Source organism: Desmodus rotundus, chromosome 13 (assembly GCF_022682495.2).
Source record: "Desmodus rotundus isolate HL8 chromosome 13, HLdesRot8A.1, whole genome shotgun sequence".
Classification (NCBI taxonomy): domain Eukaryota; kingdom Metazoa; phylum Chordata; class Mammalia; order Chiroptera; family Phyllostomidae; genus Desmodus; species Desmodus rotundus.
In genome coordinates this window covers 12,599,078-12,671,166 of record NC_071399.1, presented here as the reverse complement: position 1 = coordinate 12,671,166, position 72,089 = coordinate 12,599,078, and the positions used below count along the sequence as shown (strand labels likewise).

The window sequence follows — 72,089 nt, the reverse complement described above, 5'->3', positions numbered from 1 at the left end:
TGAGCACTAAAACCAGCCCACGGTGGTAAAACACCGATGAAGCAGCAGTGTCCTTGAAACTGGTGAATTCCCAAAGTGAAAGGAACCCCACTTTGTCCTCATCAAGGTCCTTCGTACATTTTGATGACTACCTTCCCTAAATACCCAGAATAATGACGGAAGTGAAGCCATCTATGAAGTTTGTTTAAATGCTAGTAGATAAGAAACTTCAATTAATTATTTTTTTAGCTTACCAGTCTACCATTTCCAGACTCAAAGCCAGCAGAAATGATTGAAATGATCTGCTATATCCAGCTCAAATATCTCAAAAGCTTTAGGGTCTTGTAGGGATATGGCTAAGATGATGCTAACTAATCTAAGGGTGGATTCTGTGAACATAAAGCCAGGGAGCTAACTGATCAGGGAATGAGAGCTTAGCCAGAGGTTAAAATGCGCATACCAAATATCTACCAATCTAAGTAGATATCAAGCAGAAGGGTCTTAACAACTGGCATTTTCAGAACCTTAGAGAGGTGGGTTATTAGCAACAGAAATTGGAGGTATCGGCATGGGGAACTAGGTGACCAGTGTGGAGATCAGGAACCAAGAGAATAAAGCACCACAACTTGACCTCCAGAGAGCAGCTATCTGGGTTCAGAATTGTTCCAGACTGACAGATCGGCCTATATTTGCAGGTAGAGGCTAATTTGGCATTTAAAGAATTAGGGATGTCAGTAGCCAGAAAGTCAATAAGAACGCTCACCTTTCAACTTATAACCACCTTTACTGAGTGAGTACATAATGCATTTTCAGATCTTCAGATTCAAGTACTGCCTTTCTAACACATATCCCTGTGGATAAGAGGGAGCATTGTACTGCTGTTCCTATGGCTCTGCAAAGCTGATGCCAAGCCTTGAATTTGGCTGGGCTATGATCTGTCAGGGAAAGGATGCTGCTTTATTCACTCTTCTCCAGCAACTGCAGACCCCGCCACACAAAGCTGCACTGCCAGCCTCAAAGCCTGCATGATAACTGCCCTTGTACAGGCACCCCTCCATCACCTTTCGCTGAGACCACCTTGCCAGTGAGACATGCATGTCCGCCATTTCACTCTCAATTTTGTGTGAGGGCATCCTCACTCTTTGTTCATACCACTTCCACCCCCTGCCCTGTTAGCACTAGCTTCTCTCTTCTTCCCTTGAATGAGCTTCTGTCTGCTAGAAATTGGTGGGGATGTGTCTTCTAAAGGGTTAGAAACATATATTTGGACCTCGTAATGAGAAAATTTATTCAATGCCTCTGTTGTTTAGGGTTCTTCACAAACCAATTCCAGCTAGCTCAATGATTTCTTAAAGGAAATGTATATTTTTAAAGATTTTATTTATTTATTTTTAGAGAGAGGGAAAGGGAGGGAGAAAGAGAGGGAGAGAAACATCAGTGTGTGGTTGCTTCTCACATGCCCCCTACTGGGGACCTGGCCAGCAACGCAGGCATGTGCCCTGACTGGGAATCAAACCGGAGACCTTTTGGTTCACAGGCCAGCGCTCAATCCACTGAGCCACACCAGCCAGGGCCAAAAATGTATTTTAAAAGATACTCAGAAGCTTACAATAGCAAAAGAAACACTAATAAAGCAACTAGGCCTTAGGAGAAAAACTGAAATTCATGAGTTCTACAGTTAACTAGTTGTCAAAATGGCTTAACACTAACAGATTGATCTTCTTTTATTGTCTGTTTATCATGCATATTCCTAGGAGGACGTCTGGTGGGTCCAGAAGAGACCATATTCTCACCTATGGCTTAGACTGGGAGGTGGGACTCCTGGGAGGCAATTCCAGGAACACGCTCGCTGTGTCTCCATTGCCTGGCTCATTAGCTGACATAGCTAGTGTTCAGAAATCATTGTTTAATTTAAATACTCTAGAGTATTTAAATACTCTAAATACTAATTTAAATACAGTTTGTTTTGATGAAGATTTGCATTGGTAAACAATTTTTAAGATTCTGTATTTCTGTTCTTTCTGTTTATGTAACTCATTTCAAATTCTTCTGTTTCTGCTTGTATTTGAACAGTTATTATCTCTAAGGCTCTAAGATATTGAGGAATTCCTGTTTTACCAGAAACAGTACCTGAATAAAATTGCCTCTGAGCTTGACCACATATCAATTCTTCTCATCCTCTTCTTTCTAACGTAGATATTGATTGGTGTCACAATATTATCTGAGCATGTTCATTAATATTTAATTATTTTACATGATTTCAAGCATTGAGGCTGCTTTATGGTTTACTAATTCATTCGTTAGTCTTGTGGCCAAGTGTTCAATAACCAGTCTCAGAAGGGACAAAAGGAACGAGGAAAAAGGAAAATAAGTAAGGAAAGAACACAGAAGTTAGGAGGAGCATGAAAAATATTACTTTTTCACTGATAAAACCAGGTTGTAGAATAGAGCGTGACCTGTGGTCAGAATCAAGCTTCTGGCCCTGGCTGATATAGCTCAGTGGATTGAGCGCTGGCCTGCGAACCAAAGAGTCGCTAGTTCAATTCCCAGTCAGGGCACATGCCTGGGTTGTGGGCCAGGTCCCCAGTGGGGAGCGTGTGAGAGGCAACCACACACTGATGCTTCTCTCCCTCTCTTTCTCCTTCCCTTCCCCTCTATCTAAAAATAAATAAATAAATAAAATCTTTAAAAAATAATAAAAAGCTTCCAAATCACTCATCCCCACAATGATATTTACTCTGGGTTCACCAACAGAGTACCTGGACAACAGTGTGTTATCTCCTGGAGGAGAAAGAGCTGCCACCTCAGCAAGCTTACAGCAGGAAGTAGTGGAGAATATTGGATACTGTGGATAAGCTGTCCCACAATGGAAAAAAAAAGCACCCCTATATTCATTGCAGCATTTTTTACAATTGCCAAGATTTGGAAACAGCCCGAGTACCCATCAGTAGATGAGTGGGTAAAAAAAGCTGTGGTATATTTACACAATGGAATATTACTCAGCCTTAAAAAAGAAGGAAATCTTACCCTTTGCAACAGTATGGATGGACCTGGAGAGTATTATGCTAAGCGAAATAAGCCAGTCAGAGGAAGACAAGTACCATGTGATTTTACTTATATGCAGAAACTAATGAACACGATAAACTAACAGACAAAAGAGAAACAGACTCACAGACATAGAGAGCAGTCTGACATCTGTCAGAGGGGGGTGCAGTTGGGGGCTGGGTGAAAAAGGTGAAAGGACTAAGGAAAAAAAAAACCAACCTCACAGATACAGATAACAGTATGGTGATTACCGGAGGGAAAGGGGGTGGGAAGAGGTAAAAGAGGGTAAAGGGGGATAAATGGTGATGGAAGCAGACTTGACCTGGCATGGTGAACAGACAATACAATACACAGATGATGTATTCTTGTACACCTGAAACCTACGTAATTTTATTAATCATTGCCACCCCAATTTTTTAAAAAGTCTGTGTCATGTATGTGGACACCAAACCCTTTCCTTCATTTTAAGTTGTCAGGTGAAGTGTAGAACCTACTTTCCAAAGCCTACAAATAGTGGAAATTCCTATTTTAGGGTCACAGGTAGAAACTCATGTAAAACAAAAAGATTTTTACTACTAACCACAAGGAAGAGTCTTGACGACGGTACCTCATTCCAAGCATTAAAGTTTTTTGGCTTCTCCACAGATTCAAAGAAGAAATCATTAGAGCCCAGAGAGATTCCACTAAAGCCTTACAATGCTATAGTGTGTTGGATTAAGAAGCACAAACACCCGAACTCCCTTCGGTCATCAATCTATAAAAGGATTCAGCTAACTCAGGAGCAGAGCGAACAGGTCAAGGGTGACCCACAAATCTTCTGATGATATCTCAACAAAAAACTTTGGGCCTGATGAAAATCTTTTTCCTTTCAAAGAGAAGTGAGTATTTCTATAAAAAACAAGCCATGACAAGGAGTCAGAGTAAAGAGCAGATTTATGAAAATGTTTTCACATAAAATACGAAGAAACTGAAAGAAATGTCAGCTTGCTCTCCTTCAGTAAGATGCAAAAGACATGCTGTCTTTGAGACAGGAAGAGAAAAGCATGTATAGGAATAAAACATTTATTTAAAAGAGTGCAAATAGTAAAGTTACTTTTATGGTGATTTATAAACTCAATTCTCTTGGCAGCTGTATGAAAATAAACACTGCTTCTCTCCCAGACTCACAGATGTAGAAACTGAGGAACAGGCTTGGGGAACTGGTCCCAGATTGTACAAAGTGAGCTGGCAGAACTGGGACTGGGACCCCGAGACTGGGGCTCTAGAGGTCACACACTTAACACCAGGGCATTTTTTCCATCAGGGAATGCAAATGCAGACTGAGTCCATTGCAGAGCTGAGGCTCACGAAAGAGGATTTCCAAAGAAGCTAACACGTCCAAAAGAAAATTAAAACCCTCATTAGACTTACATTAGAACTGAAACTCCAGAAAATTAAGGACGTAATAATACTGTCTCACTTTTGCTCAGTGTTTTTAAATGCCAAACATTGTCCTATATGCTTTTATTAATTAATTTGTGAAATCCTCACAACAGCATGACAAGATCAATATTACTATTATCCTCATTTTACAGTTGAGGAATCAAAGCAACATAGAGAATAAGTAAATTGCCAAAGATCACAAAGGTAGTAAATGGTAAAATTTGAAGCAAAGCAGGCTTTATTTATTTCAGTATGTTACATAAGTTAACTGGAATGTAAACATTACTGAATTTCTGGAATTTGGCATGCAAGAATTCCTTATTTTTTGATTAATTGTGAATTGGGTTTACTTAACTTTCTCAAAGTATTTTGTATTTCAATTATATTCTTATTTTTTTAGTTTATTTTTATGTCATTTTGACTTATTATAAATCATACTCTCAAGGAAAACACATTTATAGAAGAATACATTTACAAATTGAATATTCTTTAAAGTCAAACTATTCAGAACCATTTATTGTCTTGTGACTTCTGTCAGAATTTTACCTGCTTTTTAGCATAATAATAAATGAAAAATTGGTGGCCAAACTTTCTGTGGTTTTGGATCCATTTAGCAACATACCAAAGTTTCAGTAAGCACACTGCTACAATTATTTTCCATCCAGGCTTCCAAGTCTGTTAGGTCCACAAGGATTTGCTCAGCTCTTTGGGGGTAGGGGGGGGGGGGAGACATTTTATTTATTTTCTTTCTTATTTAGAGACTGCGATTATTGGAAAATACCAAAAAATATACAATTTGTAGAAAAGTAGATAACTTTAAATGGAGATTCCCTCAGATATTCTTCACATGTGAAAAACCACCAACATTCATCTGCCTTGGACAGACAGATCCACCACATTCTAGAGTTTTCTAGGTAAGACCATTTTTGAAAACAAGAAGCCCAATCATTCTTATTCAAAGTTACTTCCCTAAAGAATTTGTGTTCAATCTTACATTGTTTATAGTTTCAGAAAATCATTTACATTTTTATTGAAGTGTTGTTTTTTTTCTTTTTTTTCCATGATACTTTTTTTTTATTTTTATTGTTATTCAATTACAGTTGTATGCTTTTTCTCCCCATTGAAGTGTTGTTAAAAATTAACATTTGTCGCATGTCTGCTTGTGATAAAAAGTATCTATTTCAAAACAAAACAAAACTTTGTAGGAAGTAGAACTAAATGAAAACAACGGGAAAGTTTTTATGCCTCAGGCATTTATCTAAAAGACTTTCCTAAGGTTTATCTCTTTTATTTAGCAAAACCTTCCTAAAAATTTAGAAGTATATCTAGTCTTCCAGATGACACAGAATTATTTTGCTTAAAATTAATTTGCTTAAATTAATTTGCCTAAAAATAATTATTTGCCTAAAATTAGTAGAGATAGATGACAAAACACAATTGTTCTTTTTACCTATTCAGGAATCAAGCACATATTTCCTGCCTCACTCAGAATGTCCAGATTGGTTCTTGTTTACCTCCATATTGCTGGCATATGGAATATTAGAATGAATCTCAAATATCGTATTTATCTCTGGGAAACCAAAGGACAGAATTGATCATAGAAATCATATGTAGTTTTGTCCTTAACTAATGTAATCTTTTGTTAAGTATTCAATTCCCCTTTTCAGGAGGGGGACATTTTACTTACAACTAAATGTTATAATGTTCTGAAGTAATCCTACACATCTCTCTGAATAATTAATTATTCACCCGAGGAATTTCTTCCACCCCACATACCGTTGTTTGCCACTTGAAGAGTATTGTGGTCACACGTAACACGGAATTCTTCCTCTATAGTCACAGGAATAACAGCACAACCCACAACGGAGAGGAGGATTTTATCCTCCCTCAAACCTCACGTCAATTGTCAATTATTAATACATGTTCTATATACATGCTTCACATTCCTTTCAATATTTAATTTACACTTTAGCCCCTTCAAATCCTTGAATAAAAATTGTGTTGCTGTTTTGCCTTCTGCGCTGGGTTTGATCTCCACTAAAGCTCCATTAGCAGGAGGCAAGCCTCGGGATGGCTTTGTAAGTAGCTTTGTGAAAGCGAACTTTTCAACAGAGAGAATCTCCCCGGGGATATCACTGAGACACAGAAACTTTAATAGCATTTTGTTTTCCTCAGCACATCTCCAGATTTTAACGTGCCTGAACTTAATGCACTAGAAACAAGCATATGTTGTCTTAGCTAAAATCCCTCCTTGTGTCTAAAAAATCTACCACAAAAATACGAGTTCCTTGGTATATTTATATACAAAGAGGAAAACTAAAAATAATGAACAAAGAACACAATCACAGCATAATCTACAAAAGTAGAAAGCTATTGCTCCTTTATGGTAAATAATATTTCATGGATATTTGTGAACATTTATTATTTTCCCCTTAGTTTGCCTCTGCACATCCAATTTTATCATCATACATGGTATGTCAAAATGAAATATATTACTACTGAGTTTATAATAATCATAATCCATTTACAAACATATATCACTCAGGGAAAAAGTTAATTTAAATATCTCATAACCTAAAATTTCAGTAACAATAACCATGAATGGTTAGTAATAACAACTCTTATTGCAAAAAGTGTTAGACTTTTTTCTTTACCAAATCTATTCACTGCATCAGTGCTTATGTGAAATAAACATTCTCTGAAAGTCTTCATAATACAGGTTGAAAAAAAAGCTAAATTTCTTCCTTTTCTTTTCAGTACAGCTAGACTTTAAGTGAATTCTCAAACTGAAGTGTTATCGGGCATAAATATAAATGAACACAAATAAATAACATTTTAACCTGCTATGTCATGTGGTATTAGAAAAATTTTATTTAGCCTTTGCAGAAAATAACTTGCTTTATTTTTAATTTCATTTATTATTTGCAGCAGAAATTTACTTAAAGTCTCTGCGTTGGCTCAGTCTGCTTTTGAATTCCAACAATATAGTACGCACTCTGTCAGGTACTTTTGAAGGACAGAGAACACAATAGGACATAATCCTCTCCCCAGGTAACTCACAATCTTTTGAGGGTGGCAATAAAACCTCACACAACAGAAGACAGATTTGATGCACTGTATTTTGAGAACCATATAATCTTTTCATGTAAGATAGCAGACTGAGCAAATACGAGCTCCTGCTCTCCTCCATTTTCAGTTAAAATAAAAATAGTGGCATAGCAGAATAGTATACAGTAGAATACTACACAACAGTAAAAAAGAAAAACAGCAAGCCTGAGACTTACAGGCATTATGTTGAGTAAAAGAAGCCAATTACAAAATTTTATGTAACCTGTGATTTCATTTATACAAAAGGAGGCAAAACTAGTCTATAGGGATAGAAGTGAAAAATAGGGTACCTCTGGAGGGGAGGAAGGCAATAGTTGGGAAGTAGCGTGAGAAAACGTGTTAGGGTAGTAGAGTTCTACGGGTAGAGGCATATGTAAAAATTCACTGAAGTGTAAATGTATGATCAGTGCACAAGGTCTGTCCAGAAGGAATCCAGCCATGTAATATGAAAAATAGAGACATTTATTGAAGAAGATACAAGAGATAAGAAACATCATACATGGGACAATGACACCTCAGTCCCCTTCAAAGTAGGCACCTTGGGACCTCACACAGTTCTCCCAATTGCCATCAGCTGCCCCGTCGTATTTTCCTAAATCTCACTGACAGTCTGAAATCTTTTCCCTTTCAAAGGTGATTTTAGTTTTGGGAAAAGCCAGAAGTCTCAGGGCACCAAATGTGGGCCTTAGGAGGAACAGAATCACCAGGGTAATTGGATGTTTCACCAAAAACTCTGCATAAGATGTAATGCATGAATGGGCTTGTTGTCTTGATGAAACTGTCAATCACCAGTTGCCCATAGCTGGGCACCCCTGAATCATCTGGATAGTTTCTGTGAAGGAATGTTCAAGCTTAACCCAAAATTTGATGCAGATTTGTTGTTCTGCTTGCTCAGTCATTTTGAATGTGGCGGCCACACAGTACACATGCTCACTCAATGGAGACTACCACCCCCACTGACTAGTACAGTGAAGTCCTCATTGTTCACACATACACATTCCAGTCCACTCTCCTTGGCTGCCAAGTAACATCAATGTCATGCAGACCGTTCTCGTTATATTAACAGTGGCTGGACTTTTTCTGAACAGACCTCAGTATTTGTACCTAGTATACTTTATGCCCTTTCCTATACATGTGTTATGCCTCAATAAAGGGTAAAGAGTAAAATGTTGTACAATAGAATTCTAGTTTAATTTTATTATGATGTAAGAATATACTTTGTATGAGCAGACCTCGTTTTCTTGCACTTTGCTTTATAGTGCTGCACAGATGCTGTGTTATTTAGCCAATTAAAGGCAATACCCTCCACCAGCCAAAAGACTGACTTGCTTTACTGTGATGCTCACTTTTTCAAGGGGTTCGGAAGCTGAACCCACAGTATCTTTGAGTTATGCCTCTACATTCTTAAATTTGTAGAGGCTTGATTTATGGCCAAGACTTTAGTGAAGCAACTGCCAACAAAAGCATTAGATTCCTTCTGAACTTCCCCCCTTAGTACTCTTCTAATATCCCATTTCCAGTTTGTTTGCTGTGCTATATTCTTCCTAGTTGAATGTTTTTTTAATATCACTCAAGGCATTATCTGTATATTCGTTCTCAGAATTTTTTGATGCCCTTCAGAATTAGGAGTGGTTTTAGCCAGTACTTAGTAGCAATTTTGCTTTTCTCTCTTAAGTGGTCTCTAACAAACAACTCAGGCACTTTTGAGTCAAGCTGCAGAAGAACTTCCTGGAATAGTCCTATTCAATTTCTGAAAATTCCTGCAATCTACAAATGTACTGGTTACAGACACTTCAAATATCTGAGCAAAGGGATCACAAATATCTAGTGAAAATAATTGTTCTACCACCCTTAACTAGATATATTTCTGCTAAAGCCCCCTCAAATTCAGATTTGTCCCTGGTGTCTTTGTGGATTAGGCCAGTAGGATTAATGAATAAATATAATTCCACCAAACCCAAGTAGCCTTGCTAGTGTCTCAGCTTCTTGCCTATCATCCGTGTATTGCAGGGCTATCAATTTGTTTCTCCCAGTAGGACTTCCTCTGGTTGTTCCAGTTCATGGAATTCTTAGGAATTTCACAGGTTGGGCTGGACCTTAAATTTTAGCTGAACTTATCAGCCAGCCTCCATTTTTCATCTGGGTGACTCTGGATCCTTAATTCATCCTGATCGTCTTTCTCTAAGGAAGAGATTATCATAATATCATCACTGTGGGACACTCACTGTCAGTGATTTTTAGTTTCAGTATCTCGTGACCCTTAGAAGACCACTTCAATAGGCCACTTCCTCCAAACAGTTGCAAAACATCAAAGACCCTTTCCTTCGACACTGCATTGGATATTTCAGTTTTAAGGACTTTTTTTTCTCTCAATTCTTAGAAATTTACCTTGACTATTTTTCCTTTCTCTCTCAAAAACTGCTATCTGGATGTTTGTCCCTTTTCTATTCTCCACGTGGATCATCTGTTCTATCACATTGGCTTCCTTCTAGAAAATTATCTCAGTATGATTGGTGAACTCACTCTTCAGCTATATCTATTCCTTTAGTCAACCCATCTATTATTTTTTTAATTCAAATAACTTTTTCACAACTAATATTTCCACTGGATTATTTTTTATCACATCTTGTTCCATATTGGTAATATCTTCCCTTGTCCCTGTCTACCTATTTACTAAGTTTATTTCAAATTCTGACCGCTAGTATATTGACCAACTTGTAGTTTTCAATTTGAAGAAAGTATATCTTATTGTTTTAGCTGTTAGTATTATTATCAGTACTATTTTGGCTTCTCCCTAAAGGGACAGGTTACCTTTACTATGAGTGGGGGAGGTGCAGGAGAAAGAGCTGTGATTGGTACTCTGAGGTCAAGTGTGGATGAGAGGATGGGCATTCAGGTGAAGAGTTCACCTGAATGAATCCCTGCCATTGGGCTTCACTACATCAGGTAGCTTTCCAGACCCATGATCTACGTTCAAACACCAAGGAAAAGGCATCTCTCTAGATTGTCTCCCATCACGACTCCTGGGAAGTCTGGAGGGGAATGACTTAAAGAGAGAAAGCCAGGGCTGGTCAGAGCTCACAGTTCGATTTCCACGATTCTACATCCTATCAAGGTATTTCCTTACCTTGATTTTATCCCGAGGAAATGTCCATTGGAGGTTCTGGTCTTCAGACGTTTGGATGACCATTGCCAGTTTCTGCACCAAGAGAGAAGACAAGGGTGAAGCAAAGATGCTGTTTAAACTGCTCTTTTCTGATTTTTGCTGCAACGGCTGAGCCCAAAGCCCTTTGCTTCCATCTGCATTCACCTACCTGCCGAGCCACACGCCTCTTCAAAGTAACCTTCTTTTTTCCTAGGAATCCCGCACATTTTTATGAGGCCATATTGTGTTTTCCTCAATGGTTTCCCTAGGGTTGACTTGCTGGAGGGAGGCAACAGCTAATTTGCAGTCTTGGCATAAATTCAGAAACTCCTCCAGGCAGGTTTACGAACAGAAAACAAAGGACAACATTGATGCAGTAGGACCAAAGTAGACTATAGAACATCTTTGGAGATGCATGCGGTCAGAACTCTGGAATGAATCTCAAACATCTAATCCTCCATTTAACTGACCTGCTGGAACACATTGCGGCTGTTAATTCATTTAACAACATGCTCTCAAGTGAATGGTCCAACTAGTTTAAAGTGTAGAAAAAATGGAAGGAGAGTTGTGTAGTTTAATTTAAATTTTTAATTAAAACTTGTTTGAAAATTATAAATTATATCAAATGCTAACATAAAGCAAACTGACTTAATTCCAAGTGAACTTGAAACTGGAGCTATATTGTAAAGTTCTAGCAAAGGCACCTAAGTGCTACTTTGAGCTGTGACAAGCACTTGAAGAAAACTGTCTCTAGCTCTTCAAGTATTTGTATTGTCGTCACTTGAGTCCACAGTTCTGAAAAACCATAATGTATGTGACAAGAAAAAATGCTGAGATGTTCCAAATTAAATTACAGCAGCCAGAGGGTGAGAAAAAGAGACACAACAGTTCACTCATTCATGGCTGTGGACCAGCTCTGACAAAAGACTGCTTGCCTTCCTGTACATCCAGGTGTCTATTCCTGCAATTATCCGGAAGAGAGAACAGCAGGTGCCATAGAAGCCCAGGAGCCTCCACTTCTTACACCTTAACTTTCCAATCTGCTGCCCACAGCTAATCCACAGGGGCAGACGCTTCTTCCTTGTGGACTGGTGTGCCTGTCCCAGAGCTGGCCCTGCTTCACCTTCTCCCGTTGCTTTGTCTATAGCTAATGTATATCCTTTCAGAAGGGCGTACATCATTCTATCTGATGTACAAAAATGTACACAAAACTCTGAGATAGTTGGCACATTTGTCCTTTCCTACCTAGCCTTGCGGCTGGTTTAGACTCCATACCCTATGACCAGACTTTATTTTTTTTATGTTTTGACAAAACATGCATAATAAAAAGAAAATTTTTAAAATATCAGCATTATTTTATGGGATAAGTTATTAGAAATTAATATATTGTACATTCAGATTTACCATATTCATTCTACTTGATCCTCAAATCCTATTATTGTGCTCTTTGCAGAGAATATGTGAATGTTTGAAGTGAATGTACCTGTAAAGAAATCCCCTAAAGGCCTGTCCGGTTTTGGAGATCCATTATCAAAAAGGGACATCTCTGCTGCTCCTGGCCCTGAACAGCAATCACAATAGAGCCACTCAAACACCACTGGATACGCCATTAAGTCGCGAACCACTACAACTTCACCATAGCTGGACCATACACTGGGTTGCCCCTTCGGTTACATGGGTTTCACTTGACCTGAGTCACTTCTAGGCAGAAGGCAGAAGAGTCTACTCAACGTTTCCTCTCCCTCGCTTGCCCCTCTGCCCCAAGGGCAGCACCAACCCATATGGAGCTGTTTATCAGCCTGAATTCTGGACTCAAGACACTGCCGGTCTCAGTGCCAAGTGATCTCTCATAGGCACGTGATGTACCAGCAACAATGTGTTGACCTATTTTCAGGTTTCTGTTACTGCAACATAATTAAGCCTTAGTTGCATAATCAAATGTGTACTTAAAAGGCTGAGGGGGAACAAAAGACTGGAAAAAAATCAAAATGTTGGCAATAACTGGGTCTGATATGTCACAAGGTGGCAGATGGGGAATCGTTTCACTTTTGTTTTTCTACACTTAAGCCCCCCCAAATCTATTTAAATACTGGAATCAAATCAATACTTTAGAAATACTATGAAATCAAATATCTTTAATATATTTATACCTTGATGTTCTAATTCTAGCCCATTACAGACAACCAGAAATCTGCTTTGAGAAATAATGCATCTTAACCCTTCTATATAGACAGATTGAATTGCTTTAACCCTAGAACTGGAAGTATAGACCTGTCTGTGGGCAATAGAGCAGACAAAAAAGAAGTGTGCCACAACCTGAAGCCCCGGTGCCCAGTTTTGGGGCCACAGGAATTCTCACAGCCGGAATCAAGATGGCTGGTGTCTAGTCATGGGTATTATGCTAGCAATTCCTTCTGTGACATAATTTTTTTACTGGAACTTAAACATCCCTAACTTATTTTCAAGGGGGAATCTTACTTCAAAGTACCACGTGAACCAACAGAATATGCCCCACAGCAGTTTCAGCCAGAAACCGAGCTCATGAGTCTGCCTACTCCCCTAGGCCACTGCACTCTCATTCCTTAATGGCTTCTGCGTTAGCCCCTAGCCGTGGGAGGCTGCTCCTCACCGATCAGTTCTTTCAAGATCAGCCTCTCTCCTAACTGGCTTTGGTTCTTTTACTCTAAGTTTTATATATTTTTATATTGACTTACTTTGTCTTCACTAGTAAAAGTTAGAAATGCAAAAACACAAAGACAAATAGCAAATTATAAATTTTATAAGGATTCATAAATGCCATGTCTCAAAGGAGTAATATACATGTAAATATTTTAAATTTTTAAATTCTAATTTTTCTCATTATTAGAATGAGGTAATCGAGAACCAAGATGGCGGAGTAGGTGGACGCACTGCACCTCCTCGCACAACCAGAACTGACGGAGAATCGAACGGCAAGGGGGTCCGACACCAAGGAAATAAAAAATAAACATTCATCCAGACCGGTAGGAAGGGCAGAGACGGGCACCAGGGTGGAGAGGACTCGTGTTGCCGTGGCGGGACCGAGACTGGCGGAGTGTGGAACAAACGGCGAAGGCAGTCTGGCCACTAGCAGATCCTGCGGCCCTACATTCGCACACAGATAAACAGAGAGGGCCGGACTCAGAGGGGCAGGCAGAGCAGTGGGTAGCACCTGGCGGCCCCTCATTCGCACACGGATAAACCGGACAAATGGCGAGGAGCGGAGCAGACCATGCAACCCAGGGCTCCAGCTCAGGGAAATAAAGCCTCAAACCTCTGATTGAAAACGCCTGTGGGGGTTGGGGCAGCAGCAGGAGAGACTCCCAGCCTCACGGGAGAGGTCGCTGGAGAGACCCACAGGGGCCTAGAGCGTGCACAAGCCCACCCACTCGGGAACCAGCACCGGGGGTGGGGGGGCCCAGTTTGATTGTGACTATCGGAGTGAAAGATTGAAATCTGGAGAAGAGTGAAGCCGGTGCCATTGCTCCCTCTCAGCCCCTCCCCCACGTACAGCATCACAGCACAGCGACCAGCGTTACCCCGCCCAGGTGAACACCTAAGGCTCCGCCCCTTAAAGTAACAGACGCGCCAAGACAAAAAAAAAAAAAAATGGCCCAAATGACAGAACACTTCAAAGCTCCAGAAAAAATACAACTAAGCGAGGAAGAGATAGCCAACCTATTGGATGCACAGTTCAAAACACTGGTAATTAGGACGCTCACAGAATTGGTTGAATTTGGTCGAAAACTAGATGAAAAAATGAAGGCTATGCTAAGAGAAACAAAGGAAAATGTACAGGGAACCAATAGTGATGGGAAGGAAACTGGGACTCAAATCAACAGTGTGGACCAGAAGGAAGAAAGAAACATCCAACCAGAAAAAAATGAAGAAACAAGAATTCAAAAAAATGAGGAGAGGCTTAGGAACCTCCAGGACATCTTGAAACGTTCCAACATCTGAATTATAGGGGTGCCAGAAGGAGAAGAGGAAGAACAAAAAATTGATAACTTATTTGAACAAATAATGAAGGAGAACTTCCCTCATCTGGCAAAGGAAATAGACTTCCAGGAAGTCCAGGAAGCTCAGAGAGTCCCAAAGAAGCTGGACCCAAGGAGGAACACACCAAGGCACATCATAATTACATTACCCAAGATTAAATGCAAGGACCTACATCCAAGATTACTGTATCCAGCAAAGCTATCATTTAGAATGGAAGGGAAGATAAAGTGCTTCTCAGATAAGGTCAAGTTAAAGAAGTTCATCATCACCAAGCCCTTATTATATGAAATGTTAAAGGGAGTTACCTAAGAAAAAGAAAATCAAAAATAGGAACAGTAAAAATGACAGCAAACTCACAGTTATTAACGGCCACACCTAAAACAAAAACAAGAGCAAACTAGGCAAACAACTAGAACAGGAACAGAACCACAGAGATGGAGATCACATGGAGGGGTGTCAATAGGGGAGTGGGAGGGGGAGAGGGGGGAAAGGTACAGAGAATAAGTAGCATAGATGATAGGTGGAAAATAGACAGGGGGAGGGTAAAAATAGTGTAGGAAATGTAGAAGCCAAAGAACTTATAAGGATGACCCATGGACATGAACTATGGGGGGGGAATGTGGGAGGGAGGGGGGTGGGCAGGATGGAGTGGAGTGGGGGGAAATGGGACAACTGTAATAGCATAATCAATAAATATATTTAAAAAAAGGATGAGGTAATCAATTATAACACAATTTCTTAATAAATTTGTCAATACCCAGAAATTTATCCCAAGAAAAGTTGATTTAAGCAAACATTTTAACGTATTTACTAAAATACTATTTGTAAAAGTTAATAATTAAAAGCAAAATGATCAAACACTAAATTGTTATTTCCAAAGAGGTAAACATGTTTCAATAATTAAAAAGTATGTTCTTCAAAGAAGTTTTAAGACAATAATAAACACTCATGATATAATGTTAAATGGAAAATAAGAAATTCAAAACTATAGATACATATAAATATAGATATAACTTTCAAATTTAATTATTTTAATAACAAAACAGTATAGAAACTAACCCAAAACCTAGGAGTTAGGAATTACATTTCACTTTTTTTATAGTATACTTAATGTTTATTTGCATTTTTATTTTTATTTTTTTAATTATTTGATTGTCATTCAAGTACAGTTGTCTTCATTTTCTCCCCACCACTGCCCCCACATTTGCATTTTATAAGAAAATACATCTTTGGCTGGGTTCTCAGTGGGTTGAAGCATCATCCTATATACTAAAATGTTGCGGGGTCCCAGTCAGGGCACATACGTAAATTGTGGTTTCTTTTTTTTTAAATTTGTTCATCTGTCATTTATTTTTTTTTATTCAGTTACAATTGTCTGCATTTTCTCCCCATCCCTCCACCCCACCCCAGCCAGTCTCACCTCCCTCTCCCACCTCTAACCTCCCCCTTGATTTTGTCCTTGTGTCCTTTATAGTAGCTCCTATAGACCCCTCTCCCCACTATCCCCTCCCCACTCCCCTCTGGCTATTGTTACATTGTTCTTAATTTCAATGTCTCTGGTTATATTTTGTTTGCTTTTTTCTTTTGTTGATTATGTAAATTGTGGTTTCAGTCCCCAGTTGGGGCGTGTACAGGAGGCAACTGATTGATGTTTCTCTCTCACATCAATGTTTGTCTCCCTCTCTCTTTTTTTAATTGTTGTTCAAGTAGAGTTGTCTCCATTCCCCCCCATTACTCCCCACAACCCTGCCTTTTTGCCTTAGTTCTACATTTTTTTACATTTTCAAAAATTTTAACGAAGTAACACATCACTTTCATAATTGAAGAAAAACAAATACTGTAAAAGGAATCTCTACAATATACACAAAATTCATTTTTTATAAGGCAAACACAATTCAGCTGATTTTAATTATTCTCAGAAATAAATTTGACCGATCTTCAGTGTTGTGTAGTTGGGATAAAACCCCTAAAGCTCTTTCCTGGCAACATTGCAAAATCCCAGCATTAAAATGAGCAAAAAAAGTGTGTTTTCATTCATAGTGTTAGATTGTGTATCATAGAGATTACATCACTTGATCATAGGAAAACTGGAAGTTACTTATGAGTAGGAAAACAGCTCTGGCCTCCTGGTTTCTAATTTAGGCTCTTTCCTTGTTAAAGAAATCACATGTTAAATGTGCATATCATTGTACTTCGTGCCCAACATTTAGCTATAAGAAATGGTTAAAATTGAAACTAGATCTTACTTTCAAATCTCGCTTACTTTACTATGAGGCAATTTAAAATTTTCCTTGACCTTATAATTAAACTTAATGGCCAGACACGTGTATTAATGTAAGAGACAAAGAAATTAAAATATATTTATTAGGCTCTTAAGTGACCTTTTTTACTAGTACTATGCCAAGTTTTATAGAACACCATATGATCTTACATGAAGCCCTTGGGATTTCAGCATTTTTACCTAAGATAGGTTTAAAATTTAATATTTGATGACTAAAAAGTATATTTGCAGTACCATCAAGTAATGATAATGTCCTTTGATATAACTGTTTCTTCTTGAAAGACTCTTGAATTGCTATATAATTTGTGTTTTTAATGTTAATATATTTAATGATTTTATTTTCCTATTTTATTTTTATTTTGTTGCTTTCAATTTGTATGTCTTCAGATTTTCTATTTATGCAAAGCAAAGGTTGTCAACCTCAGCTGCAGACTTAGGGAATTTTCTCTAAGCTTATTAATGTGGTAAATTGCATTGAGAGATTTTCCTAATGCTCAACAATTCTTGCATTCCTGGGACAACTCTTAACTGACCAGTAATATACTCTGAATACCCAGTAACATTAGTAAATATCTTATTTACGGATTTTTCATTTAATTTATAAGTGACATAGGAAAAACTTTTATTCATTTATTTTTATTGTCCAGTTTTGCACATCAAAAGTATATAGTTCATAAAGTAATCTGGGTGGAGTTCTCTCTTTTGCGCTTTAATGGAATAACTTTTTAATATAGGAAATATATTTTACTGTGGACTAATTACCACCTGACCACCCCGATGCATATGTTAAAGCCGAAGCCCTACTGTGCCGGACTATATTAGAAGATGGGATCTTCAAAGAGGTGATTAAGATCGAATGAGGCTCTAGGGCTGGGGTGGTACTCCAATAGGGCTGCCGTCCGTATAAGAGAAAGAAAGGAGAAAAGAGGAGGAAGACACACAGAGGTGTGTGGGGGTGTGCAGGAGCAAAGGCCGTGTGACCACGCAAAGAGAGAAGACTGATAGTTTGCAAGCCAGTGAGAGAGGGCTGAGAAAAACCAAACTTCTCAAGACCTTGATCTTAACTCCAGCCTCTAGAATCATGACAAATAAATTTCTGTTCTTAAGTCGCCTAGTCTTAAACTTTTGTTATGGCAGCCATAGCAATCTAATACAGATATTCCTTGAACATTTGGTAGCAATTACCTGTAATACCATTTTGGCTTCTGCATTTCTGGAGGAAGGTCTTGTAGTTATTTTAACATACTGGTGTGTTCAAGGTTTTTATTCTTGCATATTTGGGACATGTTATATTTTTTCTAGAAATCCATCTATTTCAACTCGTTTCAAAAATTTCTAGAAATATATTGAGTCACTGGAACTTCACTGGTATATATTTGTATACAATATGATTTTATTATTTTTATCTATAATTCTCTGGTAATTTCCCCTAATTCAATCTGTGTTACATGGCCCTCTTCCTAAAACACTCACCCCTCAGGTGTCTACGTGACTCCCTTCCTCACTTCATTCACCTGTTTACTCAAACTCTCTCAGAGTGCCCTTTAGAATCGTCGTATGTAAAATTACATCTGTTAGCTAGCACTCCCTCCCGCTCGCTGCTTTGCATTCATCATCCTCTAATATACTGCATAGTTTTTTAAGTTTACTTTGAACTTTATTTGGTTTTGCTTACTCTAATTAAAGTTCCCAGAGGCCATGGAGTTTGGTAAGTTATTTTTTCCCTCATGCTACACACTCAACAGACAGAAGAGTGTCTGGCACAGTGTATGTGCTCAGTAAATAATTGTCTGAATAAACAAATGAGTGAGCGTCGGGACCTCCATTTGTCTGTTTGCATCTTCTCTCTTCTTTTCCTCAACTCGTCCATCTGTGAGTGTGTCCACTGTATGAATCTTTCAAGGAACCAGCAATTAGGACTTTTTAATTCACTTTTTTTTATTGCTCTTACTTAATAGTTAATTTCTTACCTTCATCACTGCCTGTTTGGTAGGAGGAAGGTCCTGTTCCACCCTCCTTGCACAAAAATCAAAGTTGAATATAGATTTACTATTCCCAGCCCTTTTGTTTTCATTAACACTATTGCAGGGGTGGGGTGGGGTGGATCTTTTTCCTCCACTCATGAGAAGGAAAACACCTACTCATCATAGGCTTTCATGCTGGGGTCCTGTAAAGTATAATGACAAAAGACGAGTAAGAGAAAGACAAACAGAAGTCTGTTAACGCATGCATGCATACGCATGGGAATAGTCAGTGATGAGTAACTTAAATGGGAGGTTAGCACTTGGGCTTATATAAGCATCTTAACGAAAGAACAATAAATCTTTAGAGAAGTAACAAGACAAAAAAGGGAGGTTGATCTAGGCCAGCAAATTGTGAGAAGGCAAAAATACAGGGAAACCAATTGTAGATAAGGACAAGTTATAACAAGGTTGGTTTACAGATTCTCCTGGTGCTGTGTCTCTGGGCTAATAAGGGTCTGTGGCTGTCTCTGGAAAACATGAAAGGGGGAACAGCTTTCCAAATTTATAACCTGCTTATAAGCAAGCAGAGAGAGGCAGAGAGCTTCTCTTCTGTTTATTCTCCATTGCCCTGTGCTCCAAATAACCCTCATAGCAAAGGAGCATGTGTGGGGGTGGCACATTCTGCTCTCTCACTGTGGTAAGCACCACCTCTTAACAACCCAAGTTACTAAATGCTCTTTGCATCGTCCTGAACTCCATTTTAGCTGTCAATCTATTACAAAAGAAGGGTAAACTAGGCAGTAAAGTTTAAAATAATGTCTTAAAAAACTGTTCTTCTGTGTTCTGATTCATAGTTTTCATTGTTGCTTTTCTTTCTTTGGTGAATACTGTTCAGAGAGCGGCACCCAGTGAGTTCACAGCTCTAATCGGCACTTAAGCCTTTCAAATCGATAATGAGGTCGAACTCATCTTACTACATTTAATTACTTAGCTGTAGGTTTTCACCTTATAGTTATAAAAAGTCATGCCCTGGCTGGTGTGGCTCAGTGGATTGAGCACCAGCCTGCAAACCAAAGGGTCACCAGTTTGATTCCCAGTCAGGGCACATGCCTGGGTTGCAGGCCAGGTCCCCAGTAGGGGGCATGCAAGAGGCAACCACACATTGACGGTTCTCTCCATTTCTCCCTCCCTTCCCCTCTGTCTAAAAATAAATAAATAAATAATCTTTAAAAAAAAAAGTCAAATGTTAAATTTGAGTACTTAGAGGAATAATTGAAGTTATTATACCAAGAAAGAATGTAATGTTTGTTGATGACATAGTATTTACATGGTTAATATTGACTTCTTACTTCAAGATCTATTCACTTACACACTGCTGTATTGCTATAAAAGAGCTCTAGAGCCGAATGGTATACGGATGGAGTGAAACTTTGAATTCTGATCAATTTTAAACTCTTCATTTGAATATCTTTTATAAATCACGTATATTTGCTGCCATAGCAGTAATTAACTAAGCTTTATGCTGAGTTCTCATCTTTTTTCTTTAATCAAAACATACTCGTTTTATGGTTGTATGATGCAGAATATAAACTATGTCTATTGACAGCTAATTTCACCAGTAGACTGTTATTTTAAAACTTTGTAGTATAGAGTAAAGCAAAATATGTCTTGCAGAAGAGCAGCCAATAAAGCTGCCTTAAGCATAAACATGAAGAAAAAGCCTTATGCACTATTTATTTTAAGCATATTAGCTGTTGGATGCTGGTAAAAATCTATAGAGTTTATTTTCTTCATGTGACAGGTTACATTAACTGAACTTTCTCTAGGGAAGGTAGGATATGAGCAAGGTATAGAAAGATGATTTTAGGTTTAAATAAGACCTCTTTGGATCACGATTAGAGCATTAAACTACCTATGTTTCCTCTGATTTTGAGCCACAGAAAATGATTTACCTTATATAAGCATATGGTTAAGCACACAAAGTATAAAAGTAAATTACCATAGAAAATTAAATCTGAGCCCATACATTTGTAAATTCATCTTGTATGTAGGTCACATGATTTTCTTGCTAGAAATGAATGTAGAATATAATTAACTAATTCCTTAATTCCTTAATTTTAAAGATATGGAAAATGATGAAAAAGTGACCAAAGCAAAATGACATCAAGAAGAATCCATCTTCTGGAGATTAAGAGAATGGAATTTTCAGTGCAGGTTCCACCATTTAGTGTTGGGTTCCCCCGGAGAAGCCACTCCTCGAAGTTTCTACATTAGTTTGAAAACACATAGGTGTGGGTCAGTGACTATGAAGAGAAAACGAGTGGCAGACACTCTTTTTAAATGTATTTACGTATCGTGTGGGTGAACTCATTAATTTTTATAACAACCTTGTGAATAGTATTAATAGTATTAATAGTAATAGTATTAACTTCCCCTCTGTTAAGAGGAGGGACTGATGCATAGTGAAGAACTTTCCCAAGATAGCACGGCTGGTAGGATTCAAACCAGGCTGTCTGAATTTGAACACTGACTCTTAGCCACTGTCTAGAATAGTAATACAGCCTGTAGGTTAGTGAGGTGTCTTATTAAAGAAAAACCAATATACCAAGTACATGTATTTTAGCTATGACCTCTGTTCTGACCTTTACACTGTAGCCATTCCATCTCTAGGACTGTGATATTCTCCCTGCATCCTGGCCTTCATTAATTTCATTTTCCGAGCAGTGATCTCTCACAGCTCATCAACCAAAATTAAGTGATCATCCTTTGCCATCTTAGCATTTTCCACCACCACCATGACCTTCTCCCCTTGTAAAACTACCTTCCTTTCTGCTGGGAGGACTGCAAAATTATAATTTTGAACACATCAGGGACCTCAGGTCACAGGGTAATCAAGGAACCTGAATTCTAAAGAATGAACAGGAGTGCACGTATCTGTGCAAATAAATGTTTCCGAATTTTTCAGATAAATACACAGAAGAGAGATTGTTGAGGCATATTGTAACTCTTAATTTTTTGAAGAACCATCATGTGATTTCCCACAGTGGCTGTGCCAGTTTATATTCGCACCAGCAGTGAATGAGGGTTCCTTTTTCTCCACAACCTGTCCAACACTTGTTACCTGACTTGTGGGTGACAGCCATTCTAACAGGGGTGATACAGTATCTCACTGTAGTTTTGGTTTGCATCCCCCTAATAGCTAGTGAAGTTAAACATCTTTTCATAGATCTGTTGGCCATTTGTATGTCTTCTTGTGAAAGGTGTCTGTTCAGGTCCTCTGCCCATTTTTTATTTGAGTCTTTTGTTTGTTTGGTATTGACTTGAATGAGTTCTTTATATATTTTGGATATTAACCCCTTACTGAAGTTGTTTGCAAATACCATCTCCCTCCACTCAGGGAAAAAGTGTCTCCGTAGTCCCAGTTTTCAGGGATGCAGAAAATGCACTCTGCAACCCGACAGGAAGGGTGAGGGGAGCGGAGCTCTGTGAGGTTCCAGGAAGGTGGCCAGGCCCCGTGGCTTTGTTTCTCTGTCTGGAACACCGGTTGCCAATGACTGGTGCCTTACCAGTCATTGTGTCCCTCTGTATTGTGTCCCTACCCAGGTCACTGGGCCCAGTGCTGCTCATTCACCCACTCCTGCAGGAATGCTCACCAAACCTCTTTGCTCCTTCTATCCTGACGGGTATGCCTGACCCCTGCAGCAAGCTCCAGGCTGCAGGGCTGCATCTGTGCCTGGTCTCAGCTCTTCTCCCTTCCTGCCTCCCCGGTTCGCTCCCACCTGCCCACCTGCCCACCTTTAAATGTTTCAATACACAGATCACTTAGATGTACATGTGTGTATAGAGCAGAGAAATTTTTGTTGAATTTTAACTGTTCAAATTGTTGAAACGTCAAAGGGAGAGGCCAAGGGATCTCTCACACCGCCACTCCTCTGATGTTACTCACAGAGAGGTTTTTCTTGATTTACTAAGATCCGTGATAATGTGTTGGTTTAAAACCTGTTTTTCATTGTCATGAAAATTTTTTTTTTGATCTGGCTTATTAACTTTGGCCTGTAATCCTGGTGGCATTCCACTTTTTGTGCGGTGTTCTTTTTATCATGTTAAGTTAGCTTTGTCATTTTCTTTAGTTATTAGGAAAGTAATGCATCTCTTTTACATTTGAAAAAACAAAGAATTTGCTTAAGTCGATATATTAATTATCTTGAAGCCCAAAGGAAAGAAGATAGATACATTAAATTAAAACTCTACTGCCTAAGCAATGAAACTCAGAAAGTCATCTAGCTGGCACCTATGAACCCCAGACTGGATACTGTTTTTTGCCTTCAATTAATGAAGTGATGGATGGTTGCATTTCACAGGCAATAACGAGCAACTTATGAAGTCTAGATATCTGCAACTAATCTCTATCTACAAATAACCATCCAAACCTTATTGCAAAGATAAAAATCTGACAACTGAATTTTTTTCAATGTAGATCACAATTTATATTCTTTTTTCTCCATTCAAAGACTTTAAGAACAGTTTCATCCTCTAGTTATATCATAAAAGTTCTCAAATTACTATATGACTTAGAATCCTCCTTTTCAAATACATGATCAACCAAATCTTTTCTCAGAAGCCGTTCTTGCTGACCCAGGTCTATTTTCACAGCTAAGACTTGCCTTTTTCTGACAAAGGTCACACACTCTGGGTCCTGGGCATCTACACTTATCTTTCTTTGGTCACGTGGAACCCAGCTGGTATTGAGCTTCAGCATACAATTTACTGCTCTGCGTGTTTCATTCACTTTAGTACACTTAGATGTTTATCATGGTGTTTCTCTTTAAAACTGTTTTCTTTATCGGTCCCTTCTACATGGAAGGAGGGAGCACAGTGAATCCAGGTAGACATTCAGAGCTTCTAGACCATGTACCACAGGGTATTTTTGTAGCCTCAGGGGGGGGAATGAAGTAAAATTTTAACTCCCAAGCACGTACTGAAGTTACTCCATATGAATGGAGCCTGTGTCCACAATCTAGTGGTAAAGGAAATATTACAGGCAGGAAACCAAGCATCGAGAGCTAGAATGCTTCTCAGTACTGCAATGCACACTCGGTGTCTCCTGTAGGACTTCAGAAAAGAAAGATAAACATTTTGGTTTGCCTCATTATATTACTAAATCTTTAAATTCGTTGGTCTGCATCTTGCTGCTTGGTTCATTACAAAAGGGAAAAAATGGCCTCTTTAAAGCTCATGTGTTAAAACAAAGCTCATTCATCCAGAAGTAGTGATGTAATGAGTGCCATGGGACTAGCTCTCAGGAAATGCAAAGATATTACACTTATTCCTTTTTAAAGATAATTCACATCTACTTGATATAATTAGGAGAGAAATGAAAGTATGAAGAGGCTTCGGAATTCTATCAGTAAGATAAATGGTTTAAGCAAAGATCAATTAAGAGCCATCAAAGTACTTAGTGTTCTGAACAAGTGTCTGAGAATAGGCTAGTACAGAGAATAAAGCTATGAAATCCGCCAGGAACAATACAATAGGTTGGCAAAGACAAGCAAGCCAACACTGAGAAAAGCTGAATAGTTTTGCTAGTGACAGAATGTCTAATTGAACTATACAATTCTTTTTTCTTTGAATACTTTTTCTCACTACCTTTTTCTATTAAAATGGGCTCAAGAGGAGGTAGACATCAACCTAGGGAAAGGATGAGAATATCTTCAAGCGGGTGATGTGAGGGGGAACCATATATGTGTAGCTTGAAAAAAGTTTGAACTACTATTTTAGAAATATAAAATAAAAATCAAAGTTCTACAGAACATTTCAGACAGTTGAGAATATATGAAATATATGATTATAAAAATTATTGCCAATCAGTGAGATGCCACTACACAACTATTTGACTGTCTAAGATCTAACACACTAAGAACACCAAATGCTGATGAGGACATGGAGCAACAGGAACTCTCATTCACTGCTGGTGGCAAAACAAAATGAGACTCACTTTAGAAGACAGTTTGGCAGATTCTTACAAAATTAAACATACTCTAACCATAAAATCCAGCAATTGTGTTTCTTTGTAGTTACCCAAAAGAGTTGAAAAATTATGTTCACACAAAAACTTGCACATGGATGTTTATAGCAGCTTTACTTATAATCGTCCAAACTTAGAAGCAACCAAGATACCTTTTTCAGTAGGTGAGTAGAAAACTGTGGTATGTCCAAGCAATGGAATATTATTCAGCACTGAAAAGAGATGAAAAGACATAGAGGGAACTGAAATTCAGAATACTAAATGAAAGAAGCCCATCTGAAAAGGCTACATACTGTATGGTTCTATATACATTATGGAAAAGGCAAAACTGTGAAGGCAGTACAAAGATCAGAGTTTAGTGGAAGGGGCAGAGATGAATACAAGGAGCACAGAGAATTTTTAGAGCTGTGAAATACTCTATATGATGTTATAATGGGTGCGTCTCATTGTATGGTTGTTCAAACCCAGAGAATGTGCAATACCAAGAATAAACCCTACTATAAACTATGGGCTCTGGGTAATAATTCTGTGTCAATGTAGGTTCATCAGTTGTAACATATATGTACTCTGGTGGGGGATCTTGATAATGGGGAGGCTATGAATATGTAGGCACAGAGAGTATATGGGAAATCGCCATACTTTCCTCTTAATTTTGCTCTGAACCTAAAACTGCTCTGAAATCTTGATTTAAAAGTTATTTTTACAATTTTTAAAACACTAAAATGATAATTCATGACATAAAATGAAATGGTGCATTAAATAAGCATGCGCCAATACAAAGGAAGAAACCTAGTGTGTTTGCGTGTGTGCAAGTATGCTTGTGCGCAAAGCACATTGGTGAGTGTCCTGCCTGCCTGACTGTGCATCTGCCACTCTGTTCAGATATCTGATCAGCTGGTAGCAATTTACACAACAAAGTTCACTGGAGAAATTATGATGCCCTCTAACTCCAAGCTAGTTGTTCTTCTCTCTATTGAGTTATGTGAAGAGTTAAGTTGCTCATGCCCATCATTTCAGGTCATATTCTGATTCCTGAGTGAGTCCATTGTCTTACTTTACATTATTATGTATTACCTTTTATTCCCACACTCCAATACTATTCCCATATAACATCTATTGTAAATTGTTCAATAAATGTATTTTTTGGATATGTTCTTCCAAATGTATATGACTGTTTTGTGGACATGTAATCCACAGCCCTACCAAAATATAAAACATTTCTATCACACCGTAATGTTAAACCATGCTTTCTGTCAGTCAGTATAATGTCTGTGCCGTTCATCTGTATTGTAAGTATTACCCGTAGTTCCTGCTCTTTAAATTTTGTTGTGGTGAGAACACTAACATGAGATCTAACCCTCCACCAAACTTTAAGTGTAAAATACGTTATAGTAGGCTGTAGGTAGTGTTGCTTCTATCTACCTAAAGCTAAGTCATCTTTCTTAACTAAACCCATATGTTCACTGATTAGTAACCCCCATTTCTCCCACCTCCCAGCTGCCAGTAACCACCATTTAATTCTTTGATTCTACTTGACATTTTTAGATACCTCATTTAAGTGGAGTCATTCAGAATGTGTCTTTCTATGCTACCTTATTTTTCACTAAGCACAATGTCCTCAAGTTTCCAGTTTCATCCATGGTGTCACATATCCCAGAATATCCTTCTATTTTAAGGCTGAATAGTGTGTGTATGTCACATTTTCTTCATCCAGTCACCCATCAATAGACGTTTAGGCTGTTTCCACATCTTGCCTGTCATCAATAATGGTGCAACGAACAGAAGGGTGCCAGCACCTCTTTGAGATCCCAATTTAAATTGGGAGGAGGGGTTTGGAGCATGCTGGATAATATTTTTACACTATTTTTTAATTTTTTGAGGCCTCTTCCATTCTGCTCTCGGTAGCATCTGCACCATTTTGCATCCCCACTAACAATTTCTCCGCAACGTCTCCAACACTTCAGTCTTTGGTTTTGTTGATAATGTCCATCTTGGTAGCTGCGGGGTGATGTCTAATTGTTGCTTTGATTTGTATTTTCCTGGTGATAACGACTGAGCACGTTTCCATATACGTGGCAGCTATACTGTGTACTCTTTGGATGATTGTCTATTCAGGTCTTTTGACTCCTTTGAACTGGATTATTAGTTGTTTCTATTCAATAAAAGGAGTTCCTTATACATTTTGAAGATTAACCCCTTGTCAGATATAACTTTTGCAAATATTTTCTCCCATTCCATAGGTTGCTTTTCATTCTGCTGATGATTTTCTTTGCTGTACAGAAGCTTTATAGTTCGATGTTGTCCCGCGTGTTTATTTTTTGTTTTGGTTACCTGTGCTTTCGGTGTCCTATCCGTGAAATGACTGCCAAGACCAATGGCATGAATCTTTTCCCCTGTGTTTTCTTCTAGAGTTTTACATTTGGGGATTTTTTAAATGTTTAATTCATTTTGAGTTGATCGTTGTGTATCATTTAAGATAAGGTCCAATTCCATTTTTCAAATGCTATGCTCCACTATAAGGTCACATTCTATTGTATCATCTTCTTTTACTGATTCCAGTCAGTATATTCATTTTCTTGCTGATACCTGGGCTCTTTCCATATGAGTAAATCATCTATGTAAATTTTTGTATAAAATTTCTGTGACAATGTTATTTAATATCCCTAGGATAAGTACTTAGAAGAGGAACTGCTGGGTAGTATGCTTGTGTATGTTTAATATTATTTAAACATCACCAAAGAAATTTAAGTTTTCTGATATTTTATACTCCCAGTAGGAAAGAATGAGAATGCCTCTACTTCTGATTAATGATGACATTTGGCATTATCAGTCTTTTCTGATTGGTGTGCATTGACATACAATATCCTATTAGTTTCAGGTGTGTGCATGCCATAGTGATTCAATATTTATATGCATTAGAAAATTATCCCCATGATAAGTCTAGATACCTTCTTCCTAAGTATCATTTTCTTATTTTGAGGTCACCCCTTAACTGTAGAATTATTTCAAATTTGAGTATATCATTAGTGGTGGAAAACACTCTTAAAATAAGGTATCTTAAGATATTCCTCCAAAGACCTTCAAATTCCTGTGAAATGCCATTTTTATATATCTCCCCAAGTAAATTTATTCCATTTTTTCTGAGACAAATATTGTACCTTTCCATGTTTTTACAACCACTCAGATTTATTTTGTGTCTTTTCTCTAAAGAATTCATGTCATTACTCTTGCAGATTTAACTAAAAATAAGACCCACTAATAATTGGATGCAATAAGATATAGTCTATTTTATTTTTCTTTTTATATACTAGTTAGAGTTTCGAATTTTTCATCCAGCAAAATTCTGCCTGGCTGCCTGTTTGGTTATAAATCAGATCCTTTCAGATCCAGCATTGCTCTGATGAGGCCTTGAGAGTACTCACAGTTATATTACTTACAGAATTGCACTCCAGTGTAATGTCAGAACGAGACACTGCGAAGTGCGCCATAATTTACCATAAAGAAATAACTCCAGCAATAAACCGTATTTAGTGTTAGGAAGGAGGAGAATAACAGGACAAACTAAATAAACATCATCACAACACAGCACATTAGATGACATTTTTACAGCAATGTATAAAAATGACTTTGCAGAGTCCTGATGGGGACTTGCAGCCAAAGTTTCTTCTATGAGCATAAAATCATCTTGCTGTCATAAAAATCTGTTGCAGGTCTCAGGAAAGTTGCTTTTTGAGAAATAATATAGAGACGCTCTCAACTTATGATGGGGTTACATCCCAATAAGCCCATTGTGAGTTGAAAAGATCATCTTAAAAATGCATTTAATGCACCTAACCTACTGAACATCTGGCTTAACTTACCCTCCTTTAAGGAGGCTCAGAACACTTACCTCACCTCGCTGAGCAAAATCTTCTTGCTGTCGCTGCTAGGCATCATGTGACACTAATATCACGTACTGCTAGCCCGGGTAGCTCAAACTCAAAATGCGAAGCACAGTTTCCACTCAAGGCATCTATCGCTCTCACACCATTGTAAACGTCAAAAAATTTTAAGTTACACCTTCATAAGGTAAAGGCCTCCTGTATGTGATCTGTTCTAACATGAACGTAAATATTTTTAGTTAAAACACGGTAAAAACAAGTCATAATCAATAATGGAATTGATTAATGGGTGATAAATTAAATTATTAATTAAATTGTTTGCAGAACAATTTCATTAAGTCCTTACAACATTCAGATTTATATAATTAAATGCATGGAGGTAAAAGAATTAAAGTGTCATTTAGTAATCTATCAATAAAGATAGGCAGGGAAAATAAATATCCAACATAAATTTTGTCAGTGAAAACAAAGGACAAAACAACTCTTTTATAGAATAATCTTCATGATCAGATATATATAAGATTATAATATATAGATATATATAGTACACAGAAAAAATAAATATATTTAAATGCATCACCAAGCTAGAGAGATAGTGAAAAAACTGCAGAAGACTAAAATGAAGGAGAAATGGAAACTAAGAAGCAAAGCGAGTGTGGTAGATTCAGCTTTTATTCTGAAAACTTCTGCCAAATTGTGAGATGCATTGAACTTTCCCCTCTGTTTGGACAGCATGAACTAGAAAAAAAGAAAAGATTCTATATGTCATGAGTGGTCGAATATGACATGTCTGGTGAATTGGGCACCCCAAAGACAGATACTTCTACTGGAAGAATGACTGAAAGCTAAACCCATTATGACTAGGATGTGGCTTGGAGTGGATGCTGTTTGGAAGTGAGATGGCCATGAAACGGATCATTTCAGAAACGATGTCCCAGCAGTTTGGAAAGAACTGAAGTAAAGAAAAATGAAGGCTCATACATGACTTCCAAAGGGGCTAGTGAGGGTGTGATTAGGAAGGAAGGAGGAACACTGGGCAGAAACAGCCATGGGGAGAAACTTTAATACCTATTCCCCTCCCTCCTCCACTGTACTCAAGACATTAAGGGAAAAGAGCCATCACTTCTAGTACTACAAGAGAAATGGTAGAATCACAATACAGCCCGTTTCAATTCAAGCAAGAAAGTATAAAGAACCTTTGGAGATAAGGGCTAAGACACGTGGCTTTGGGCCAGTTGTTAATCATGACTTCCAGAGAGCACAAGGAAAAATTTGAGAGATTGGGGAACTGTGGGAGATTTGATCAGAGACACCTAGGCATGAACCTCTGGGTGAGGAAGGATGGGAGATAGAGAGGCATCTGGAGGTTCTTTTAAGATTAACTTATATGGAAAGGCAAGCACGAAAGGCAAGCTGGAGTTTGGGTGATTTCTTGGGTAGTCTAGCTATACTCTACTTCTCGAGACCTGGCAGGCCCTGAAATAGGCCAGGGAGTTGTATACCTCCGAGCCTGCTGTCCTGTCTACAGAGAAAGATGTTCACTTTCATCCTCCCAGAAAGGCCATTCCTCATCTAGTGTAGCCTTTTCACCATCAGTCTCTGACAGAAGAAAATATTTCTTCAGAATAATCACAAAAGCGATCATTACTGGTTTACATGTTCACCTGTTTTTGTCTCTCCCACTGCAGTATAAGCTCCCAAGTGGCAGGAAAATGACGTGTTTGGCCCGTTGCTGTACTGTCAGCACTTAGCACAGTCCATACACAGAGTGTGAGAGGCGCTCACATGTATGTGTTTCATAAATAAATACGAAATCCAAACAGTGCCGGCAAGTCTTTGGTTTTGCAACTGGGTAAAACAGTGCTATACTGAAGGACAAACGTGGTCAGGGGAAGAAAAACAGGGAGTTACGCAGGGGTCTCGTTATGAGTTTGGGGTCCGTCTAACAGCTAGATTTGCAATGACAATCTCACCTCATGAAACAGATCTAAAAATAAATTCAGGTATTGGGATCATCAGACTCTCTGATACAGTGAAAGCTGTGGGAATAGATGAGGAAGCAGAAGGATATACTAATACAGAAATAAAAAACTAAGAGACACAAAATGAAGAAAGACATTTCTGAGGAAATGAAATGTGATCAGGTTGAAGTGGAACTACAGCCAAAGAAGGACGTGGTTCGAGAAGAGAGAAGTAATGCTGTCACGTGGGAGTAGGAGAGGCATGGAAAATGGCCACTGGATTTTTACAATTCAGCGGTCGTTAGTGGCTTTAGAGAGTCAGCACTTTAATGGAATTGTGGGAGTGGAAGCCGGATTTTAGAGAGTCGTGCAGTAACGGGAAGGTCAGAACATAAAAAGGGTAAATAAAACCACTCTTTCAAGGTGATTGATTGTGTAGTGAGTAAGAAAACAAAGGCAGCAAGAAGAATGGTACCCAAGGACAAGGAGGTGTGTTCTTGTCTTTGTTGTTAGATCCGATAGACTTGCAGTGTTTATCAGACGAGGTGGCGATTTTCAACTGGTGTGCCACAGGAATGTTTAAAACATGCAATACCTGACGGCTTAGTCAGGGGCACTGACCTCTTTTCCCTTAGATTGTCATATTAAAAAAAATGACAACAGTCAACATAACAACAGCCATCTTTTGTGAATCAATCAAAATTATACCTATTTTTGTCATAATAGCAAAAGTTATCATATATTTTCATTGTGCCACTGAATTGCTGAATTTTATAGATTAATTTATGTGTGCCATGAGATGAAAACAGTTGAAAATTGCTGAGGTAAGGGGAAGGGCCACTGGCGAGGAAAACATTGAAAATATAAAGGAAATAAGGGATGATTGAAGGATTATTATCTGAGACTTTGAGAAAAGAATTGAATGAATATTCATCAGTATAGGTAAATGTGTAGGGGCATTAGATATTAGGAGGAAGGGCATCTCCTCTTCATGGGGGACTTACACTGGTTCACGGAATCTTAAAAGAATGATGGACATTTAAAAGAATTTATATCAGAAAGAGAGAAGGACTCAGGATAGAATAAGTAAGTAAAATTCTCTCTCCAAAGCACCGAGGCCCCTTGAAGATGGAGACCACGACTCGTAATAGCCAAAACAGCACAAAAATGCATGCCCATGTGTGTTCTCTCTCACTGTTGAGTCCGCTAAGGTAGAAGGTAGCACACAGAGATGAAAGGATTAATCTTGGATGGCAAGTCTGTTAGGCAAAGGTAGAAGAGTGATTTGAGGGAGGAGAGGTAAAGGAGACTGCTTTTATAAAGGTTTTTAAAAAGGGCTAACAGAATAATTTAATAGAATTTGTCAAAAATGAAGAGTTAAAGGGAAAACATAAAACAAGCAGATTTGAGAGGAAAGATAAAGGCCTCTCTTGGATTTGCTCATTTTCAGGTGTCTATTATGCATCCGAGTCAAATACATGGTTAGATACATAAGTCTGATTTGAACAAAGAAACTGGGGGCTGGAGTATCCATGTGGATTTGTCAGCATTGGTACTAAAATAGACCGGCATTAGTGTTAGAGAAGGCCAGAATGATGTGGTCATCCAGGGGAGGCAAAGCTAGAGAAGAAAGAGAACCAAAGACTGAACCTTGGGGCCCCGGAGCACCAAGAGTTTGGAGAGATGAGGAAGGTTTACAGGAGGAGAATTAGGAGTGTGGTGTATGAACTCTAAGGAGAGCCCCAAGATTCCTGCTCCCTGGCCTACACGGCCTGCAGAACCCACCCCCCTTGACTGAACATGATGGGGCTTTACTCCCATGGTTAGGTTATATCACGTGGCAAAGGCGAAGGGATTTTGCAGATGTAATTAAGGTCTCTAATCGGTAAACTGAGAATTAATGAAAAGGGAGGTCATCTGACATAGACCCAACCTAATCTAGCAAGCACTTTAGTAGGAGGTCCAGGCCACCTCTGAAGGAAAAAAAATGTTCAGGAAGAGACTGAAATTTAGAGTTTCCTACTAGCCTTGGGGAGGGGGAGGGATTGTGGTAAGAGGGCCACATAGCAAGGACCTGAAAGTAACCGTAAGAGTGAGAGCAACCCCAAGCTGAGAGCCAGCAAGGGTACAGGGACCTCAGGCACATAGCCACAAGGGATGAGTCCTGACCACAGGAATGAGCATGCAGGTGGGCGTGTTTCCAGTCAGTCAACCCTCCAGATGAGAATGCAGCCCAGCCAACATTTTAGATTCGGCTTCGTGACACCCCCAGCTAGATTTTTCACCTATGGAAATAGAAAGGTAATAAATGGGTTTTATTTTAAGCCACTAAATTTGTAGTAATCTGTCAGGTAGTGATGGGAAAATACTACAGGAAGTAATCAATGAGTAGGAGAAAATAATGAGCAAGAGTTGTTCTGGAAGCCAGGTGATTAAAGAGGGAAAAATAAGGGACTGTGTTAAATGCTACTGACAAAGGCAATGTATCAGACCAGAATATTGGTAACTGAATTGACTAAAGAAAAATTCTGGAATTATAATGTGATTCAAGAGAAAGTTTGTGGATGAACCAAAGAAGTGAGTGACACGCATGGGAGACGGAAGTGTGACGGGTTACCAAAGTCCGTAAATGGCTAAAATTAAATTGTCTCACCTGGCCCTCTGCATGTGGGTGTGGGTGTGTAAGCATGCCTGTGGAGTGTGGGCACTTCCCACAAAATGTGAATGTGGTACTTTGGGCTGTCTGCTTGTCATTCAAAGCATTGTCTCATCTTTGAGTCCTACCTAAAATTATGAATAATTAAAAGGACCTTCTTACCCTGCAGTATTCCCAAAATGACATAAAGAATGTGGGGAACCTGACCGATAAAACACCCACAAATAACAGTTGTCTCTATAGTTAATACTTGGTGTGTTTTACAAATGTGTCCCAACATACACATCACACCTGTAAGCTCTTCTATCATTGTCAACTTTAATTTTTCTATATGGGAACTATATATACAGTATAGACTTATAGGATAGAAAATAACTTGCAGAGGAATAGAAAAATGTCCATCTCTTCAAATTAGGGAGTACTGCATTATATTTATATGCTATATTCAATTACTCGGACATTTATCATACAGCAAGTTTCACACACACAGACACATGAAACAAAAGCACGAAGATTTATTAGCAACCCAACAATAAACTGCATTAAAGTAGCTGAAGAAATGTGTCATTGTGTCATGACTAACAGGGTTGATGCTCATGCATTTGTTTTCTGAAGCAAAAATAGTTTATTGTCAAGATTGGAGAAAAGCTCAGCGTAAAGCCACTAACTCTTTACTCTTCCCGAGTTGATTCCTCTTGGAGATTAATAAAAGTGTAGAGATATTGCTTTTATCCTCTCATAATCATCCCTTATACGATGTTCAGGCTGTCATCACAACCCCAGGAGAGAAGAGCGAGAACAGGTTGAATGCTCTGTACCCCCGTTTGTGTAGCGCCAGCAGTAACGATTTCTGATCACGTGCCTGCATTCACAGAGCAGTCGTGTAAATTTTCAGCATTGCCGGGATCATTCTTTCAGTACAAGGAGGCGATACCAGTGCATTTCAGAATGGCTATGCCTTAATATGAATGCACACGAGAAGAGCAGTATATCAAAGCCACGGGAATCTGGTGTTTAATCTGGAAAGGGAAGCAAATGTTATCTCAATTCTGAGAACTGTTTCTCACATCAAACTGGGCTCCCTAGAAAACAGTGCAACTCATTTTTGGAAATCCATTCCTGTGAATCAGTAAAGCACGTGCCTCTTCTTGTCGTCATAGACGATGTAAACAACATTTCTATGAGTTGCCAGGCCACGGAGAGAAGACACCAGTGGAGAAGAATTTATACTAAAGTGAATACCCCCAATCTCTTCTTCAGTAAACACTATTGTAAGAGGAAGTTTGCACTAGTAGCACAATAAATACATTTCATTAGAGTTTATATCAAGTAAACTCTTTCATTTATTTTTTTTTGAATGATTGTCATCTGGCCTTGGGAGACATAACAGTTTGCATCTCGTTATTGGCTGGCAGAGAGAAAAAGTGTTGGTACGGGTTAACTTAGTGTCAGAGTGAGTGGGAAAAATACCTTTGTTTCCTCCTCAAATGCTAAGATTAATACTATACATATTCACAATACATAAGATGATATAAGAATAGTTTTTGGCTTTTTAGGCCGTAGATTATGTCAGTGAAAATGAGAAGATTTAGAGAAAAAGATTCTTTGTCACTGGAGAACCATTTATAGGCACCGGTATCAATCAGTGTTCTACCACAGAGACAGACAGAGATCGGCAGTTGACTTACTAGATGCGGGGGCTGGGGAGTTACCAAATCTGTGGGGCGGACCCGACACTGGCAGGAGCTGAGGCTGTGGGCCACACAACCAGGGGTTTCTGCCTCCTCGGGGAAACCTCAGTCTTACTCCTAAGACCTTTCAACGGATTGGATGAGGTTCACCCAAATTGTCAAGGATAACGTACTTTACCAAATATCGGCTGATCATGGATGTTACCCACACCTATAAAATGCCTTCACAGCAACAGTGCTTAATGGAATCGATGGGTACTGCAGCCTAGCCCTGCTGACACAAAAAACTGACCATCACAGCAGCCATCACTTGTACAAGGCACTGTGCTACACTGGGAAGTGTAGGCTGAACAAGCCCTCCGGGGGCTTAGAATCTAGTGGAGACAATCATGTTTAGAATAGGACAGAATACACTGTGTTACAAAAATGCATAGGCTTCTGTCATTTAAAATCAGATTGGAATGTAATGTGGAATATAAAACTATCATATGCCTAATACAAAAATAACACACAGAGGGAAAACATTCTGAATAGCACCTACGATACACTAAATTCACACCTGATATAAGAAGCATCACCAGCCAATCCAAAACGGGTAAGATTATTAAAGAAGCTGTGCTGGAAAAATTGGGTCCCTGGGAAAAAAGGCTAGTTTGATTCTGTTAAGCAAAATAGGGGTTCATGTTGTAGTAAATATGCATTTATTTAAGCAAAAAGAATTGCAACCTGGAGACACAGATTCAGGTAGTAACCCAAACTGTGCTCCGAAAAAATAAAGAGAGGCTGGGTTTATAATGGCAAACATCAGTAAGGTCTTTCATCTTTCATGCAAATGAAGGGTTCCTGGCTAGGTTAACAGGGATTGGTCGGTTCCAATATGCAAACAAGGGAGACAGTAAGTAACTACAAGGCAGGAAGGAAGGCCCCTATGTGTCCATGTAGCAGTTGTTCCAGGATGTTTATGGCTCAGCCTTGAGCTGAGTTTGACAACAGTTTTTGCAAGAGCAGCTCTGAAAACTGAGGTAGAAGATGTACATAGCCCACTTCCTCTACAGCCTCCTGACTCTGTTTAAAGTGATACTCTTATTCCTTTATCAACTCTGTATTATGCTTATTCTCTCCATTATCAACTCTGTACCCCAAATTTGATTTGAATTGTTTTGAAAAATGAAATGTGAAAATCCTGATAAAATGATTGAGCAGGCAAAGCATCTAACACTCATCACCAAACCCCCATACAAAACAAAGTCCCCACCACCAGCACCACAGATGTTCGACAAAAGGAACAATAGAAAAATAAATAAAAGCCTGAATCACTACCCAAAATTAGCAGGGTTGCTATACACTTTCACAAATGTTGAAGAATTGTTGCTACGAAAGCACATAAGTGGTTGGAATGAAAGAGGCAATGAGTCCAAAACAGCTAAACCGCAGTGGCTCCTCGCCAAGCCCACATACCAAGAAACCCTAAAGGGAATTCCAAAGCCCTCTGTTTCAGAAAGTTGAAAGCATCCAGAGGAAGGGCACTTAATAACAAGCAAAAGGAAAACAACCATGGTGTTATTTAGGGCTTCCTCCTTTCCTGGGTACCTGCAGCGAAGGATGTCACAGACTCTCCTAACAAGTACATGAGGGAAAACGAAGAAGAGAAGTGATAAATTAGATACGGAGGAGCTGTGAAAAGTTTTAAAAAATATTTTGTGAAACTCTAAGCTAAAACATTAAGAAATATATGTAAGATGATTGAATTTTCTAACCCAATGGTTCGATACTAACCCAATAGCATGAAAAAGAACTGAGGTTGACAAAAAATGTTAATTCCAAGAAATGCATAACACCTAGACAGTTTTAAGTATAAATATTTTCCCAGAGCTTAGAAATAGAAGAAAAACACCTCAATTAATTTTTAAATAGCTTTAGGGACCAGAAAAAATTGTCCATTATCAAAATCTGTATTTAACTTTGCCTGGATTTTCTAGATAATTCTATGAGACAAGATAAATACAGAGGAGTACTTTTTTGTTTGTTTGATGTCAAACACTTTACTTGAAGATTCAATTAGTGACTTGACATTATGATTCTTTTCTTACAAAGGGTAACCGATGAGGCCTGGAGCAGCCGCCATGCCTGCTAAAGCAACCGCAGTGACCGATGTTTTAAGTTCCACTAATTTTGCAAGCAAAAGAGGATAAAACAGTCCTACCTTATCTATAGTTTCCTTTCCTACTTTTTAAGTTACCCAGAGTCAACCAGAGTTCAAAAATATTCAATGGAAAGTTCCAGAAAAAAATGCATGTTTTTAAATTTAGGGCTGTTCTGAGTAGGGTAAGGAAATCCCAAGTGACCCCACCAAATCACCCCCTAAAGGCCCTACCTCAAAATACCACCTGTCACCCTGGGGGTTAGATTTCAACACGTAAATGTGGGCGTGGGGGGACAAGTCATTTATGGTTAGTATGTAACAATATACATATTTCTATCAAATTAAAAATGCTCTAAAAATGTTAGTACCTGCTGTCGTCCTGGTTTCAGTGAGACGCACATTCCCGGAAGCTGTTGGTAGGAGTGTGAACTGGAAAACTGTCAGAAAGCAGGCTGGCCATCTGTCTCTGGAGTGTCAACTGTGCATTCTTTTTGCTGCAGCAAATCCGTTTCTAGAAGTAAATCTTAGACAACAATAATAAATGAGATAAAAGATTGTCATAAGAGAACACTCACTGTAATTATGTTTATAATAGCAAATATATAAATGTCCAAGAAAAGAGAAGTGATGAATATAATTATAATGGAGACCAATACTGGAATAGTAATCAGTTCTTCAAAGTAACCTGTATGTAGAGTATTTGACAAACTTCTCTAATGATTTTTTTAAGAAAGAGAGAGGAAAGGAGAGAGAGAGAAACATCGATTTGTTGTCCCACTTAGTTACACATTCACTGGTGGATTTGTATGTGCCCCGACCGAGAATCAAACCCGCAGCCTTGGTGTGTTGGGACGATACACTACCAGCTGAGCGCCTGACCAATGACACTTCTTAAATAAAAATAAAACTAGGCTAGGCATTCTTTTTTAAACATTGGGATTCACATTGTGAGTGAATTTTAAATTGCACATGAAAACACTTCAAAATGATAACATATTTATCCCCAATTGATGAAACTATAAAGCAACTTGCATTTTTGTAATAACATTTTTTGTATTTTTTACAAGGCAGATGTTTTACTTTAATAAATCAGAAAATCATTAATATAATCAGAATTATTCAGATTAAGATTAATTTTTCTTCAAAACTCAAAACTTTAGAACACAGCTGGTTTTCAGGAAAAATTGAGTCCTCATTTTCTCTGCTCTTACTTGATTTCTAATAGCTACTTGTTTGTTTCTCTTTGTCTCACTTCTCTTTTTACTGAACAAGTTTTCAATTCACTATCTCAATAATTTTGAAGAATGTTTCATTTTTATTTTAAAAATACCCTTTTTTATCCTAAGCTTGCTTTGGTTGATAATATTTTTTAATCAGCCCAAAACCCCACCCACAGGCACACTCACTATCTTCTCTCCGAATTCTAGTAACAAGGAATTAACTTTTTACATGTATGTTGATTTTTTTATAATAAGTAAGTCAGTGGCTTCAAAGTTTGGTTCACCAACTGGAATCATGAGAAAGAAAATTACAGGTGAAAAGTTGTTTTAATGGGTATGAAAAGTACAAGGTCCAGCACAAATAACACCCTTTTTTATGACAAAATTTTTTATTATAAAATCATAAACATAACAACATCACACTCAAGCACACCATGTGACATTTTAGGTGAAATGTTCAAATTATAACTATAAATTATTACACCCATATTATTAGCCTACCTACCCTATTCAAGCAGGCCTGACTTCTGCCCGACCCTGTATATTTTAATAATCACAGGACAGCAAGCGTTAACACTTCTGGTCGTGCCAGCTACTACTGTTGTGCTTAGCAATCGTTAGCCTGTCAAGTCCTCTATCTACCTCTGACAAAGGTACTAGTATTAGCGTCAGTGTAGAGCTGAGGAATCTGAAACACAGAAGGTTTACGAATTCACCCTTGTTTGCTCAGCAGTAAAGGGGTAGTGCTGGAACTCCGCCCTGGCCAACTTTGCCCCCATGTCTCCATGTTTGGCCAAAACACAGGGCTCTCATCACACCAAAACCAGTGATAGAATCTTCCATAAGTCTTCAAGAACTCAGCCTTTGGGAACAAAAGAAAGTCGCATCCTCCTTTATTACAGCTAAAGGAAATAAATTGCTCATATGTTGATACCATCAAAGAGAGTCTCTAGCCTTTACTTTTAGTGGATTTGCTGTGGTACATTAGATAACTTTGCCAGAATTCAATAAAGGGAATGGCAGAAGGAATATCAGATTCAGAATTGACGTAGTTTGGTCAGTGGCAAGAACAATAATAAAACATTTTATCACCTCAAGATGTGCGTACTGTGTAACATCAAGATATGCATTCGTAACAGAGTGTGCGTGTGTTTCTGGAGACGCTGTGTATCTGTCCTTTGAAGTATGAATCCATCATCCAGCTTCACACTCAGACCTGCAAAGATGCTCTAGGCAAAGGGTGTCATTTCAATTGATCTGTTTGTTACTGTATAACAGCATATTTCTGTGCATCGCCCAGTCTTTTGGAATTAAGATAGAACACGGTGCAAAAAAGATACAGCATTCAGTAAAATGTCCATAAAATCGTCCAGCTGCACCACAAGCAGTTTTTATGATTCTCAAAAAACAACAGCAGACTCGCTGGAGCGGTGAAACAGTTGCACTTACATAACTGCCGTTTGTTGAGGTGAGGCAAGTGATCTTCGGACTCACAGAGCAATGTGTCTGAAGTCACAAGTCAGCGTAGGGCTGTGCCTGGGAGTGTCCGCGCACCAGCCACAGGTTGGTCTAATCATTAGAACCTCACTATTGTGCTGGGTGATGCTCAGACCAAGTCATCGCAAAAACAGTCATTTCTGGCAACTCTGACTAGTCATCCTATGCATATGCCTGGTGATTTCTCTTTCGTTGCAAAGAGCTTAAAATAAGCCATTTCTCTGGCATTTGGTGTGCCCAGGCCATTTCTCAAAGTGCCATGGCATCAGGCTCTCAGAAGTCTTCATATGCCCTTGACATTCTATTCAGAGTTTGACTGAAATCTGATTATATTGCACAGCGCACTGGGTAACAAGCTCTGAAGTGGTTTTGAAAGATACCAGCAGATATCTCAGACCACGTCCCAGAGATAAGTTGGTGTTCTTGGCATCATTTTGCCATTAGACCCTTGACCTGGTATCTAGCAACTAACTTCTAGTTTCACAGTGGCTGAAAAGAAAATTTTAAGATCTAGAAAAAAATGACTCAAATATGAAAATAAGGAAAACAAAACATTTTAAATTGTATAATTTCTGCAAACACAGCATTATGTCCTCCTGTGAGCTGCAACTCAACTATTAGCTATACATGAATTACATTTAATTGACATATTTTGAATGAGATATAACATGCAATTGTCCTCAAAATTTGCAAGAGCCTGGTCATCTAATCCCTACTTTTATTAATTGTAGACTTGTCACAGTTCTTTATTGTGGTTCTCCAGATGTTAAAATTTTCAAAATCCTTTAACAAAAGTAATACAAATCATCAGGGCCTATAGAAGAGGTAACTAGTTTAGGTTAAAAATTAACCACTAAACCTGGTCCCTAAAACCAGTTGAACAAGGACAATGAGAATAAAATAGTTTTTTGAATATTCTACTCCCCAACTAAAACATTTTACTGGATGCTGAACCCTACACTGTATTTTTATAGCTCCCCTGCCAAAAACATAACTCTTTTTTCAATACTCACTTCTGCTTGATCCATGGTTCTAAACCTTGCCTGCACATCAGAATCATATACTAGACTTTTAAAATTATACATACCCAGGCCTCACCCAACACCTTTGGATCAGTGTCGCAGAGGTAGACCTGGCATTTATTTGTATTCTAAAAAGAATTCTCAGGTGATTCTGATGTGCTACCACTGTGGAAAATGGATAACCTAACAAGTCGGAATCGTCACATTTCACTGATGACTTATCATCCAAATGAACTTCATCGATGTGGGTCACAGTGTTGTAAGCATGCAGTGTGTCAAATTATGTCATGTTTTCAAGTGCCATTGCTGGTTACATTGCTGCCTTGTTTTAAATGGACTGTTTTTCCCATACCATCAACTGAAAGCAGTATTTTCTGTGAGTACAGGAGATACATCAATTTCCCATGGAGACTACACCTCCACCCAGCAGAGTAAAAAGCCACTATTTTACTTCTTCATTGCTGACAGGGCATCTACAGAGAGACAACTTATCTTTCCTGGTTGTTCAGGATAGGAGAAGCAAAAGAAAGCATTTCTCCCCACTGAACCATCAAAACCAAACAAACAAAAAAAAATTAACTCATCTAATTTCTAAAACAAGAACATGTGTAATAAGAAACGGTTGAGATAATAGAATAAAATATGACCTGTTAAAAGGTACACATAACACTTTGAACATATTGACTAGAGCCTATTCCCTTATATTCTACAACCTTAGATGTTTCTTCTTAATGCCATACTCTGTAAGAATGCTTACCAAGATACAGAAATAAACTTTTCCCAAATTCTAGCATCAAAGTAATCATGTACTTAAAGAAAAGGAAAATGGTAAGCTGAGAGATTTGTATTCCTGCTAATAGCCTGGTACTGTCGAAATAATAATTTTAAAGGTTTGTGGGGTATTTTTTTAAATCTTCTGTACTAGGTCTGAGGGCTGCTATAACAAAGAACTCCAAATAGGGTGGCTTAAAACAACAGAAAATTAATCTCTCACATTTCTGGAAACCAGAAATCCAAAATGAAGGTGTCAGCAGGCTGGTGTCTTTTGGAAGCTCTGAGCAGGAATCTGTCCCGGGCCCATCTCCCAGCACCCAGGCATTGCTGCCGGTCCTTGCTGCCAGTCCTTGGCGTTCCCCGGCTCACAGGTTCATCACCCTAAACTTTGCCTCGGTCGTACATGGCCTTCCCCCTGTGTGTGTCTCTGTGCCTCCATAGTGCTTTCTTAGAAACACACCAGTCACTGGATGTAGAGCCCACCGTAATCCGGTGTAACTAACCACATGTTATATCTGACAAGAGCAGATTCCCAAATTAGGTCACATGCACAGGCTCAGAGGTTAGGACTTAAACATACCTTTTGGGGACACAATCTAATCCACAGCACATCCCTTCATTAGTTACATAGTTTCAAAAAAGTCTATGATAAGCACCAGATTTCCTAAATCTAGAATACTTCCACTGCATGATTTTGTGCCTTCACAGCTATAAGAATGCTGGAATTTTCTTCCTTTGGCTCTCAATGTTATAAATGTTAATGAACCTCAGTCCAGGAAATGGCTTACTTTCAATTTGTCTTGAAAAGCAAGAAGCAAATTCCGTGTGTCCTTGTTCTACATTCTCCTCAGATCTCCATTCTACTGTTTACATATAACATATATAATATGCATATATGTAGATATATAGATATGCACACACATATCTACATACATACATGTTTGGTTTCTGTCTTTCTTTTCAACTTTATTCTCTTCTGCTTATACTGTAGTATCCTCATTTCCCCATGTGTTTTCCCAATATTAAATGTTCTTAAGCTACCAGGAAGCCTGGGGCATCACTGGCCATAAGCTCAGTCAACTTCAATGGAGGCACCCAAAATTGAAGATTTGACAGGGCCTCATTTAACCAACACTCCATCACCTGGAAGCTTTTATATTTGGTAACTGGAAGTAGGACGTGCATAACTCTGCCAGCTTTACTTAGGGAAGTAACCCTACTTCCTTTGAACAAAGTGACCTCAGGCCTGCTGGTGTGAATTAGAATCTAACTCAACCAGGCAAGTGGACGACACCAGATGTGCCTGTACCTCCCTTTACCTCTGACAGTATCAGCTCAGGTAGAAGCAATGCTATCAGAAACAATACAATTTTATTAAATATTATTAATATAAAATAAAATGGAGATCATTTTGTTTTTAGCCATATCATTGACCAATCAATTCAGAATTTCTTAGATATTTTAATTGTTCATTACTTAGTTTATTCTGCACAATTGCATGAATGACTTAATAATAATGTGCAAATATTAGTTCATTAATTGTAACAAATGTACTACACTCTTGTAAGATGTTAATAATAGGAAAAATTGGGTGTGGAATATATGAGAACCTTCTGTACTAACCTTTCAACTTTTCTGTAAATCTAAAACTGTTCTAAAAAATAAAATCCCTTATAAAAATGTCCCAAATTGCTCCACTTGGAAAAAAGAAACAAGTGCAGACATAAAACCCATTTACCCATATTCAGTAAAACATTACTTGTGATATAGTAAGTTTTCCTAGGTCATCTGTAAACAGAATATGTGGCTATTCTTTATCCATGGAGATTATTTCTTCTTCTAACAATCTAACAATGAAAACTTGTTGAATTATATTTTGAACATACAACTTAGCTGAGGGAGATACATAAAAAATCAGAAATTATCCAGGAGCTATAGATTAGTAGATTAGTAATTAGATGTAAATTAATCTAGATTAGTAGTTTCCTGCTATTCCTCTATTTCTATTCATTGACGGGCCCCTAAAAATTAGTGTTCCTTCTCCCCGTATGCCATTTGGGCCTCACTCAACTCCCATCTTAACAGACTGTGAAACCATAAAGCAAGTCAATAGTATGACACCTAAATTGGAATAGGTATCTATTTTATTTAAGTAAAAAGACATTTGTTGAAATAATAATATTGTCACTAAAGATAATATGGAGGCTTAGCACATTGCCCCACTTTTTTTTAAATGTAAAAATCTGTGTGGAGGTATAAAAAACAAAAGAAAATGCACAAATAATAAATTTTAGCTCACTTGGTTCTTGCAAAGTCAATTCATCCATGAAATAAGCACCTAGAAACTGAGTGTAAACAGAGCAAGTCCCAGCACCCAGTTCCAGACAGAAGACCCAACAGTAACCACGGTCTCAAGTTCTAACAAAAACAATTAGTTTGGTCTGGTTTTTGAACTACGTATAAATGAAATCATACGGTATTCTTCTCTTTATGGGTTCTTTATCTCACATTATGTGTCAGCTTTATCCACGTTTTTCATTATTCTTGTTGAATTGTATCCCATCATCTGAATACGTTATGTATCCAGTCTACTGGGCATTTGGATGGTTTCCAGTTGGGACTGTTAGGATTAGTATCACTAGGAAGATACTTATAATTGCCCACTGCTCTCTCTTTTTGGACTTACTAATGTCTGCAGACCTGCAGTGATACCACTCACAAAGGGCTATGAGCGCATCTTTCTCAGTCTGTCCTGTAAGCGATGACACTGTTTCTCTAACTGTAGGCAAGCGAGAAGATGGATGGTGGTATTGAAGACAGTAGTGGAATAGACTTCAGGCAGCAGGGAAAGCTTAGCATTAGCTGATGCCAATACAGCATTGATTAGTGGAACAAGTGAGCATTCAGCATTAAAACCAGAGACCTGAGCAAAACAAATTCCTGCTCTTGGACATTTTACCAAGCTATTGCTACAAACTATCTTTGGTCTAATAACTAGGCCCATTTCATTTGCTCCAAAGACCATTTTCAAGAGGAATGAGAGGGTTTCCATTTCATCCCAGGCACTGAACACTGTAGGCTCCAAGCGTTCTGTGTGTGTCTCTGTGTGTTTCTCCAAATGCTCACCCCTGAAGCCGAGTTTTGTGGATGGCTGCATAATGCAGTTGGTCCAATACCTTAATATCAGATGGTGAAAAGAGGCATAAAAACACAAACCAACAAAAAGTGTTCTAAGGCTTTTCTTACTATTATTTCCTCTGTGCCCTGCCCTTGACCGTGTTTGACCTCTGAATTTCATGGAACCCTGTCCCAAAAGATAGACAAGTCTAGGCTCATTTTACATATCTGTTGCAAGAAGTCCTGAAAGAAGGAAGTAATCCTGGGAGGAAGATTGTGCAAAAGGAGAGATAGCCCTTAAAAAGATGAGGAACAAACATCAACAATCCCCCAGGATGATGGCCTCAATGTGTATCACCCATTAAGATAAATAGTTCGTATCGTGGTGCCAGAGAGAAAAATGCCGAGACAGGGCACCAAATGTCACCCTAATGAGCAGATTCGGGCTCTACGAATTCTTATAAAAACAGTTGTATGAGCTAGGTTTACATGTGTAGCTCATAAAATACTTTCTATATTTTGAAGATAAAAGGAAATTCTTTGAATCTCCAAGGCAGGATACTGTCTTTTTCCCAGTATTTCCATCAGCCCCAAGTTACCACAACAAAGAAAGAGGATCTCGGGGTCAGTTAAACGAAGGGTTCACACCGCGTATCTCATTCCTAATCACGCTTGTGAATGTGGTCGGCCGTCCAATTATTGGGTGTCTTCTAAATACTTCCTGGGTCCATAATTTCCATTCTTGAGGTTTCTACACTACTTTGACATAAACAATTCTGTAACTAAGCCCACAGAAAAATAGTAAAATAACCCCAGAAAAAAATGGGCATGTTTAGTGTTGGGTATGAACAGCAAAGAATATGTGAACATAAGCAAACCATTAGGGGAAACCTCCATCTTTTCTGATCTTTCCGTGTTGATGTAACTGGTGCAGAGAACACATGCAGCAGCGTGCAGATGCAGTGCATCGAGCGGACGGGCAGCATATGTCACCAGATGCCACAGCCTTTGAAGATGCATGAAATGATAGCACACTTCCCTGAAAAATGAAAAAATAGAGGCATCATGAGTCTCTGAAAACCTTGGGGAATTAGCAGTATCTATCTACCAAGGCAATTTGTACTTTCTCCAGCTTGCACCACAGAGGGATTTAAGGGATGTACATCTTACATGCTTCTTCTATAAGGTTGGTTAGCACAGAGGTCAGGGTGTTTTCTTTACAGTTTTTCATTTTCATGGAACTATTGAAATTGCAGCGATTTAAATTCCAGAGGGAGAAAAACATGTTACGTGTTTGATAACAAGCATTGCAGATAAAAGGTCAGCGATCCATGTGTTGATGAGGAGCGTATAAGCCCAAGCTTTCAGAAATAATGGCATGTGCCTGTCTTCTCCCAAAATAATAGTGTGGGAATGAGAAGGGGTCCCAGCTGGAGAGGCCAGGGAGGAGCAGACGAGCCTGAGCACCACACTGAAAAGTTAGGTCATGTAACAAAGCACCTCGTTTCATAGCTACAGAGGACTGTGCATCCTAACCGCAACTCCAGACAAGCAACCCATTGTCTTACTACCTGCTGTCTTTTGGAGTGCCGGGGATTGTACTAGGAAACCATGGAATCTCCGTTCCTCAAATGTTCACCATTTAAGGAGATGAGAAGAAACCAGCAATTACCAAGGACCCACAACACCAACAGCAAAAAGATCAACAAAGAAAATGTTCAAAACAATTTAAATGCTAAGGATATCTGTTGGTAACGTGATGCGGATATTGAAAGTGGTCGTTAGGGAACTCCTAGGCTAACCATGACATTGGCACAGGGGTCTAACCACTGTTGCTCTCAAGTCCCTACTGAAATGATTAAAGAAAAGCAAAATCAAAGAGAAATTGCGACAACACTGAATGCAAAGGCAAGATGACTTTCCCATGCCACAATCTTTAAGAAAGTGTCACCTGATGTCTGAAAGATCCAGTAAATTCTTTGAACAACTCAAATTTAAAAGTATGAATCCTGGGAGGACGAGATGAATATAGAACAGATAGAAAACATTTCACAACCCTTGTTGACAACCACGGTACTCAGAGGAACACACAGCCGCACAGAATAAAAAGAGGACCAATGGTCAGTAGTACCTGGAAGGAAGCAAATATTATGCTCCCCTCCCCTCATTTCCCCCCCCAACACAAACACCTAGAATAGAGGCTGCATGAAGAATGAGAAATGGAGAGCTGCCCCTGCCAAAGAATCATCACGGGATACAGAGAACAAGCTGTACTGAAATAGAGTCCTTTTATTTAGAATGCCCTTTTGGAGCCGCTGGATCTCAGAGCTGATAATGTCACCTTTCATCAACAATGTCTTTCATAAAACCTGCCAGAAAAGAATTTTATTAACATCCTCGCAGACAGTGAGAAGATGCAAAATGAAGTTTCTCGCTGTGTTTGTGATAACTACCAGGTTGGATTGATATATTAACAAAATCCAGCATTAGGCCTGGATATTTATTGTGCAAAGTTAAAGAAGTAAAATACATAGCCTGTTATTGATGTTACTAGGAAAACAAAGTTAAATAATGGCTGAATAAGGCAAAGAAAAATAAAAATTTAGAATGTCACAGAAAACAGCAGCATTACAGAAGTAGACATCTCAGAAGATTTAATCCAAGATAGGAAATTGATCAGTTGAGCCAGATTGAAGGCCGCTACCCAGTGGCAGTTAGACCAAGTTCACCGGAGGCCTGAACCAGCTCCACCACGTGAACAACATGGTGGACCTTCAGTGGTCCCCGGCAGATGACAGCAAGGACTGGAGACAGAGCTTCAGCACCGTTGAGGGCCACAAGGACATAAAGGGTGTTCAGGTGCAACACAGCCAGCTCACTGTCACCACAGAGAACCCCAAGAATGTTTTCTCAGTGCCCCAGATTTTCGGGAAACCCAGGCCCTGAGCAAGGGGCTCTCCTGCAGCTGATGGACCTGCAGTGCTCCCAGGATGGGCTGATGACAGTGGAGACACTCGTGATGTGACCCTCACCCACAGCTGCTCTGGGAACACACAGGGGCTCCCCGATGAGCTGGCCAAGCAGCTGTGGATGGTGCTGAGAGGTCGCAGCTCACTGTCTGCCGTGACCCACCTTGCTGGTGTCAGTTGTCAGGATCATTGAAAGGGAAGAAAATTTCGATAGGCATGTACTTGACTGAAAAAATCAAACTGGCTTTGCTTCTCGGGGAGGGCCAAGAACTGCAAGGAGAAGATGCTTGCCATCTTGGACAGAACCATAAATACCAAAATCAAGGGTGTGAATGCAGACACCAGGGAGTCCGACAAGATGTGGCTCATTAGCCACCTAGAAATCGTAAGGAAGTACATTGTAGATGACCTCATTCCCAAAAACCTGATGGTTCCATGTTTTCCTCCCCATTATGAGATTTTCGGAGTCTCCTGAACATGCACCACCAGGCCCTGACCACACAAATGCAGGAGCTTGCATCGGAAGACCTAGAAGCAAGTGAGATTGTGAGCCTGTTGACTTGGGTCTTAAACACATACCCCCAGCACAGAGATGCTGGGAAATGTGGAGCTGGCCCTGGAACCTGGAAGCGGATGTCAGCGCCCTGGGCCATTGCTCTCTCCAGTTGTGGTCTCTGAGCTGCTGGACACATACGTGTCAACTCTCACTTCAAACAGCACTGCCTGGCAGTGGAAAGCTCTAGACAGGCAAGAAAGACCAGATGAGAGAAACTGAGCCTGAAGCCTACCAAGATGAGTACTGTTCGAAGATACTCCCAGCCATCACCTTCCAGATGTTCAACCAGAATCTTCAAGTAACTGCTCAAATAAGTGAAGATTTGAAAATAAAGGTACTAGTTTTGTGTCTTCAGCAAATGAATTCTTTCTTAAGTAGGTGAAAGATGAAATGAAGATGAAGCTCAGTTGTAGGAAGAGGAGCACAGGCGAAACCAGTGGTACCTGCACTGCTACGTCCAACATGATCCCCACCATCAACGACCGCCAGACCTTCAAGAATCCATAGTCAGTTTGAAGAGGAAGTATTTTTTAAATGAAGGGGAAGAAGGCGTGTCTCTGAGCCAGCCGCGCACGGACGGGATTCTGGGCACCACTGCAAGGCAGGGCTGCAGCCCCGGCTGGGAGGGGTCTTCCTGGACCTGGAGGGGGGCACTGCGGGTGCATGGAGCTGAGCATGCCCTTGCCTCACCCTCAGTCACAGTTGGGGCACTGTGGCTTCTCTGTGGCACGGTTTGCTCTGTGTGGCATAGGCCTGAGGTTTGGACCTTCTGCTGCACAACTGAATAGAGACTCCTTATAAATATCAGTGGAACCACCAAACACACTGAAATGGGACAACGATGAAAACTGTAAGACAAAATGTGATAGGTATAGAAGACCAAAAAGTGGTTATTTGACATTTCTGAAGAAGAGACCCCTGTGCAGACTTGGTGAGAATATAAATTAGTACAACTAGTATGGAAAGCAGTATGGGGTTTCCTCAAAAAAATTAAAAATAAAACTACCATATGATCTAGAAATCCCACTTCTGGGTAAATATCCAAAGAAAATGAATTTTCTATCTTGAAGGGAGATCTGTATTCCCACATTTAGCAGCATTATTCACCATAGCCAGGACATGGAAACAACCTGATTGTCCATCAGGTTGTAAAGTGAATAAAGAAAATTATATACGTGTGTGTGTGTGTACACACATACATATATATCTCACATGTTATATACTCACATAATGGAATACTATTCAGCCATAAAAAAGATGAAATCTTGACATTTAATGTGGATGAACTTTGAAGACGTTATGCCAAGTGAAATAAGTCAGACAAAGAATGATAAATGCTGTATGATACCGCTTATACGTGGAATCTAAAAAAGTTGATCTCTTGGAAACAGAGTGGAATGGTGTTTGCCAGAAGCTCAGTGTGGAGAAAATGAGGTTTTTCAAAAGGTACAACCCCCAGTAATAAGATATGAGTAACTTCTGGGGTCTAATGGCTACCAGAACTGTGTACTGGTGCCTACGGTTAACAACTCTGTATTGTATACTTAAAAGCTGCTGGGAGAGTGGGTCTTAAATATCTCTGACACACACACACAATTATGTGAGGCGATGGAGTGTTAACAAGCTTACTGGGGTAATCATTTCACCATATATATGAGTACCAGATCATCATGTTGTATACCGTTGTGTACCATAAACTTGTATTTTATTATATCTCAATAATAAACCCCACAGTTAAAAAAGAACATAAAAGTAACACATACAGGCAAATTCCCAAAGGGAAAAAAAGTCACATGACCATTTGTTTAGAGATTTCTAAAATCCTACTTTCATCATCTCTACTTGCAGATAAGAAAAGGAGAACAGAGTTTCAATCTGTGTATCTGGAATTTTCAACAGAACTTTTGTAATTTCTTCTCCTCTTGGAGACAGAGACGTAACAGTCAAAATGATTATGCTTAGGTCACATATTGAACATGTCTTATTTTAAAATGTACAGTAAATTAATTCACATTTTGAACTTATCAGCAAGACATGGTCAGGAGATATTAGACTTAGTGAAAACAGTGGAGCCAATTAGACTCTCCACCCCTCTCCCTGGTGACACTGAAGACCCGAGCCAATGAGAAGCCCCGACGTCTGATGTAAGAGGCATGGTAGAAAGAGACTAATCGAAACAGAATTGGCCTGTTCTGACAGGGGCCAAGGTAAGGGCAGCAGCAGAAGGTATATTTCAAGTGTATATTTTAGAGCTGCTAAAATATACAGGGTCTGGCAGAAGTAAAGCCTGCTGGAGTGTGGTTGGTAGGGTAATAATACAGGTGTAATAATCTGTAGTTTTAATTTGAACATTTCACCTACAATGTCATATGGTGTGCTTGAGTGCGATATTGTTACGTTACAGAATTACATGCTTATGAGTGTGTAATACCAGGGGGCGTTATTTGTGCCGGGCCTTGTGCATCCCCAGAGGCAGTTAGGAGAACTCCCTGAGACTCGACTCCAGCCTCAGCCTTTGCCAGCCACAGTCAAGGAGAAAGTGCAGAGTGTGGAGTGTAGGGTCAGGCGTGGGAGAATGGGGAAAAGGGTAATCAGAGGGACTAGGATTAACCTTTTAGTCTTTCTCGTGTTCTCCAGTGAACAAATGTGATGTTTCTGCTCAGAAAAAAAGTGATTTTTTAAGAAATGATGATTGTAGGTAATATGTAGCATGGGCCGTGTTTATGATATAAGTGCCAAAGCAGGTTATGCAACTGTACAAATTCTACTTATAAATACGAGGAACCAAAGACTTGGGAAGGAGAATTAATAACAATATTATATGAACAGTAAGATTATAAATTACTGTTTAACCTAATGTCTCAATATTCCAAAATATGGTTACATATATAAATCATTTAAAAATATTTTAAATGTAATTTGTGTTCAATCATTGTGCAATAAATATAAAGTAATGGCATCTGGGATTTATGTGTCTTAACAGCATCATTAATTCCAGCCTTTACACAGAGTACGGGATAGCCAATGAATCTTACTACATATTATAACTATTTTTTTAATTTGGTGCATTAAAAAATAATTAGATGAAGCTGAAGTTTAAGCCATAAACCATGTGTAACAGTAACCACTGACTGACTGTTGGTACCATCAGAATTTTACATGTGGCAAATTTTTATTCAAATGAACCACATTTCTCAGCTAATCGTGTATGACTCTGTCACCCATGGATTGCAACTAATGCAGTCAAGCAAACACAAGTTCTTTTGGATCTGGTAAAAGCCAAGGAGACTGTTATGAAAATTTAGTGTCCCTTGCTAGGAGGAAAACCCACAAGGCCAGGGAATCTTAACTTCTGCAGCTATTGTTCTTCAGAGCATTTCAAGAGCCCCTTGTCAGAGAACTTGATCCTGCTTTTGATTTAGAATAAGTTCTTATCATAGAACTGTCACTTCCAGGCACTCCAACCTCGGGCACAGGATGAGCTGTGACCTGACAGAAGCTGTAATCAGAGGCAAAGCGACTGGTGATAAACTATGAGGTGCCATGAGTTTTGATATAAATCAATAGGGAAATCTCGTCTCTATTCAGTTAAATCATTTATAGCTTTATTGTCTTATAGGAAATACAAACTGTGTCAAAACAAAGGCAAAGGCAGAATCTGCTGCTGTAATTCCTAAAATTTCTACTTTCTTAACGGTGCTTCAGCAAACCCTTCTGGTCCTGATGTCTGAAAACACTGTTACTAACTCAGAGTACCTCACCTTAACCCTACCCTGAGAAGGGGGGTAGAATCCCATCGCATTGGCAATTAAGAGCTCACAACTGCCCCCTTCTCCAGAAATTGCCCTCCTGTGGTAGCAGCTGCCTGGTCCTCCCCACCACCTCCCCAGCCACAGCTCCTAGTTAATGACTGAATGATTCTGGGATTCAAAAGGTCAACCACATTAACTTTTGTGCAGTTAATATTCCAGAGCTTCCCACTCCCCACACCCCACACCTCCTCCCCACCACCGCTGCCTCCATGTATCAGACCAAGGCCAGGCTTCATCTAAGACTACAGACTTTGGGGCTCTTTCTCCACCCCTTTCTCCCTCTCCCCCTTTTCCTGCTTCACTTCCTTCCTTAAGGTTTTCCCTGAATAGTATTTTCTCCATAAATCACAGGCACCCAAATTCCTGTTTCAGGCTCTGCTTCCTGTAAGTGATGGTATCAGATCAGCAAAGGGATGTTGCCTTCCCAGGCACATGTGACAATGCTTAGGTCTGTTGATAAGCATGACCTTAATTGGGGAGGTGATGCCATGACAACAAGATGCAGCTCATATTCTTGAACCTCATAGGCTTGGATCTCATTTTTGTATCCAACGATTCAGAAAGTAGTAGTGGAAGGAAGAATATCCTCTCTGCCTTCCAAATATCTCTCTCCCTCAAGAAAACAAATGACAAACGACCAAAAATGCAGAATGCCTTTTAATGCCCCCATGTTAGCTGTAATACCTTGCCCTTCCTCACTTTCCTGTGACTCTTAAATCATTGAACTTATGAGGGGGAAGCTGTTTTGATTGGCTTTCATTCCTGCTAAAAGACTTTTAATTTCCATTTCAGTCACTGGGGGAAAACATTCGGAGGGCACCTTCTCGGTACCAAGCCACAGGGAATAAACACAACACACAAAGGCCTTATTTTCATGAAGCTTATGTTCTGACTGTAGAGCAGCCAAAATAAAAATACAGACAATAACAATTTCCAGAAACAGTATATTCAACTTTTTCTCTAAACTTTAATATTTAAAAAATATCTTTCCCCCCATACATTGTATTCTAGGCCAAAGAGCTTACCAGTCATTGATGTGTCCTAATAAAGTATAAATTGATCAAGTGATATAATTCCTATGATGTAATTTCTCAGTAGTGATAAGTTAGACGGACTGTTTCAAAGTAGATGCTTAGTTTACCCAGTAATTCCATTGCCCAATTATTTGCATACTGATTGTGCTTTGTAAGCATCACAGTGTCCAACTCGGCCTTTTTTTTTACAATATACATTAAGATGGTGCTTCCTGCGTGCCACTGCGGTAACGATAACATTCGCTGGGTCCATGATGACCAGGTGGGAACAAGGAAGCACACTGTTCCAGCTGCAGAAGAGAATGTGACCAGCACCGATGGTGCCATGATGGAGGGAGATATCATGTATCCTTAGCATGGAGGACATGAAATAACAAATAAATACTTAGACCCACGTAGACAAAGCCAGCAAATGCTCCTATTGTTCCCTATGGTCCTGGGGACATACTGCATGTAATCTTAGACAAACATGTCCCCACTGATAAAGAAAATTACTTTAAACGAGAGGCATTTTAGAAATCATTTTGTAACTTTACTTAGTACATGAATGATTATTGAGTGATGTTTCAGATTAATAGGTCATGTTCATTATAGCTGTAGAAATAGATATTGTGTAAAGTAGCTAAGGTCTAAAAAGTAACAGAAAGTGTCTAATATAATAATCATTTTCAGAGACATTTTTGGTGGTAACATTCTGTTCCTCACATCTTTCAATACAGGCATTGACAAAGAGTATATTAGTTAGTCTATTTATCTACTCCTTTTCATTGTTGAAGCAAAAATTGACTCTGAATAAGTGGTCCCATTGATTTTCTAGGTAGCTTTCTTTCTTGACTATTTAATTATGTCCTATAGTTTGCTTTTGAGCACTTTGCAAGATAATATTCAAATTCTCCTTTAGTCCAACTTGTTTTTCCCTGACCTTTCATACTTGGTAGATATTTTGATTGTTTTTATATAAACCCATGTTTCAGCTTCAAAGGTGTCTTTTTTCTTGCAGTAGCTGCTTTGCCTTCTCCCATTACTCATATTATGAAAATTAACTGAGATACTTTATATGTACTTAGCACTCTTAACAAATAATTATTTTGGAAATAATTAAAATGTAAATTTTTTCATCAAATATGCATGTTTCACCAAGTAGGAAAATGGAAATACAATGAAACCAAGATTAAATATCACTATGAGAGTTGGGATCTCAAACTCAGCAGATGAATTCAACGTCTTGTGTTTATGTTCAAACAAGTAATTGTTTAAGTGCAGAAAAGAAAGATGTAAAAGATTGCCAAAATCTCATTGACGTAGTAGAAGATTTGACTGTGAATTCAGTGGAATCAGTATAGGACACCTTATACTTAGCTGGCAGGGGAGATACCGTGATCGGGAAGGCGGTTTCCCAGGGCAAGGCTCACCCATTGCACTCCGGACGTGCTGACCCCTGCGATTTCCTCAAATGTGGGAAACTCCATGCAGAATTTGTGGTAGTGGGGGACTGAATTCGTGCTCTCCCCTAGGGAAAAAAATGAATATATAGAACACCTTAGGAATTAGATCCAGTCTTAGCTGTGCTCATAGAAGCCATGTGAAATTACAGTTTGACTATAATGTAATGTTTTTCAGTGTCTGTTCAGGAATATTTCTCATCTAGAAACTTCTATTTTAATCACCAGCAATTTCTTACAATCTCAATGCTTGATCAACTTGAGCCACCAGACTGTGTACTGGAACAAGTGGAGCTACTTAGGAGTGAGACGAAGTGCTCCACTGAGGAAGTCCGAGGAATAAGAATAAGAGAGCAAGGAGAAAATGTAGAAACAATGAGGTGGAAAGGCAGAGCTGAACAAAAGGTGAGAAATACTTTCTAATCAAATACCAATGAAATGCTTTCTATTTTCCAATGATACATCATATGCCAGCAAATGAATGACAATATCAAGTCAATGAACTAAGTGCATGTATCCATAATTCACGAGTAACTAAATGGATATCTGCATTTATCTTCTCTCCCACGGCCTGGATTAGATTTATCATTGCAAGTATATGAATTGTTATTGTTTGCATAACAGCTCCTGGTGCATGAAATGCTCAGTGGTTAGCATAGAAGTAGACCCTAATGAGACATTTCAACACTATATCATGACTATTAGGGAAATCGTATGCTGTCAGTAGTTATTTTATTTCTTCTTAGAAAGTTAGACTTCTTGCCCTAGCTGGTGTGGCTCAGTGGATTGAGCTCCAGCATGCAAACCAAAGGGTCACTGGTTCAAATCCCAGTCAGGGCACATGCCTGGGTTGCAGGCCAGGTCCCCAGTAATGGGTGTGCTAGAGGCAACCATACATTGATGTTTCTCTCCTTCTCTTTCTCTCTCCCTTCCCTTCTCTCTAAAAATAAAAACAAATTAAGCAATCTTAAAAAAAAGAAAGTTGTGGGGAGAAAAGGCATACAACTGTAATTGAATAACAATAAAAATTTTAAAAAAAAGAAAGTTGGACTTCTATAATATATGTTTCAGTGAACATGTTAACAATGACACTTTTAAATTCCATATAATTTTTTTCCATTTCAAGAGTTATATACAACTTCCCCCCCAAAAAGATTCCCCTACCTTTTGAAGAATATATCAAATAAATTCTATGTTTGGGGTGTTTTTGAAAGGTAAAAGACAGAAACTTAGGTATCTCTATATTTTGTCTTTTTGTGTACTGATTTTAAATACCATCATCATTATTACTACTCAAATGAGTACTTGGCAATAATTATATCACGACTCCACTAACATCTACCCAACAACTAACAAGTGACTCCTCAGTTTCCTGTAACCACCTATTTACCATTTTATATTTTCTCTAAATGCAATAAATCTCACAGTTGCAATAATTAAACTTAATGACTTTCCTTATATTCCTCCTCCTTCTCCAAGTCATCTCAGCCCAGCCATTCTCTAATTAAGAACAGGGGGGAAATAGCAGGCATTTGGGCAAGTTGTTTTTCAATACTTGGTAACATTGTTTCCCTCAAAATAAAAAAGCAAGCTATAGAAAGTTCTTTCTGGGATTCTTTCTTTCTCTGCTCTAATACCAGGACTAGTTCAAAGACATGCTACAGTATGAAAATCAGTATTATAATAATAAGGCTCATCTTTTACAGATTATTGAACATTAGAATACAGATGCTCCTCAACATACAATAGGGTTACACCTGATAAACCCATTCTAAGTTGAAAATATCTTAAGTCAAGAATGCATTTAATATGTCTAACCTACCAATCATCATAGCTTAGCCTCACCTGCCTTAAACATGCTCAGGGTACTTCCATTAGCTGACAGTTGGGGAAAACCATCTAACACAAAGCCTATTTTATAATACACTGTCCAGATCTCATGTAATTTGTTAGGCGTGTCACTTGTACATCATCCTAAAGTTGAAAAATCGTTATCAAACTGTCGTGAGCCATCTGTATAATTGAATGGCACAAGAACTGCTTGTAGTCTCAGCGTGGAGGCCCAGCAGATGGTGGGAAAATCCAGCTTGAGAAGGGAGGCAGGCTTTCAAGGAAGCGTGTGCCTTACTGAATGCATGTATTCCACATACATAAAGCCATGATTTCGCTTCCTAGAAATATGTCGTCTTTCCATTGTCATCTTTCCTTTCCCCCAAAGGAAACACAAAAACCCAAAACGCTGTCTTTGTTAAGCATTCAGATCATCTCCAATTACCATGTATACACAGCTAGATATATACAATTTTTGACACATATGTAAATCAGCTCAAAAGAGAATAGACAAGGAAGATTGAGATTATAATTTAAATTGTAATGTTATTCTTAGACCAATCCAGAGAATAACAAAACAGATGTGGTTCTTCACAGTTATTTGAAGACATTTCTCTGTGATACTGTGATCTCAAATGGTGAGGAACAACAGTGAGAAATAAGGTGATTAAATTTCCTGCTGGAGACCGTAGGGCGCCATTGATCATGCCATCCCTAAAACATACAGGGCCCTTTCATAAGGACCTGTGAGAAAATTTTCCTAGGACTTCTGTACCAGAAACAATTCTTATTTTTATTTTCATCTTACAGACATAACGATTCTTTCAACTGCTTGTTTCTCTGTTTGTTCCAGACATGGGAAGGTCCAAGCCAAAGTATTGATCCCCTCTTACAAATGGAAATGACTTTCTGTCATACTTTTGTCCTCTGATCTTCCACTTCACTTTAGCGTATTATTTTATTACTTCTTCCCTCATACCGCAGGTATGTCTGAAAGACAACTCGAATTCTCTCTTTTCAAAATGTGTGCATCAAAGTACATAAATATAAAAAATAAATAGTGCATTTGGATATTATATATTTTTTAAAGAGAACCTTTATAATTCTTTAAAAAGTAGGAGCTTTCCCTGGTCCCACTCTCAATGAAATGTTTATCTTATGGTTTTATAAGCAAAGGTCATTTAGTGATACAGAAGAAAGTATTTTCTCAAGACAACTTTATAGACGGTGAGAAGCTAGTTCTTTATAACTTTTTTGTTTTAATCTTTAATCAACAGTTAAATAGAGCCTTACTTTCAGGCTAACGCACTTGCCTGAATTTTTTCCTACCATAAGAATCGCACATCCTTAATGTCTCCCCTGTTCCTGAACTCAGTTTTGGGGCTCTCAGCCTTTGGTCTCCTTCCTATCTCCTCTTCCCTACCCTGCACTCACACCCGGTCTTACAGCTGTAAGTACCATCAATACGCTGGCAAATCGTCCATCTGTACTGCCTGCCTAGACCGCTCTTCTGAATTCAAGACTCATATATTTAACTACTGCTGCACAGCTCCATTTGGATGTCTAATAAGCATTTCAAACTCAGTGTTTCTAAAACCAAAGTCATGGTTTTCCTCTCCACCTGTAGAGGAAACATGCTCCACCTGTAGCCTTCCCTACGTGAGTTGTTGGCAACTTGTTCGATCCTTCCCGTTGCTCAGGCCAAAGCTCTGTAGTTATTTGACTCTTCTCTTTCTCTCCCACTCTGTGTATAACCCATCAAGATATTAAGATAATTCCAAAATCCAATCAAGTCTTACCACTTCTCACCACAATGCAAGTCCCCTAAGGTTTATGACCCTAGAACTTCTTGCTTGTAGCCCAGCCTCCCCTACAGCCTAGTCTTCATGCGAAAGCCAGAGAGAGCCTTTTAAAACATAAGTTAAATCGTATTACTTCTTAGCTTCAAACCGTACAGTGATTCTCCATTTCTTGTGTAATAAATCCGAAGTTGTAACAATGTCCCAAAAGACTCTGCAAGTTCTAGCCCCTCCGTTGCTTCTCTGCCTTCTGTATCCCCTCCCCCCCTCCAGCTCTGCCCCGTCACACTGGCCGCCTGGCTGTGCAGACATCCTCATTGCCTCAGGGCCTGTGTTTAAAGCTGTTTCTCTCTGCCTGGAATGCTCTTCCCCCACATACTTCTTAGCAGTTTCCTTGCCCTCTTTAAGTCGTATCATCTTTACGAAGCTTATCTGCTGGATGACAACCAGTTTAACCCTGCATCCTTCCGACCTCCTTCCACCTATCTCTCAGATCTTCGAATTCCTTTTACTCTGCTCGTTTTAATTTTTCCATAGCTCATATCACGTTGTGACATAATATACAATCCATTTCTATGTTGTGTTTAATGTTTCTCTCTGTTTCCCATCACTGGAAGGACAAGAATCTTTGTTTTGGGCTTTGACGTGCTGTAAGCATCTAGAACAGAACTCAATACATAGTAGGTGCTCATTAAATAAGTCTTGACTGAATTGACAAAGGTGCATAATGTGATTAAGGAATTACATTCCTGTGAGAATTTAATAAAATATACCAATGAAACCAAACAACACTGCTTTGAACATTCTTTCATCTGTCCCCTCATGGGGCTATGTGAACATTTCTTGGGCATAGATGCCTGTTTTTGAATTATAAATGAGTGATTAATGTTAGATGTATCTGCTTCCACTTTTGTCATCATTTTTTTCTTTAATTTTTAGGAAGAAAAATGTTAAAACATTTCCCTAAGGATTCTTACCATACATTTTTAAATACATATAGTTTTTAACATTATAACTTATTAGAACATACTAACTTCACCTCACTGTGAATGGCAGCCGAGATGGGGGAACCTAACCCTCAAAGGACTTTATTCAATGTTTTTGGCCAAACTGCAGGCCACAACCTTAAGAACTTGATGGTCAGCCTGACCCAGGCAAATTTCCTTCGGAGGCACAAGAACAAAATGGCACAGGTCTGTTTATGGAGATTTTTCGATACTCTTCATGACAGAGTGGTTATGTATAATTAAAAGAGAAATCTGAAATATATGCTCAGTATCTGAAATCAGAACAGGAAAAAATGCCCTATGTTCTCACTTGAATCCACAGGTACTTCACTTTCTGCATGAAATAAAAGCCATAATTTTACTTTCAATTTGCTACCTTTTTGAAAGCTATGAATAAATATGATTAAAACTGTCAGACATCCCTAAATTGAAATTCGAATCATGAACCCAAATCAAGAGCCTTTCATTTTCTGCCTTAATGAAGGGGAACACCAGCATGTAAAACAATGAATAATACATGCACATAAATCCGTTCACATACATACGGATCAGTATTGGCACATTCTTTTCAGTATCTTTCATATCTGTTCTTTCCATTCTATTCTATTGCTGCTACCCCCTGCAGTTCAGGTTCCCATCACTTTCTACCAGTTTCAGTGCAATTGTGCCTTCTCTTTCTCCTTGCAGACTTCAGGGTTCCCGCCTCTTTAATTCAGACAATCTTCTCAAGTATTATTTATACATGTAAATACCTGCAATGAAAACCATTCTCTTTGGCTTTCAGAGTCTTCTAAGGATCAAGCTCCAACATACATGTTCAAACTTCCTTCCTATTGTCCCATTGGTGTTCCTATAGAATTCGACTTCAATCAGGGTGGTTCCTTTGATAACAGGGAACGTGTCAACATCCACGAGGACAATTACAAGCCCCTATGGTACCTTGGCTAGGGTCCCCTCACTGCCTTGAGATGTCCTCCACACCCCACCTCCACTGCCTTCTACTCGCTCAGATCCCACGCTCAGGACCTGGCTCACCTTCCTGGAAAACCCTTTCATCCCCCAGACCACCATCCTTCAGAAAATATGCAATGTCAGCCAACATTTAATACAGCCTCTTCCCAAAATGTAAGAAATGCAGCTTTCTGACTGCCCATGCCATGGGTTTTTGAAAGTGTTATCGCTCAAATATAAAATTTTAATGAGTTTTCTACGAGTTAAGTGTTTTTGATATCTTATTTGGCAGCCTGACTCTCAGAGTTAAATAATTCTTTTAGTTTATTTCAACACTGAATGCATTAAATGACATTAATGCATCAAAGATAAACCAATTTCCACTTGCATGATCAAGCAAGTGCCACCAAAGGTTCCTCTGAGCCTTGTTTGTATTTGCATCAGGTGACTGGTATATATATTAGGCACCTGCAAAATAATTTTACCAAAGAAGATACGCTTCATCTAAGGGTACAAAGTAGAGATCTCCTAAGAGAAGTCGGTGCCTAAAACCAAGGAGGCTCAATACTTTTATCATAAATATAGCAGAAGGGAATTAAGGTCACTTCCATCCAATTGAAAAATGTTATGATTGTTAGGTAAACGTGTCTTTGAATTTGGACAAAATATGTAGAATAGTCAAAGTTGGGCATCGGCTAGTTCCGCCCACGTTCTTGATTGGGGTGTACAGTCCACGGTCAGTATCCTGCTGTTTCCACCCACGCTCCTGACTGGCTGTACAGCAAACACTGTGTTATACCCAGCACTATCTCCACCCCATCCCAATCTTCCTTACTAACACAACTCCAATTGTGTTGAGATGGCAACATGCTCAGGAAGGGGAGAAACTTCAGGTGGTTAATCAGGATTGGTCCCAGTCTGTCACAGTACTCCCCTCCATTCCCCTCCCCAGACCCTGTCAGAGAGAGGTTTGGCAGGAGGCAGGATACCTAATTCTGAGCGGTGAGGTGCAAAGGGAAGCCTGCTGGAACCTCCTGGGGCAGAACTTCTACCCTGTAAAAAAGGAAGATGCAAAGCCCTGATACCACTGAGCATTAAATCAGCGCTGGGACTGCCTGTCTCTGAACTTCTTTTCATGTGAAATTCTAAGTCTCCATTACCCAAACTGCATTTAGTATGATAGTTCAAACATACTCCAATTCACACACCTTACTTGACTTGCTCGCCTCTCTGCAAGGCCATTGTAGTAAGGATGTGCATGCCACTGTATCCGAGCATTGATATTTGCGTAGTTTTTCTTCACAATTACCTGATATTCTTTACTTTATTTGGAAATGATTTTAGTGTAAGTTACGTTGATTTAAATGAAAATGTAACAATTAGGAGATAAAATATATGTGGGAAATTTTTGATGTCTTAGTTGTGACGACGACCACCACCACTTAATTAAGGTGGACTAAGCTGTCCCTATGAGCAAGAAATCTAGCAAATCCCTGCTTATGCACATTCAGGTGGTCAAGTATTCAGAAACAGAGGTGTATTTTCTGTGAAGCACTTGCACAATCCCTGTGAGCACACAGTTTCCCTCTCTGAAATCTGAAGCATACTTTCCACAAATAACTCCTGACAAATAGGCAACTATTCTATAGCAACATGATACTGGGAAACATCTACTGTGGCAAATAGCATTTTATATTGAAGAAAATCCACTAAATTTTCACATTGTAGGTCAAGTTTATATACTTCACGACCTCACATTTGGGGAAAAGCTTTCCTCTTCCTTTTTCCTTTATAATACTCTGGGAACAACCTCACTCAGAAATCCAGGGGGTAACTCAACGATATGCAGTGGCGGCTTTAAATTAGAAAATCATTCCCAGGCTGGACCTCCTACTGCGACTGTGCACTTCAATTTGAAGAGACAACAGTGGTTACAGAAGATGCGCAGCAGACTATATAACGGGCCCACGTTTCGGAAACAGGAAGGAGAATGCAAGGTCGTTCAAACATGAAATAACAATGTTACAGGTCTATCAGTGAGGAAACCACTACATATTTGAGGAGTAGGGTCATTCCGTTTTGATTCCAAATAGATAAAATGGTTGCCTAAAATCTATGAAGCATACTTTTAAAAAACAATGCCTAAAGGAAGATTGGCTCCTGAAGGAAAAATCCACTTAGCAATCAGCAGACTCCTTGTGCTGGACGGCAGTCACCAGGCAGCAGGCAGCAGAGATTCAGAGCCCAAGGCCTGGAGCAAACACTCCCAGGTAGGACTCAGGCTCGCCTCTCTCTCTTTGGCATACACCTCGAGAGTTTCAAAACCCAATGACCCAACAGAGACTTAATAAGAACTGAAGCACTATGATGGAGCCCTGAGGCTTATGTAACATTTATGTTACTGTCACAGTAAGCCCCTCACACAAATACAAAAACAGTAAACATTCATTAAATTCTTTCCAGCAACTGCCCACTTCTTCAAAGGGGATTTCATTTTTACCTTGAACAGGTGGCGAACCTATCACAGTGTGTTCTTTATGGCCGAGCATAATAAACACTGTGATTTCATCATTCCAAAACCAATTAAAAACTCAACGTTTACTTTAGCAAAACATATCCACAATAAGAAAGTAAATATGAACAAACACAGTCAATTTATTGCCCCATCTCTTGAGAAAAATTTGAGATAGGACAGTGGGTTAATAGAAGAAATAACTTACCTCTCTTTGGCTGTGCATTTCCTCTTTAGCTCACAATTAAAGGGCAATTGGCCAGCAATGTAAGAATTCCTTTCTCAAATCTGTATTGAAATTCTCTAATGATAAAGCCATAATACACACACATGCAAACACACGCAATAAACCACTAAGTTTAAAACCTAGATTTCTGTTACAGAATGTAAGTAAAGAGAGCCAATGTTACTCCAGCACAAGTCTGAGCTCGTTATCTTGTAGCTACTCAGCCTAAATATTGAAAACTTCCTGTGTCTCAGGCACTAACATGTGACTACCATACATTATTTCATTTAGTCTTCTTACAGCCTATTTCGAAGGTACTAATTATCACACCGTTTTACAGATCGAGAAACTGTCCTCACGAGGTTAAGCAACTTTCCAAAATCACACAGTAGTGTATGGAAGAGCCAGGCCTTGTATCTATGAGTTCTGATTTCAGAAGATATACTTGAAACTACTACACTTTATTTCCTCTCTAAGAGAATAAGTTTTCTAAGCCCTTTTAGAGAAATAAAATTAAAGAGAAAGCTCTTTAAATCTAAGTAGTGCAAGAACAAATTATTTTTATGCATTGCACCAAACAACTGAAATACTAATCACACATCATTCTCATTTATTCATTAAAGCATAATGATAAAGCCTTTCTAATTCAAATTATTCTATATACTTAAAAGAACTAAAAGGACTTTGTGCATATTCTGTAATTCAGACTAGTTAAAAAGATGGATTTTACATATTCATATTTCAGGTTTTTCATACATCCTATAAAATATGAATTTGAAATCGTACAAATGTTGTATTAAAATGTAAATGAGAATCTAATACATCTGAAATTCATCACCAGAAATGCACGTGTTATTGATATATGACCTAACTAGCCATGATTCCAGGTGCTTGACGAAGCATTTACAGGCACGGCCCCAGCTGGGGTGCAGGGTTTGCAGCGTTAAAATTGGAGAAGCCCGGGAGAACAGCGATCAGTTGGTTATCCTAAGTCTGAAGTATCAGGTACCAGGGAAAACCGCTGTCCAGGAAAGTCACACATAATCTGGAAACACATCCTTAAGATGTGATTTAATGATGGGAAAAATGTATATGAAATTGTATACTTTCTTGTGAAACTGGGCGATTGTAACAGTTTCTGCTTAATCAGGCCCCCAATTTTTCCTAGAGATAGAGAATAACTTGAAAAAAACAACAACAGACAAACAAACAAACAAAAAACCTATTTGATCCAGGATGATTCTCCTAGTGTGAAATACATATATTTTTAAAATATTTGAATGGTCCAATACAACAAAATCTCTCCACTCAGCTTTGCTTGGCCTGAGAGGTTGAGGCATCACCCAAAGTTATCGTCCGTCTGTGCAGCCGTAACTGGCCCATCCTGTATTTACTACTTTAACGCATATTTTATGCATATTCTTAGGGGGATGATAACTACAAATTCATCCAATTTATGATATTTTGCTAAAATTATCTCACTATGGTACATCCCAGGAAATGTTCTGCCATGCATAGCCCAAATGGCTATGTTTATATTTTATTGCTGATATTTACTAGATGGTAGCAAAGACATTTCAATGAAGTTGAGGCTGAATTTAACAGATTCCACTCTTTCGTGGCCATGGCAAAGGGAACTAAGTTTGGACTCAGCCCTCTCATAAATTTGTTCCAGTGACAACAAACTAAATGAGGCAAGCAAATTAATTAATTTAATTTAATTGCTATTGCTTCATTATCAAGTTCATCACAACTAAAAGAAAAATAATTTAAAATGCAGAAAGAAATTGCCTTTTTAATCGTGGCAGGGATCTTAGTAAGACAATATTAAATGAGAGACATCCCAAAATATTACATTCAGCATAATACCTTCCTAGGAAGTTAAAGTCAACTAATAAAAACCATACTTTTAAAGGAATACATACAAATCAATAAAGCCATAAAAGGAGAAAATGAAGAAATAGTTTTCGCAGAAATTGGTAAATGTTTATCCCAGATGGTTGGGAGAGGGGAACCGTATGTTTAGTTTGGGTTCTGTATCCATAGAGCCTATTACATATTTTACATGAAAATAAATTAATATATGAAGGAAAAAGCCAAGAGAGTGTGCCACATAATAAGGGCCACAATTTTCCCAATTCTGAGCTTTAAAAATTTTTGTAAATATATAGGTAAAAACTGTTCTCCATACTACATTCACATGGGAAAGGAATAAATGGTAACTATAACCTAGATTACTTAGATTGAAAAATATTACTTAGAAATGTCAAAATGATAGATACCTGAGTAGAAATTCTGATGCATTGATCAAAGGATGTGCCAATAAAATGAAACTAATTAAAGCAAAAATAACATATAGGCTTCTCACTCTATTTGAAGTCTAACTACTAAAGTCAGAGGGAACAGTTAGAAGGTCCAAATTCATCTTCCCCTCTCCATTGTTTCCTTCTCTATTTCAGCCTACATATCTCTCAGAATTTCCAAGCTTCGTGTTGCCTACAGAATAAAGATCACGGCAAGAGCCCCTACATGCAGGCTGGGTCTGCCTTCTCTCCTCTCTCGTGGCCTCCCTCATTGAAACCCACACTGCTGCTCACGTGGTTTCTGGTCCTGTTGGCTTCCCGGTCCGGCAGCATCTCCTCCTTCCCAGCCAGGTCCTACCTGCACTAGGGCCGCCACATCCACCAAGTAGTCTCTGACTCTGCCTCCCTTCTGTGCCCCAGAGCACAGTATGTGTGCCTTTATAATGGAATTTACCAAATCACACATTGAATTGTTTCTATTTTTGCATTGCTAATTTAGCAAAATTTTATCAACTCTATCAATGAGGTAATAAACAGTGTTGGAAGGAAAAATATGACCAAAGCATATGTAATGCCTTCATAAGGGTTATCATACGGAATTATTTTCAGTCCTGTCTCACTGGTCCCACCAGGTAATAAGAGACTATAGCAGTAGATTTTACCTTTGTAGAAAACATACCTTTGTATGTTTTCTAGTACTTACAACAAGGAAAGTAATTAACTAATATTACTTTCAAATCAACCCATGCAGTCTTTTTAACTTCAGACCCCACCGACCTCCTCAAGGAGACTTCCGTGTCATCCACATTTTGTACCCTTCCTTTGTTCATGTCTGAATAAACACGAGTCCTTTTGCGAGTCTCTTTAATCTTCCCACTATAATATTTGTGAAGAAAAAATTCACATCCACCCAAAAACTAAAATTCTACTTGCAAAATTTGGAAGTTTTCTGCTAGCGGCAGGAATGCAGAGCTGAAATAAGACTCACCATCTTAGGCAATGCTTGCTCTCTCTTTCAAGGAAGAGGAACAGGCTGCTGCTCCGGCTGGAGGCTGCTTTCTCCGCTGGCCAGAGGCTTGCCTGCATTTGTAGCTCTTTTTACATGGATGGCCAGGAATTCAAAGTGGCAGGGGCCACTGAGCCCGTGCCTATGGGTTTTCATCCCTGGTTATTAAAAAAAAAAAAAAGGATAACAAATCATGCTGTGGTCATATACTCGAAACTCGCAGTCTCTCATTCATTATTATTGGTGAGACTTTAGCTGTATATCACTTCAGAATATCTCAGAATAGGTAACCACTGTTTAAGAGAACAAGACACGTCTCTGCAGTCGAGCATCAAGTAAAGACAAAGTGCAGATGGACACATGTAACTTCTCTATGGCTGATCACATCCACCCAACAATTCAAAATTGAGAAGAGAATTATCATGGCTCAAGAGAGGAACTGAATCAGCTCCTGTATCACCCACAAGCTCTATTTTCCCTATGTTTACTTTAACTCCAGCTAAAAATAAATAAATCCTCCAACTCCGTTGCAGCTATGAGTGGCCACGTGACCCGGTTCTTATCAATGACACAGAGATGTCCTGAGCAGAGCTCTCACCAATATCCTGTCTTTCTAATGTAAAAGGGGAAAAAACATTAGGACACCCAACTTTTTCTCCTTGTCCTTCCCCTCTTCAAGATATACATTAAATATATTATGTATTATACACACCCCCACACATATATACTACCTAGAGTTGGTACAAAGTCGGTACAGCCACTTTCTGACCTTTATAAGAATAAAGGTCACACGAGGGGTGCAGGTTCAGAAGCTAGAAGAAGACAAGCCACTTCTCTGACCAGCTGTGTTGGCTCTAAATGCCTCATCCTAGACTCTGGTCATGTGAATAAAAGGCTCTGTCTGGTTAAGCCACGGTGGTGCTTTTCCTACTTCAGCCTAAAGCATTTCTGACCCAACATCCCTGCTCATTGGCCATTGTAGGATGGACTCACTTCCTGTTCAAAGAATAAATAAAAACCACAAAGTGTGGAGATTAGAAAATTTTTCTTTAACATAAAAGGACATAGCTTCAAGAATGGATTATTTTAAGGGATACTACAGGAAATGAGACTTTAGAAACATTGTGTTTTGTTCACAGTAAAATTCAAAGCATAAGTAGACCTTTGAAATAAGAGTTGAGGGATAGATGAAAGGGTAAAACAACATGCTGATATGAAGAAAGATTTGACTAGGAGGTGAGTTGAAATAAAAAGGAAATAAATTAAAAGAAAATGGTAACGTTAATATCTTCATGAGACTAGAATCACTCGTGCGTAGACTCACTGAGGAGCAAAGCCAATGCTACCGAAAAGGGAAGAGTAACGTGTACAACCAGTGTGAGCAGCTGCCTTCAACATGTAAAAATGAGCAGAGATGAAAATCATGAGAGAGAGAGAAGTAGGTGTAGTTGAGGGAACAACGATGTGCAACGCAATTTGTGCTCTTGAAGAAAAGACCATTTTAGCAGAAACTTAGTAAGTCTGAGTTACAATAAGAAAATGTATTCCTGTACAAGAGGAAGGCTTGAGTCTACAGATGAAAAAGTCTCCATGATTAATAGGCAATGTTAATAAGGATGAAAATCTGAATTGATCGTGGGGAAACTCCTAATTTTAAGAGAGAGGAAATACCAAAAGTCTAGTTCTTAACTAGATAGAAAAATTTGCCTACGAAGGAAAAAAACGTCAGACTAACCTTAGAATCTTCTGTAACAATAAATACCAGGAAGCAATGGGCCAACATCCATAGATTCTAGTGGTAAAATTTATCAACCAACAAATCCACATGTACAATATTTCTTATATGTGAAGATCAGAGAAATACATTATTAGATATGCAGGAATTCAAATACATGTCAATTATATTTAGGGATATAAAAGATTTAAACATCAAATTCCAACCATCCAAGATATTAGTGAAAATTTAAGAATTTGATAATAAAGACACAAAATATATCCTAATTAAATAATGATTATATGCACAAAAATATTACTATGTACATATTCATAGTGGTATTATTTATAATGGGTAAAAATTGGAAACACCCACATGATCAGATTTGCAAAATTAGTTAGATGGAAATGATGGACTAAGAGGTAGCTCTTTAAAAGAACGCATTCAAATATAGTGAAAATGGGAAATCATTGCAATAGATTGATAGATGAAAAATTATAAAATATATATGCAGAATGATCTTGTTTTAATAATGTGAACAGATATAAAAATGCTGAAGAAAATAGAACAAAATGCTTACTCTGATTTAAGATATGAAGATTTTTATTTTCTTCAATTTTTTTCTGCGTTTTACCTAATAAGTGAAAAACAAATTATATTTTTAATCACCTCTCCCCTTCTTCCTTTTGGGTGAATTTATAGCAGGTAAGTTCTAGTGTCTTGTGGCTTTGGAATCTTCTTTCTGTAGTTTGCAGTAATGTTTGGAGTTGGGATAAGAGTTTATGACATCAGATTACTTATTAGGTGAAGTGACAATGTTCTCATTTGTTTTACTGCAACTGACAATCTTCATAAATCAAACTTGCCACTTTGCCTATGACAAGAAAATACTGGGCAAGTTATGTTTTTACAACTTTTTTTTTTAAAAAACCATGCAACTCCAGAATCTGAACGTGTTCAGTAGAACTTTTTGTTTATAGTATAAAACCGTAAGTGTTTTGGCTCCAGTTTTGCCTTTTATTACATCACTCTGGCTTTCCAGCTTTGCTGAATTTCACTTGGCTGATTGATACATTTTGCCTAATATAGGTTGCTTTGAAAGAATGTATAGTAGAATCATAGACCTTTTTCAGGAATCATTGCACTTTTCTATAGTAAACAGAGCTAGCGATAGGCTTAACTAGAGAAAAATGTCATTTTATTTTGTAGCTGTTTTCCAGAGTGAAGAAGATTTTCATGATAAAGCTAAAGCACAGTACTAGCCTTTGGCAGTGAACTGGGGAGATGAGACTGTCAGCACAAAGAAATATATGAACTTGAAAAAATGGATTGTTTATGTTATTATCTGGAGGTTAGTTTATGGGCTCCTGAATTCCTAACTCCCTCTGGACACACAGAAATTCACAATGAACGCCTCAAGCAAATGCAGGTAAAACTGATTCTTGGTTCCACCTTTGCTGCACCATTTGCTGTGGGGTTTGCCCAAGAGTCAGCATGCATCCCTCCACTAAACTCAAGATAAAGCATCCAGCATTAACGTTCTGATTCCTGCTCTCCCTGAAGCTTGCCGGCAATCTCTGATAAGGCACTTATCTGGTCTGTGCCTAAAGCAACCTACAAATCGAGAACAATAATTTGATCCCAACTCTCTAGGATGCTGTGATGGTACACTAACAAATAATTTTGAAGCTAAGAGTAATATAGATATGCTTGGAGTTATGAGTATATTCAAGTGAACTCTTTATAAAATCCTGTAGGTATCATGACTTGTTCATGCCCACTTCCCCCTGTGAAAATGAGGAGGAAGCTAAAATAAATGTTAATATTCTAGATCAACAAATCTCTATAGGAATTTAACATAAAAAAAAGTTATCTCACTTTATCCATGGGTAAGCTTTCTCTCATTCTTTGATCAGATGTAATAATCTTATTTTTATAAAATTTATCAAACTTACATTTGTGTCATTCTGTACTTTTTCTAATATCAATTTTTGCTGCAGTCACTCGAACTTGAATAAGGTGATGATCAATTTTATGTATATCTATAACTTTTTTATTCCTGAACTGTATAATCAATAATTATATTGGCACAGTTTTTCTTTTTATTTTAAGATTTTATTTATTTATTTTTAGAGAGAGGGGAGGGAGAAAGAGAGTGAGAAACATCAATGTGTGGTTGCCTCTCATGCACCCCCTACTGGGGACCTGGCCTGCAACCCAAGCATGTGCCCTAGACTGGGAATCAGACTGCAAACCCTCTGATTCACAGGCTGACATTCAACCCCTGGAGGCCCCATATCGTTGAGAATATATTTTCTCCCATATATTTTCCTTTAGTTTCTTATAAAATTATAGTTTGCCATACATTACATTATTGAAATAAAACAGCAGATACTATATGCTAAAAAATTAAATTACATAAACAAAAAATCAAAATGCTGTATTTTTATTACAAGCAGCATAATATTGGGGAAGGTTCTCAATTTCTTGTTCTGAAATTGGGGGTAATAAGGATAATTATGAAGATTAAACAATCTAATCTTTCAAAATTATTACTACAGTATCTGGCACATAATAAATAATCAACAAATGTTATCAATTACTGTTATTCTATTAAGCAATACATATCAACTTAATCATACTAAAGTTCTGAATATCTAATAAGTAAAATCCAGTGTTATATGTATTTCCAAATACTTCAGATAACCAAGGATATAATAATATTTTTTAAATTTTGATTAAGATAAAGATGAGAAATTTAAAATTATTTCCAAAATCAACCAATAAAGTACATTGATTATTTTGTTCACTGTGCTTTATTAAATTAAATTTATTAGGATAACATTGGTTAATCACATTATATAACCTCCAGGTGTGCAGTTCTATCGCACATCATTTATATATTGCATTGTGTGCCCACCACCCAAAGTCTAGTCTCCTCCCATCACCGTGCATTTGATCTCCTTTACCCTCATCCTTCCCCCACCGCCTTCTTCTCAGGCATTACCTTACTATTGTCTGTGTCTAGAGTTTGCTACTTTGCTTTGTTCGTTTCTGTTTTATATGCCACGTATGGGTTAAAAACATATGATTCTTGTCCTTTTCTATCTGACTTATTTCACTTAGCTTGATACTCTCAAGATCCATCCATGTTGTCACAAATAACAATATTTCATTATTTTTGGTGGCTGCATAGTATTCCATTATATATATAATATATATCTATAGTAATATAATATAATATAATATAATATAATATAATATAATATATACACCACACCTTCTTTATCTAATTGTCCATCAAAGGAAACTTAGGTTGGCTCCATACCTTGGCTAATGTGCATAATGCTGCAGTGAACCTTGGTCTCACAGTGGTTTTTGTGAATTTGACCCCAAAGGCAGGGGCAGTAAAAGCAAAAATAAGTGAATGGACTACATTGAACTAAAAAGCTTCTGCACAGCAAAAGAAACTATCAACAAAACTAAAAGGCAACCAACCAAGTGGGAAATGATATTTGCAAATGATCCCTCCAATAAGGGGGCTAACATCCAAAATATATAAAGAACATACAACTCAACAATCAAAAATCAAGCAATTCAACTTCAAAAATGGGCAGAGGCCCTTAACGGAAGTTTTTCCCAAAGAAACAGATGATTAACCAATACGTGGAAACATATAAGGGAAATGCAATTCAATGTTCTTTTTATGCAGACACCACTATATGATGGGGTTACAATGACCTCTAATACATTGTTCTTGCCTATTGGAAATTTATGTCTGGGTTTGCCTGCCACTGTGCCTGGCACGTAATAAATAATCAATACTCAGTGCCTATTAGTATTTGTATTAATCCTAATATTTACACAGATATCATAGACTGCCTTGTATTGTCAGCTAAATGCTACCTATAGATAAGTGGATGAGGTGACATGTAGATAGTTATTTGAGGAAGACTTTGTGGCAGAATTAAATTTGAGTT

General features: G+C 38.5%; 1 non-coding gene and 1 pseudogene across 1 annotated transcript; both read left to right on the top strand.

Annotated features, from left to right (window-relative positions):
• The first annotated feature begins 30,972 nt into the window (after positions 1-30,972).
• LOC112306677 (exocyst complex component 3-like) lies at positions 30,973-49,146 on the top strand (annotated as a pseudogene).
• Positions 49,147-54,670: 5,524 nt separating this feature from the next.
• Positions 54,671-54,832, top strand: LOC112306801 (U1 spliceosomal RNA). The gene has a single exon (XR_002974984.2). It is a non-coding gene; the product is annotated as a U1 spliceosomal RNA (small nuclear RNA).
• Positions 54,833-72,089: the final 17,257 nt, after the last annotated feature.